Source organism: Lathyrus oleraceus, chromosome 7 (assembly GCF_024323335.1).
Source record: "Lathyrus oleraceus cultivar Zhongwan6 chromosome 7, CAAS_Psat_ZW6_1.0, whole genome shotgun sequence".
NCBI classification, from domain to species: Eukaryota; Viridiplantae; Streptophyta; class Magnoliopsida; order Fabales; family Fabaceae; genus Lathyrus; species Lathyrus oleraceus.
In genome coordinates, this window is record NC_066585.1 from 246,445,276 (window position 1) to 246,517,364 (window position 72,089).

At 37.8% G+C, this 72,089-nt stretch overlaps 2 protein-coding genes across 2 annotated transcripts; both read right to left on the bottom strand.

The window, feature by feature from the left end:
• Window positions 1-27,377: 27,377 nt before the first annotated feature.
• LOC127103232 (uncharacterized) lies at window positions 27,378-29,319 on the bottom strand. Its single transcript, XM_051040498.1, has 2 exons — window positions 28,252-29,319; window positions 27,378-27,623 (listed from the first exon to the last, which is right to left on the bottom strand). The coding sequence occupies exons 1-2, from the start codon at window positions 29,317-29,319 to the stop codon at window positions 27,378-27,380; spliced, it is 1,314 nt and encodes a 437-aa protein (XP_050896455.1).
• Window positions 29,320-42,459: 13,140 nt separating this feature from the next.
• LOC127103233 (ATP-dependent RNA helicase uap56-like) lies at window positions 42,460-43,311 on the bottom strand. The gene has a single exon (XM_051040499.1). It carries the CDS (start codon window positions 43,309-43,311, stop codon window positions 42,460-42,462), a length of 852 nt encoding a protein of 283 aa, XP_050896456.1.
• Window positions 43,312-72,089: the final 28,778 nt, after the last annotated feature.

Genomic DNA, 72,089 nt, shown 5'->3' on the forward strand with positions numbered 1-72,089 from the left:
TGCTGAATTCGATCGAAAGGAAGAGATCAACTGCCATGTGTCATGGTCAGTCATATCAGCAGAGAGTGAAGAAAGCATTCGACAAGAAGATCAAGCCTCGTGTGTTCCGAGGGACCCTGTGCTCAAGAAAGTCTTGTCTTTCGTGCCCGATTCCAGGGGCAAGTGAACCCCAAGCTATGAAAGTCCGTGTGTTGTCAAGAGAGCCTTTTCAGGCAGTGCTTTAACACTTACATCAATGGATGAAGAAGTTCACTCGTCCTGTGAACTCCGATGCAGTCAAGAAATACTTCGCCTAAAACAAAAACAAAAAAGCAAAAGCTCGCTAAGTCGAACACCCCAAAGGGCGACTTAGGCAAAAAGGAGCGTCTCGGTGGATTGAAAACCCGAAAGGGCGATCCAGGCAAAAGTTAGAGACATTGAAAAAAAAAAAAGAGAGAATTTGCATCCCGCTAGATTGAACACCTCACACTGGGGCAATCTAGGCAAAATTAGGGATTTGGCAAGTAACTGCATCTTGACAAGACTGTGTTGTACATCTGTCATCCGTCAGGGATTCTCGATTCGTCGTCGACTGAAGCTCTGAATACATCGAAAATTCAGAATGGTAGAGGAAAGGTCATTATGTTCAATGTAGCCCTCTCCAATATATATCACCAATGTCAAACTTGTACAGATCCATGGAGTCTCGCCCTTTGCAGACTACCATTCCATCACATCAATTTGAGCTTTTATCCAATTATTTGCATTCTTATTTGTTTCAACTCAACAAACGTTTTGCATGTTTTAATTGATAAAGTATCATTGTTTTCAAAATAAACAAATTTTTCAAAAAAAATTGTTCTTAAACAAAGTGAACCTTCACAATGATGGAAAGATACTTAGGAGACCCGCAGTGCTCTCCCGGGGGTGGTATGATTACCAACAGGTAAGACAATTGTTCGTATCTCGAGCATGACTGTATCTTTGTCCTACAGAACCTCGTATGGTCTCTCCTCAATGAAGTTGCCCGACGCAGTGTTGTTTGAAGATGTTCATCTTCATGTCCCCAGTAGTGCAACATTTCTCCCTCCAAGTCCCTATTAGCCCTATCGTGGGGCATCCCCAGTAGAGTGATGTTCGAGCCTTATCATGGGGCATACCTGGGGCACGTTCTTTTATCTAACGATCCCTGCAGAGCCAAATCACGGGCAAGGGATAGTTGAACGGTGAAAAGACCGTGAAGGATTACGACGACAGTCCTAGAAAATTAATCAAGAAGACTCTTCAAAGTCTGATGATTGGAAAGTTTGTATGAACACCAGGAGTTCGATCCCCGTGGAGTACGGACGAGATTGGGAATACAAGATGATGGAGCAGAAAAGTCCAGAAGCGTATGGAAGTTCGTAAAAGAGGAAAGCCGACACTATGGGTGGACGATGGATGCCGCTGTTCGGCGACTCGACAGGTGTTCCGTGTCTAATAAGTTGTATTTCCCCAGTAGGTGTGAGAGCGTTACCTCCATAACAGATTCGAGATCAGTGTCTCCTCAGCAAGCCTGAAGGTTGCCGTGTCCCCAGCGGATTTGTGATTGTTTTCCAAGTCTGAAGCTGTCCTCCCAGCAGAGGTTGTGTTGATGGTTTTTCCCCAGCAAAGGTTTGTCTTTCCCCAGCAGGATGGGAGTTGACATGGTTATAGGATCCCCAACACAGCTCCTGGAGTTCCCCGGTGGTGTCTCTGGAGGAGACGTGTGTTTATGCATTCATCATTTAGATAAGCATGGCATATCGCATCATTAGTGCATAGCATACCCATGATCATGGGGCATTGTGTAAAACAAAAAAACTCATGCATCAACATTGCAAGCATATCCATTAGCCCTAGGCCGTGGCGACCAGCCGAGGTTGGGTTGTTGGAAAGAGTTTAGCATCGCGCCATTGGATCGGCTTCAGGATTGGTTTCATCAGCATGGTTGAGAGGTTGGTGTTTTCCCAACAAGTGATTCCTCAGTCGAGTGGGTATCCCCAGCAGTGTTACTCCCCAATTGTTAGCGTCTTGCCAGCTTGGGTTTTTTTTTTCCTTAAGCAGATATGGGTGTGTCTGATCTCTCCATGTAGAGTCTACCCCTTAAGCAGAAAGTGTCAATCTTTTCCTGCCATTTCCCCACTGAGATACATCCTCGTGGATGACGGTTGCTTCCGTTCCCTCCCTAATGGGATGGGTTTTCCCTATTGAGTTCTTTCCTCATTAGGATGAGTCTTGATTCAGTCTGCCTTTTTGGATCGATCCTAAATTGGCTTCTTGTTGACTATCTCTTGTGCTGCCCTGGGGCATAAATGAATAGTCGCTCACTAACCGGCACTCAGTCATTTCATCCTCAGCGGAATTTGGCCTCTACCTACAAACCGGTAGTTGTAAGTCCTATCTTTGTGGTTTTCTACCCACTAGCTGGTAGTTGTAAAATCCTACTTTCACCCCCTTGTTGAAGTTGACCGTTTGTGCTCATCCTATCGATGACTGGTTACCTTTCTGTGGTTTTCTGCCTACAAACCGGTAGATGCAATCCCCTCTTTGCAGTTATCAGTATCCGGTTTGTGATATTGATATTCTTTCCCCTCTGGATACTCGCCTTGATCAAGCAGTATTGTCCCCATTGGGTCTTCCCATTCTTTTTGGATACTTGCTCCGAGTTAGCAACTTTATCCTCTTTTGATTGGTCATCTTTTGCATACCTAGTCTGGTACCCAGATGCCTTTCTTTTCGGTCGTTATCCATCTAACAACCTACAACCCGGTTATGGATAATCTTCCATGCGAGGTTATTATCTACGTTCTGACGGCTATAGATGATATATCTCATGCACTCTTTGGTCAATCTTTCGATTGTTATCACCAGCAGAGTAAGATTCGTATTCCTTGTGGAATCGAATGTCCATCCTTTAACAAGTTTGCCTTTGCTCTCTTCAGGATGTTTTCGGTCGATTATTCATTTAACAACCTACAACCCGGTTATGGATAATCTTCCATGCGAGGTTATTATCTACGTTCTGACGGCTATAGATAATATGTCTCATGCGCTCTTGGGTCGAAGTCGTCCTCCCCAGTCGAGTAAGGTTCGTATTTTTTATGGAATCGAATGTCCATCCTTTAACAAGACTGCTTTTCTAGCCCTCTTCAGGATGTTGAGTGTTTTGGAACACAAACCAATTCACGCTTTGGCACTCAGGTCAACTTTTCCGGTATTCAGACCGAAGGAGTTTCCGACGATCAGGTCGATGTACTCATGGCATTCAGGCCAATTTCCCGGTATTCAGACCGAAGTGGCGTTCAGGCCAATTTCCGATTTTCAAATCGAAGAAGTTAATTCCTCCTCTCCGTTGGTGTCGATAAACGTCGAGTTTTTCCTAGTCATCCGGTGATGTCTAGTTGTACCCTCCCCATGTGGACTTACCTCTCCGTTGGTTTCGATAAACGATGAGTTTTTCCCATTCGTCCGTTGACGTCTGGTTGTGTTTCTCTTATTCCCATTCATCTGTAAATGTCTGGTCGATCTTTTTGGTGTCTGTAAACATCATCTTTCGATGTCTGTAAGCGTCGAGTATTCCCATTCATCTGTAAATGTCTGGTCGATCCTTTTGGTGTCTGTAAACATCATCTTCCGATGTCTGTAAACGTCGAGTTTTCTCCCATTCATCCGTTGATGTCTGGTCGAGTCCTCCCAGTCATTCATTAATGTCTGGTTACCTCTCCGTTGGTCTCGGTAAACGTTGAGTTTTTCCTAGTTGTCCGTTGGCATCTAGTTGTGTTTTTCCATTCATCGTCGTTGAGATGTCTGGATGTGGTTGTACCCTTTGAAAACAAAAAACAAAAAAATATATATACCCAGTAATAAGTCCCAGTGGACGTTTCCATTGGTGGATCCCTGTTGTGCAAATTCTACGGTTCTTGGTATTCAATCCCTGTTTACCCTGAAAGTCTGACAGCCACTGCTATCATCCATTCGGGTTCCCAGCTGATTGAATAGGGGCAGCTGTAGCACCTCAAATTTGCACCTATCATTGTACATACATTTTCATATTAGGTCATAGCATATCATGTTCCATTGCATAGCATTGCATTGCCTCTTTTGCCTCAAGTGCAAGCCAATCAAGGAATTAGGTCAAACTGATCAGGAGATCAGTCAACCAAGCAAGCAAGTGCATTTCTCAAGGAGCCAAGACCCTAGGGTTGGTCCATCAAGTTCACATGACTTGTGGGTCCATTTGAAGTGTTCAAGTCAAGGGTTGAAGGCTCAGAGGTCATCAGTTCATACACAGACAGTCAAAAACCCTAGACAGTCAACAGTCAGTCAAAGCAGTGGATGGTGACCATTCTTGTGGAATTTGGGCACCATGATCAATAATCAAGAGTTCATATGTCTTGGGACATCATTTAAAGTCAAGTTCTCAAGGAATTAGGGTTTGGAAGTCATCAGTCAATGCACAGTCAGCCAGAAACCCTAAAAGTCAACTGTTGGTCAACTGTCCATTTAATCAGTGATTTGATGATGGGATTTGGTTTGAGAGAGTTATTTCATGTCCAAATAGGCCTCATATATCATGTCAAACACCATCATGGAAGAATTTGAAGCCAGATCAAAAATTTCCAAAAATGGAAACTGGACCTGTAACTGAAACTTACCAAAAATGGAAAGTCTTGATCCTCAAACTTACATCATGATACAAGCTTCAAATGAATTTTTGCCCAACATTAAAGTTGAAGATCTTGTTCTCCCATTTCCAAAAAGTCCAAGAACTCTCAATTCCCATGTGTGGTTGGCAAGTTATGATCGGATCGATTTCAGAAAATCTTGAACTTCAAAAGGCCATATCTCTCAAACCATTTGGCCAATTTTGGTGGGATTTTTTCCTACAAGTCACATTTGATCCCCTCTTTCCAAAAATATAAATTTCATGAGCCAAAACTTCACCAATCAAAATGGCATTTTTTGACTTGTCTCATTTAAATGCAAGTTTGACCAAGGGTTGACTTTTTGATTTAATCATTTTTCTACCATTTGGCCAATTGAAATAGCTCAGAAATATCATTTAAAGTATGTTTGCAAGCTCATTTTATGCAGTACATGTATCCATGCTTAGCTTGCTTGAAACTTGGCAAAGGTACATTTTCACCCATACTTCCATAAGCCATGCTTTGTACCACAACCTAGCAGCATTCTTCATCATTTTCTGTCATGGTGAACACAATTTGCAGCCTAGAAACCAACAGAAAAAGACCATGCCCTAGTTGCTTGAACATTGGAACAAGAGGACACCTTCACCATATCTATCCACATTTCCATGGCCATGCCTTGTACTCACACATAGCAGTTTTTGTGCACCATTTTTTCTGTCAATTACAAACCACTACTGGCGGCACAACACAACAGGACTTGACATTCTCTCAAGCTTCACTTTTGGCCATTTTCAACTTTCTGTCCAAAAGACCAAAAAACCAAACACTTCCCTACCACAAAGCAACATCAAAGAGCAGGTTTTGGTCACTTTTCTGTCATGGAAAAACCCTGCTAGCAGCAGACCAACCAAGTTCACTCATGCTAAAGACTTGATTTCTTGGCATTTTTCACAAGATTGCAAATTCTGTCCAAAAAACAAAACCACAAAAGCAACATCCAACAGCAGAGGTATGGGATTTTTCTGTCAAGAAAACACTAATAGCAGCCTCACTTTGACAGCAGGAGGCATTGGTTCTCTCACTCTCTAAAAATCCCTCTCACTTGCATTTACCAAATCATTCCAAACTTCCAAAAGAACTTAAGCCTTGCATTGTTATTTCACCACCATTTCATCATTTTGAAGCCACTAATAGCCACATTTTGACAGCAAGAACCAACCTATTTCACTCATGCTAAACAAAACCACATCTTGGCATTTGCAAGTTCTGTCCAAAAACACAAAAGACCAAGTTTTGCCCTGCCAAAAGCAACTTCAAACAGAACATCTTAACCTCATTCCCTGTCATTGGAAGCACTAATAAGCAGCAGCCATAACACGGAAATCCTTCATTCTAAAAACTGCATCCTTTGGCATTTTTCAAAACAGTCAAGAAACTTCCAAAGAAAAAACTTTGCCTTGCCAAAAACTACATTCATACAACATCTTGAACTGATTTTCACCAGCATCCTCCATCTGTAGCAGCCTTTTATCCAACTGTTTTCTTCATACATCAGCCATGGCAGAACTTGTTTGCAACCATTCCAAGCCATCTTAAGCAAAACCTTTTTCATCATTCACCTTTTGAAGACCTTGGGGACATCTGTTACAGGCATTTACCACCAAGAAACCACTGTACCACGACTGTCTTCAAAAATAGGTGAGTTTTCAACTTCCATTTTTTTTAAATTCCGATATGCTTCATGAAGATCTCTTGATGCTGAGCTCAACAGTTGTTATAGTTTTGAAAATAATTGATTATCAAGAAAGAAAATTGGAATTTAAGTTTGGTTGTTAAAGTTTATTTCGCATGATGCTTCAAAAATAGCATGATTTAGGGTTAATGGATGTTGGAATGTTGTTGTGTTTGGTTTGCTGATGAGATTGATGTGCTTGATTGAGATTTCTGGGCATCTTTTAAAAATCACGATTGGAAGGGATGATGGATGAACACTGTATGCAAAACCCTAATCCCAAATGCATTTTCCAGGTTTTTGTTTACATTCACGTGCCTGGCATGGTTTTTAAGGAACAGCCAATAGGAACATTTCAAATTCTTGGCCAAAACGACCGTGTCCCATTAAGTGGTCCAAAGAATTACCAAACTGCCATTCTACATTTTTAATTTTAAAGCATTTCATTTTATTTCTTCAATTATTTCATCCAACTTGCAAAATTCATAACTTGCCCAATTTTGATCCAAATTTAATGGGATTTTTTGTGTTGTGTTCATCATGGTCTCTACTTTTTTATCACATTTTTTCCAGAATTTTTTGATGGATGATTTTTAAATGGCCTTAGGGTTTGTGACATGTGACCAATTTTTGTACATCTTACCAAAACATTTGTGAAATGATGAGAATGTATCCAATGGCTCCCAAATTTTTTGTGCTCAAACTAGACACACTCATGGTGATTTTGGTGTAGAGTTTGTGAATTTATCTTATGTGGTTTTTGAGTTATGATTTTTTGAATTAGGGTGTGACAATTTGTGTCACACCATTGATGTCCAACTTCATGATTTTCATAGCCATGCTTCTTGACCTCCAATTGATCTGATTTTTTGCATGAACCTACTCTTGTATGTCTAGTTTACATGTGAATTTTCTTGGGATTAATTGTGCCATTTCCTAATTGTTTGAGATTTTCCCCCCTGCTTGACCAAATGTTGACCTTGTGTGACACATGTTCCCATTTCATTTGTGAAATTCTCATACTTTATTAGATGGACATGAAATTTTACATGAGATAACTAGACATCCTCATCTTTGCCATGGTTTTAGTCCCATTCATTTATCATACACCATCTCTGATTTATGATTTTTCTAAGTTGATGCATGTTTGGTTGACTTCATTGAGCATGTTCAAAATTGCTTTGACTTTCTGATTTTCATTGACTGCCCTCCACTTGTCCAAATGAGATGAAATTTGACATGCTTACCATGCTATGGGTTGTGATTGATCATGATTTATTTGGTGATTTTTGGAAATGTTTAAGATTGCTTTTGAGTTAAGTCTTGCTGTTGACTTCTATGAGCTTCTGTTTGCCATACTTTGACCTAAATGGTTCATGAAATGATGATAGTGATTGATATGAATGTGAACCCAATTGGTTGTGTTTCTTGAATGTTTAAACTTGACTTTGATTGGATATCCTTTGCTGTTTTGACTTTTTCATTCATGTTTGACCCTAGGCTTGCCCTAGTGGTCCTGTTACTCACTTTTGAGCTTGTGCTTTCAGGTTGACCATCAAGTGGCCATTGAGACCAATTCTTTTGATTGAGCTTGCTTAAATATCATTGTCTAACTTGTTTGTTTTGTAGGTGGCTTGGCTCACGTACCCTAAGCCTTGTGCCTTGCACATCCATGTGCCTCTAATTGACTGTTGGTGTCTGTTTCTGTTTGTTTTGTTTGAAGTTGCATACTAACATCTGCTTGACTGTTTCAGGTGCTTTAGTTGTTTAGTTCCTTGTGAACTTTTTGCTTTGCTTTGCTTGTATAAGTAATTTGCATTGAGGTATGCTTCTAGTCTTCATGTAGTCTGGAAGACCTGGCCTGTTACTTGGCCAGGCAACTGTCTGAAGTCCTCCTTAAGAGGCAATGTTTGTGACTGTTTACTTTTGTCCTTGCATAGAGTCAAAGTCCTCCTAAGTGAAGAGGCAATTGGTGGAAGGTAGGGATATGCAATCTATCCCCCACTATTCAGTGTGTCATCTGCTTTGCTCACACCACTGTGTTGATGCATTGCAGATACAAACCCAAGATCTTGTGCAATTGCACAGTTGAGTCAGTTTTAAATGTGTAGAAGGGTTCCCACTTTCTGAACCCACACATTCTTGTCTTGAGCTCTCCCAGGCCAGGGATAAGAGCTGTGAAGTCTTATCTTCACTCACCTTTCATCTGCTTCACCTTAGCCTCTCAATGGCAAGGTTAAGGGCAACCTTCGACCCTGTTCCAGTTGGCCTCAGTGCCTAACCCTTGTGTGAGCCCCTTGCTTGTGTATAGTGTGTGCTATCTGTGCTTGTAGGATTGTTTGACTTGCTTCCTGTGCAAGTTAGGATTTGTTTGACTTGCTTCCTGTGCAAGTTAGGTTTAGTTTAGACTTGCTTCCTGTGCAAGTAGGTTTTGCTTGGCTTGCTTCCTGTGCAAGTTAAGTGCGTGTGTGGCTTGCTTCCTGTGCAAGTCATGACTAGGATAGGCTGGCTCCCTGTGCCAGTTAGCTAGAAACCTTAACTTAGGGTTGATTTTGCATGATAACATCTAGGCTCGAGTCGTAGTCTCCCTAGTGTTGTGTCTCCCTCTGTTATCTGGTTAGGCTAGTCCTTTATCCCTCCGTAGGGGAACTACGTCGCCCTGATCCTCATACCAGATGAGGTACGTAGGCAGGAGATGAGCTGATCTCTCCGGGCGCCTTTTTTTCTTTTTGTGAGTGTTGTTTGACAGTTATAGGCTCGAGTCCCCGACTCCCTATTAACTTGTTGTGTTGTTGTGTGCTTGGAAGCTGATGTAAGTCCATCGAGTGGCAGTTAGGTTCCAGTGTGCGTGTGTTTGGTTCGGATGCTGATGTAAGCCCAGCTATCGGCATTCAGGCTCCACGTTTGCCTCTTTGTGCGTGTGTTTGGTTCGGATGCTGATGTAAGCCCAGCTATTGGCATTCAGGCTCCACGTTTGCCTCTTTGTGTGTGTTTTGGTTCGGATGCTGATGTAAGTCCAGTGATTGGCATTCGGGCTCCATGTTTGCCTTTGCCTGCTTTTGTTTGTGTGCGTGTCAGCCGAGCTACGAATGCTCTGATTCTTCTCTCGTCCGAGAAGATACGTATGCATAGGATGCGACATCCTAGCGAGCATGTGTCGTTTCCCCAGTCCGAACTACTTGGACTCTGATGTCTATGCCTGATAGACTAAGTAGGCCCAGGATGCGATATCCTGCCGAGTCAGTTTCAGTCAGTTTCTTGTATCTCTTTCAGCCAGTGTGTGTGTGTTTATGAGCAGTGTTTAGCAACCAATTTATCCCTCCTTTTGTGCGTGGATCCCGTAGAGTACTACGGATGCGTAGGGGTGCTAATACCTTCCCTTCGCATAACCGACTCCCGAACCCATTCTCTTTGGTCGCGAGACCACGTCTTTTCCAGGTTTACTCTGAGCGTTTCCTTTCCCTCTTTTGGGATAAATAACGCACGGTGGCGGCTCTGTTGTTCTTGTTTTCCCGCCGGTTTTTCGCGTGATGCGACACCAGGTCAAGTGTCTTGAATGGGTTTCACTACGAAACATGCGTCTAAATCTCGGAATAACAGGAAAATACCACAAGACTTTTGCTGGAGACAACTTGTTCTTAAATCGCGAGACATCGCATTTAGGACACTCATTTAACGATGCATACTCATTTCGAAACAAAACGCAATCGTTTGGACATGCATGTATCTTATCATAGCTCATGCCAATAGAGCACAACATCTTTTTGGTCTCATATGTTCGATTGGGAAGAACATTATCCTCAGGAAGCATATCTTTCAAAAGGGCTAATAACTCTGTGAAACTTTTATCCGACCATCCATTGCCCGCCTTTAAGTTGTACAACTTTAATACCGCAGACAATCTTGTGAATTTAGTGCAACCATCATACAAAGGTTTCTCTGCATCACTTACCAACCTCTCAAACATTTCGGGACAATCCTTAAGATCTCCTTCAAGTGCTTCTGCAATCTCTTCAACTCGATCACAATCGTATGTATCTGCGCCACTATAGTTTGAGGCATAGGTCGTACTATCCCCCGGTTCAACATTCTCGTTACTTTTCTCACCATGCAAATTCCAACATGTATAACTTCGATCAATTCCATGCCTCATTAGATGCGATGTCAACTGAACTGCGTCAACCCGTTTCCCATAACAACAACCCAAGCAAGGACATATCATTCTACTGGGGTCTTCGGCGTGCGCAACGGCAAACTTAACGAATTCTGATACCCCATTCTCGTACTCTCTCGACAATCGATTGGAAGACATCCATGTATTATCCATTACTAATTAGAATAAACAAAAAACAATTTCAGAAGAGTTCAAACACATTCGGACCTAGGTTTCTAATGATACTGGTGTTGACACAAAATCATATGTTCATAGGTCGTATAACCCTAACTACTGGGTAATGTAGTCCCATTGCATGCGCTATCATGGTCACTAAAAACCAACTGTCAATTTCCTAATAAACCCAAACTATTTAAATGACTATGAATATTGAAACTTTACAGGTCGAAACAAACGTAGCATAGACAACAATAACATAAAACAGAAATTGGGCAAAGCTAAAACAAAGCAATAACATAAAACAGAAATTGGGCAAAGCGTGTACCTTTGATTGGTAGAAGGAGGAAACGCGCAGTAATAATGTAGATCTAACAGAGGTGGAAGGAAAACGCCTTAGAACCCTAACGTGAAAAAGAACGAAAATAACAGATAGTGAAATAACAAAACGCGCAGTATGTTATAATTTTAATGTTTACTAAAGGGAACATTAGAGGGCGCTTGTGGAAAAAAAGCGCCCTCTAAAGGGGGCCTAAGAGGGCGCTTATGGAAGCGCTCTCTAAGGCTTTCCAGAAGCGCTTTATAAGCTGGAAATGCACATGGACTTATAACAGCGCTTTATTAAAAGCGCCCTCTAAGGGTAACCTTAGAGGGCTCTTTCTAAAAAGCGCCATGTATTGTTGTCCCTCTATCTCCTCCTTATTTTTTCGTTTCACCTTAGAGGGCGCTTGTGGAAAAAAAGCGCCCTCTAAAGGGGGCCTAAGAGGGCGCTTATGGAAGCGCTCTCTAAGGCTTTCCAGAAGCGCTTTATAAGCTGGAAATGCACATGGACTTATAACAGCGCTTTAGTAAAAGCGCCCTCTAAGGACAACCTTAGAGGGCGCTTTATAAAAAGCGCCATGTATTGTTGTCCCTCTATCTCCTCCTTATTTTTTCGCTTCACCTTAGAGGGCACTTTATTACAAAAGCGCCCTCTAAAGTGCGCTGTCTATTGCTCCTTATTTTTCGCTTCACTTTAGAGAGCGCTTTTGTAATAAAGCGCCCTCTAAGGTGCGCTGTCTATTCCAGTTTTTGGCGTAGTGTGCTCTGATACCAATTGAAATTCTGGTATAGTCAGAGTTCAGATGTTCTACTCCAAGTCATGACATCTGATCCAACATTGTTATTAATACAGCAAGACATTTATACAAATTAAATCCCAGTACTGATATGCACACATTCACAGTTGTCACGACATCTACTACTATATCACCATAGTATGGAAGAACACCCAGTTCTGTCCATCTGGTACAAAGACACAACAGAGATCAACCAGAACACTTACTTCTGTTGAGCCTGCACAGTTATCAGCATGATGTCTCAACATTGATTTGAACATCACCTGTTACAGCATTACAGGTTTACCTTATTTTATAACAGACAGAATTATAACGTGCAGAAGGTAAAAACACCAGTAATTGTTAACCCAGTTCGGTACAACATTACCTACTCTGGGGGCATACCAAGACAGGAAGAAGATCCACTATTAACAGTATTAATTCAGAGTTAAACTCCCCCGTTTACAACTCCTCACTTAATCCCTACCCAATGCAATCTATACCTAGGCACTCCTAGATAGAAACCTCTAGTTTCCATTCCTATCACTACAATTACCATGTAATGCTTAGACAACTTGAACATGCTTCACAGCTTTGTTCAAGAACATAACAACTCTTGCCTACAGGCTTTGAGTTACAAATAATCTCATGCTTTCAAGCACTGAGAAACACCTGGTAACCTTCCCACAGGTTGGGAGGTTTACCTCACACACACCCCTAATTTTTACATTGTTTGAGGCTTACAAAACCTAGGTTACAATATGCTATTTATAACTTAACCACCCAACTGGATTTGGGCCTTCAGAAATCGCAACAAATCTTTCCTTTGCTGTTACAAAGCTGGCAGAATTCTTCTGCTACAATCAAGGTCTTCAATCTTTTATTTCCTAAAAGATCTCCATATTTGGAAACTGTATATTCACCAAATATTCTGATTGAGTCTTCAAGACCTCCACAAATAACGCCACATAGGATTCTAACTAATCCCAGAATATTAAATCAGTTAACACATAACAGAATTAACTAATTCAGTTTTATACACAGCTGGGCTTGGACAACTTGAAAACCCTAAATCCATTTTCCAATCAAATCTTTTTATAACAGCTGTATATATCTCCTTGGAAAATAAGTAACTCTGGTTGTAATCCATGATTGAATGCGCCAGCTAGCCATATCTTCAATCATCCAAAGATTGCCATTAATTGTGCAATCACAAAACACCAGACATTCATACTGAATATTCTGTGTACAGGATGTCATGACATTGGGTCTGACATCTGGAAAAATCCTGCATAATCCAGTTTCCTTTTATAGCAGGTACAGCCATATCAGATACCATGACATTGTGTATGTCATCTGAAACAATCATGCATGAACATGTCTTCCATTTAAGCTCCAGCAGGTACAACCAATATCAGAAGCCTTGTTATTTTATGTGGCATTCTGAAACAATCCTGCTTGCATATGTTCTTTAACTCCAGCAGGTGCATAGGATATCTTATGTTAAGACATCACACATGACATCTTGTGAACACTCTTTGTTTTACCAAAATTTCTGCCAACACTTAGAATCAACAGTATTTTTAGATACTACCATCAACACTTTATTTGATTTTGAAAACCCATCTAAAACCTATATCTTTTCTCTGAGGAGGTAATGTGGTAAGTCTCCATGTGTTATTATGTTATAAGGCATCAAATTCAGTTTGCGTAGCATATGCCCACTCGGGTTTAGTAAGAGACTATTTCACATCGGCTGGTTCAGACTCTATGTGAGCGACAAAGAGTTTAGATTTGTATTTACTAGTTTGTACTCTAGTAAGCATGCATTGGTCATTTTTTAGAAGAGGACTTGATGGTTTACTTGAGTGTATAGAGGGAGACAAGGAAGACGCGTGGAAATTAAGAGAAATACTTAATTCATTAGAAAATTAGAAAGTACTTGAGTCTATATTTAAGGTAAAGTCTAGATATTATTCATTACCCTCAGTATAATGATAAGAAGATGTTCCAATGTGTGAAGTTGTAGGACTTTTATTGCAACTATTATTATCCTCAATACAAGTGGGAGTAGTGTGAGTATTAGCAACTTGTACATATGTGGGACCGGGTTCAATTTATGAGATAGAAGAGCTAACTTTATTAGTTGTCTGAGTTGGTACATGAGTGTGTAAAGAAGGTTGGTTTTGATTATTTAAGTCACATACACTAGATGCACTATGTTGAGGCATATGATTCCCAATGGATAATGATTTGGTTATAAAGTTAGGTACAATAAGAGGATAAGGTTGAGACCTAGTGTTAGAAGTGTGAGGGATATGGATTGGTATTGGTGTATTGCAAATAGGTTGGCTATTGGAAACAACTACACGTAAACTATTATAGGAACAAGGTAGACTATCTACTATAGAGGGAGGTCTAAAAATTTGGCTAGTAGAGAAAAAAATTTGAGAAAGGAAAGATTTGTTCATGAAATGTTACATCCTTAGAAATATAGATTTTACCATACCTAGTTAAACATTTATAACCTCTATGTTGAGGAGAGACTCCAAGATAGACATAGACTTGGCTTCTAAACTGCAGTTTATTCTTATTATAAGGTCTAAGGAAAGGAAAGCAAGAGAAACTAAACACTCTTAATGACTTGTATTTAGGAGTTTTCCATATAGAGCATGGAAAGGTGAGCAAAACTTGGTCAAGGATGAGGTAGGAAATTTGTTGATCAAATACACATAGGTGGAAAATCTATCATCCTAATAATTTAAAGGTATGGATGAGTGAGCTAACAGGGTAAGGCCTATCTCGACTATGTGTATGTGCTTTCGTTCCACATAGCCATTTTGATGAGATGTATGAGGGCAAGTAAGTTTATGATTGATCCTTAACTCTGTTAAGTCTTAGGTAAAAGGTCTAAATTCACCACCAAAGTCAGATTGTATTGACTTAATTGTAACCCTAAACTATTGTAGCGGTAAATTCATGATCATCAAGCTATGGATAAACTTGACATCGATAAAACTAGAGTCGCCACCGCACTTTTATTGTTTCCAAAGGAAAAGGGAAAAGTACAAACAAAACCTAAAGATAAGAAGTTTTTAAATAAAAACTAATAAAATGCTAGAGATTATAGGTAAGGGGGTTGGTTACACAGAGGGAAGGTGTTAGCACCCAAAGTGTCATAGGTACTCCTAGGGAGCCCTTTTTTTATGTGTGCATGTCTTTTTGGTATAAATGATGTTTGGTAAAATAGAGTGTGGGGATGAGAAAAGAATTCATTGATTATATTTTTGTGTTTGACAAGACCTTCGGTCTCGTGCCTACGTACCAACATAAAAATGAGGGATCGAAACCTCGTAGTTCATGGTAAAAATTTCAAATGAGTTGGTGAATTGATTTTAACAAGAGTTAAGAAGAGGGCACAAAAGGCCAAAGTTTGAATGGGGTTGTTAGTTCTTTTTGTCTTTTTGAAATTTAGGTCAATATGGTTAAGTTGATTTGCAAGTTTGATTTAAGAAGAAGTTTGAAAATTCAATGGCATAGGGCCAAGGTTTCTAATCATTAAAACATGTCTAAGTTTGAAAGTAAGCAAAGAAGATTTTTGAAAAGAGGGAGAAGTTTTGAAATTTAAGAAAGCACAAATTAAAAGTTAAGAGTTTGAAAAGATCTGACCAATGAGATGCAATTCAACAGACAAAAATGTCATATAGAAACCCATTTTCCTTTGGACTTCGATCAAGAAATAATCAATAAGCAATGAACAATATCCAGACATCATGAAGATCAAGGCATCAAATAAAGATAGCCACATCCAAGCAAGCACTCCAATAGCTAGCAATCTTCATTGTCTTCCAATATACCATATGAAATATTCCTTGATCAACTCAGAACAAAACATTAGACATAGGTAATAACATAATACGCAATTAAGCACCAAGATAAAGTAGCAGATGAATCAATGAAATCCTCAAGGTCTTACGTCAGATGAAGGCTCAATTGTCAAAGATAGCTCAGTCTCAAAATGTTGGCGTTGGTCAAGTCCTTTAGCACAGGGGAAATTGCCTAATTCTAAGTCTAAAACTCATATTAAATTCAACAGTCCACCAAATGTTTTTTTAGGGTTTTTGTTGTTATTAGGTGTTTTAAGTTCCTAAGACCACAAACAAAATCAAAATACACAAACAATACACAATCCCAAGATATGGCTCAAATGAGCAAAGTGAAAAAGGACTTAAACATAAACAAGTTATATGAAATGTAAATGGCAATGGATGATAAATGACTGAAAATAAAATTGCATAAAGTAAATGACTTGAAAGTAAAAGCATAATGAATAAAAGTTAGTCAATGGTTAGTGTTAAGTTAATGGTGAGTTTTAATTGATTAATTCATTCTTTGGAGAACACTCAATCATTCATTCACAAGTATGGATCCTTAAACCAAGACATTTTCCATGAGAAGGGCTCCAACTTGGATAATTCAACAAGCATGTCGCTAGCTCCCATGAAAGGAAAAAAGGTCAAGTCTCTATACAATACCATGAAGAATGGGAGATTTACCATCTCGCTTACTAGAATGTTATGCCTTGGGGGTCAAATTTAGCTCTATGCTAAGCAATCATAATTGGACTTATGTAGAAGTCATAACTATCTGAGGCCGGCAATAAAAATATAGGTGTTAATGCATGTTAGAGATTTGGTACAAAGAACCAACCTTCTAAAACATGCCACACACTAAAAGAAAATGGGAATGACCTATCTCAGTCATACTTATATTGATTCATCTCACACAAGGCCATTGATGAATCAATTAGCCTTTAGACATTAGAGATTTCATTGGTCAAATGAGGGAATGGGAAAGAATAGGGATGAAGATGAAGAGGGAGGGGAAGATAGAAACACAAATTGATCATGAGAGGAATTTCATCAAATCAAAACCATCCATTCATTTTGGGAGGTGAAATGTACATTTCATCAATCCCCTAAATTCAATGGTTTTGATCCAACAAAATACAAATCAATCATGACCAAGGCGCAAACAGAAAGTCAAACATCACAAGACCATAAAAATGGCTCAACAATGTTTTTAAACATTTAATCAATTAAAAATCAATCAAAAATGAATTAAAATACATTTTAATTTGGACAAAACCTCAAATCCCTTCAAAACACCAAATAAATGGCCAATGGATTTATCCTAGGTCAAACAAGGTCAAAGGACCTTAGACAAAAAATTTCATGATTTTTAAAAAGTCAGAAGTATTTTTAAACAATTAAAAATATGCACAAAAACATTTAATTCATGAAAAATACCAAAGTTAATCCAAAAAATAATTTTAATTCAAAATATGGAAGAGAAAAATATTTAAAGATTTTTGGTGAAAGTCCCATATTTTTTAGATTAAAAATGAAATTAATATGAATTAAACAAAATAAAGGGATTAAATGAAAAATTAGAAAATATAATAAAATTAAAAAAAAACAAGGGCCATCAAATCTCCCTCATTAATTGAGGCGGCATATCTGATGGCCACGCACGCGATATCCACGATGGACCAAGTCAAATGCGTTGCAAAGTTGGTAATCAAAATGCACGCTAAAGATTAAAACGTTTGAATCAAATTAGAAGGATGGGAACATGCCAACACACCACCGGAGCTAGGGCTCCGGTCATCTTCTCCGGTGAACCTCACCGGATTGGATGACCACCAACCATCACCAAAATGAAAAACACGGACATGATTTTAAAGAAAAAATGCCCAGGAGCACGAATCTGACATCCATTTCTTCCAATTCCAAATATATTAAAAGATACATGGATTTGAAATTTGAGGTTCATGATCTGATTTGCTTCGATTTGATCTCAAAGCAACTCAATCTTGTTGCCTACATTGATAGGACTTCAGCCAACTAAAAATCAAAGAGAATGGTGAATAATTGAGAGAGAATTGAAGGCTCAAAGTTTCTGAAAAATCACCTCCGGGTAGCTTCAAATTGGCTTAATCTCAATCTGAATTTGCTTGATTCCTCCTCCTCTTGCTTGCAGTGATCAGTTGAGATGAAAAAGGCTATGAATCCTTGGAGTTTGAACTTCAAAATAGAAGGTGAAATTCAAACTGATTTCAAAGGAATCTTCAAGGAATTCTATGGTGTAAGGTTCTGATATCTCTTGGTAAAGCTTGGGTAAGGTGTGTGTGTTGATCTTGAGGCAATGCACTTGTTTATATAGCCAATGGAATTCAGCTTTGCACTCTTTGAAATTTTGACAAAATTAGAAACAGTGGTGCATGGATGCATGGGAAATGCACTAGGCCCAATCAATGATGCAATCCAACTTCAATTCATGCATAATGAGTACAGAGGTCATCACATGGAAGCATGCAAAGAGAAATGAGCATTTGAATCCAAAACTTGCCAAAACAAACCTAACAAAGGAGCCATGTGCAAGTCACTCAAATCTTGTCCAAATAAAGTGATCTTTCACTTTTTGGAAAGGTAACATCAAGGGGAACAACTTTCATGTTGAACATTTTTTCATTTGAAGCTTGGATCATGATGAATGTTGAGGTGGAAAGTTTGAGAAATCAAACATAATTGAAAATTTTCTTAGTACAAAGTCAAATGAACACTTCTTCCACCTTGAATAACTTTTGCTATGAGTTTCAAATGGAAAACATTCCGTCATCAATGTTGTAGATATTTCAATACACTTCAATTTGGTCATAAATTTGACCTCATTTGGATTTGGCATGAGGGAGTTATGCATTTTAGAAGTTGAGGAAAATTGTTTGTTCAATGGTAATGGCCCAAAATGACCTATAATGTTTCCTCTTGGCACATGCCCTTGTAAGTTGAATTTGACATTTCTCAAGGAATAAATGTTGGATAGGACATCTTGAAATTTATAATGAAACTTAGATGGCCTCCATATCATAAAAATTGAGCAAGTTATGATCCTTGGAAGTTAACCTCCTAACTAGGGTTTAGACAAAATGACCTATAATTTGTCACCATAAAAAATTACTTTCCAAGCAAAACTAGATCTTTATGTAAACATGAATTTTTTTTGGAATGTCATAAAGAGTAACATTACTCTTGGAATAATTTTCATATGACAAAAATTGTATGAGATAGGGTCTAGGGAACCCCAACTTTGACCAGTTGACTTTCTCTGGTCAACCACTTTGAACCAACTTGCAAACTTGAAGTTATCTTGATCTTTAGGATTCATGGAGGATGATATATGTATAAGATGATGTAATATGAAGTATCATTTGAAATATTTGATCAAATTATGAAGAAACTTATTGAGGAAGTCACACAAGATACCTAGATGAATTAGGGTTTCCAAGGCAAACAAGCTTCAAACTCTTGATGATTTCTTGATCAAAATGATAAATGAAGATCATGGGAATCCATATATGATGTCTAGAACCATTTTGAATCATCTCTTGATTGATCTCCTTGCATTGAGGGTCTCAAACCTTAATTGTGAGCTTGATGAGGCATTTGTGGATGCACACACTTCCTACAAAAGAAACAAAGCTATACATAGACATATTTTTGGTATTTTGGTTAGTAAAGAAAGAAAAAAAAAGTATGATACAATTAAATGTGCTTGGTGATCTCTCCCAATGTAAACCTAATGAATGAGGGGTAAGGAGGATGCCAAGGTGTGATCCCAAAGTCAATGCATATAATGAGATAACATAAGGGATCTTAGGGTCAAAATTGGGGTCTTACAGCTGCCCTTATTTAAGGACATTCTAACTGAGGGGAATTGCGAGCATTGTCTCCAACAGCTGATCCATCTTCTCTTAGATCGTATTGATGTTTGTCCTCATGGTAATTTGGTTAGTTGTTGAAAAGTATTATCTTCGGCAAATATTTTTATATCGTATCCACAAAGATTGGTTGATATTACCGCCGTTCTATAATCCAAATGTTGTAAGTTTAGAAAGTAACAAGGTTGTTTTGGTTGGAAAGTTATCTTGTGAGTAAATGTCACTAAAAACAGTAAAATGGTTTTAATCTAATGTAAAATCTTGGCAAGATTGGAGTTCACTATTTCAAATGCTTATGATTCCTTATGATAAATAAATAGATTCAAGATTATTGATGATGTTCAAGTATCCTCTCAAAGTCATTTATGTCTAAATGATATTGTGATAATCACTATATGGATCCTTAGACGATCTCTCCACCTAACTATCAATATAGCAATCTTTAATGCTTAATACCAAAGAAGAGTAATGAATAAATCTATCTCTATAACTTATTCACTACTTGAAAATCTGTTTTATGTCAAGACTCAAATAATCTCTCTCGACAACTACTCAAATCTGGTTTTCAACTTAGGGCAAAAACAGTATTCAATACATCAACAATCTTTATCATATATATAAATAAAATGGAATACATAAACATATGAGAATAGCTACTACCTCCAATCTTGACAAAAGGGAGTTTAGCTCCTCATCATCATTGTTACAAAGCAGAATGTTAAAGAAGAAAAACTTTGTTTTCTCTCTTACAAATATCTCTCAATGTCAATCTGTGAATGATAATGAATGAATACTGAATAATGTGTTTTTCTCTCCTAAAAGAGTTGACATTTCCTTAATTGATCATTTCCATCCAAAGCAGAAAAGCTATTCCAAGACAGACCCAAAATGGCATAACCAGCTGGCCTTCAAAACAACACTTTTGACCCAAAAATCAGCTTGCTGGATTCGCAGGGTTCGCGGGGCGAACTGAAACTGTCTCATTCAGTTCGCGGGGCGAAAGATGTTCGCGGGGCGAACTGAAGCTGCCTCAGCTTCCTTTCTTTGCAAGCTTCATCCAAAATCTTCCATATTATGATGCTGCAATCCAAAAGCTTTCTCATCCAAAATATCTACAAAACTAATAGAAATGTGAAATAACTATTCAAAATAAAATAAATTAAACGTAATTGGATTTATACGAATTAATAAGAATAAAAAGTGTGTAATTACATCAAAACTTGGTAAAAGGGACCAATAAAATGATATAAAAAGTAGTACTAATTGGTCCCTAACAACTCTCCCCAACTTAGCATTTTGTTTGTCCCTAAACAAAAGTTTCCACCCTCACAACCAAAACAGTGACACAAAAGATCGAAGCAAGGATTTACCAAGGACCTTCAAATGGTTCAAAAGTGTTTGGCACTTTCTCAATCCACCTATCTCAATTCTCGACAAAACATGAATAAGAGAAATGGTTGAGTGCAAAAATCATTCCAAGGAATTCAAAGCCAAATATGTCAAAATTGAATCAAACTTACACACACATCATAATAATGATGAATAACATGAAGGGTTACTTTCACTCATCCAAGCAATTAAATAAATAACAACTCAAATCATGCGGTTATCACAACAAATACCAAATCATGTGAAAAATTAGAATCAAGAGGTCTTTCAAAGGTTGTAATGTGGCTTAGGTTACAAGAAAGGATATGATTAAGAGAATTCAACCAAATTGCCTATCCTAAGGGAGCATTCCCAAATATTCAACTCTACACAATTTCCATTTCTTTGATCCTTATCTTTTTCTTTTTCTTTTTCTTTCCACATCCACACAACCATGAGCATTTCTTTGTTTTTTTTTCTTTATTTTCTTTTTCGTTGCTCTATGGTTTCAAGGGTGATTTCTTTTTCTTGTTTCTTTTCAAATTTTCACCCTTTCATAAGAAACTCACTTTTCCAAGTTTCTAATCACTTCTCATTTTACTCTCCCCAACTTAGGTTTCAAAACCAAATTTATTAAATAATGCTCCCTACTTAGAAATAAGCAAAAGGCAAAATTTGCAACAACTCGATTTGATGTTTCAATTGATACGAAAGAAATTAGGATTCATTTATTCCACAATTTTCAATTGATTTTTCAATGATTAATAAAATGAATCCTAAAATAAGCTCAAAGGGGTTTAACTAAGGATTATTCCTCACAAGGTTAGTTGATTCAGGCTTTTTGGTCAAGTGGTTTCTCTCACAAACAATGCCTCTATCATTTTCAAAATTTTTCACACAAAAATAGATTGATGCATGATTTAGCATGATAAGAATGAGTTGAAATAGTGCTCGGTTTTCCGCTTTTTAGTGTACAATGGAAAACCTCCTCACAATTGGTTAAGTCCTATTTTGATTCAAAAATGACATATACTTCAATGAATTTATGACATGGAATTTGCACACACCATCAAACTATTCATGTTAAGTCTAGAAAGCGATAAAGTGTACCTTGAAATGCCAACACTAATTCTTATCATCACCACTCGAAGTGTCTTATGCTTCTTTCTTTGCGAACATTTCTTGGTTGCTTTAAGCTTGACTTAAGAGTAAGACAATTAAACAAAAATGTTGGTAAACCAATTTGATTGTAACACACTTAAATTTAAAAAAGTATTCATGCAATTATCAAAACAACTAACAAACCCAAGTTCAAAATTCAACAAAAACAGTAATAATACACAGAAAACTCAAAATAAAAACAAACCCTACAATTCAACAAACTCCTCAATCTTCCTTCATTTCATCGCCATGGGTTGCACCACCTCCTGCACCCCCCTAAAAAATATTGGCCTGCCCTCAGGCCACTTAGCATAATCAACAAAATGCTCCTAGGAAGGGAATGGAGAGGAGAAGTTTTGAAATTTGGAGGTTTGGAAGTGAAGCAGCGAGGTTGTTGAAAGAATCTCCTAAGTTTGTGAAAATAGGAATGAAACGAAAATGACATAAAACAGAACTTAAATGGTTCTGCCACGCTCAGTTCGCTGGGCGAACCTTGTTCGCGGCGCGAACTGAAGCTGTGAATTCAGTTCGCGGGGCGAACAGCAAAAAACAGAACCCAATTTCACAAAATTTAACACAGCAGAAAATCAACTTATCAGAAAAAAAAAGAAAAAAAATGCAGACTTACAATGTTGGGTTGCCTCCCAACAAGCGCTTTGTTTAACGTCGTGTAGAGCTCGACGGTTCAACGGTCTTCATGATCCGGCTTTGTTGAGCAACTTCCTTAAGGGCTTTGTTGTCTTTAAGAGGTTCTTGATGAACCTTCGATAAAATCTGATACCACCCGTTTTCGGAACTATTCGCACAACACTCACCCATTCACCATCGGAGATAGAACAAATCATCCCGGCCTCCAATAGTTCGACAACTTCCTTCTTTTTTAGCACTTGAATCAATTTGTCTTCCTCTTTTGTGGACAAGGTGTTGCTTATAATCACCGGTTTAGTGCATTCGTCACCAAGGAACACATACTTCAAGTGTGAAGGAAGCATTTTTAACTCTAATTTTGGTTCTTCCGTTTTCTTCATCGCATCCAAGTCCTCCTTTGTTTCTTCTTGATAAGTAAGCTCACCACAAGATTCTAACTCATGCAACATTGCTTCAATCTTTTTTTCCTCATTTTCGGTCAACATGTTGTATGCTCCGATAAGAGATCTTTCTAGAGGATTAGAAATATGAACTTGATTTGCGACCTTCACTACTTCCTCTTCAATTGCGTCAATTCGGAAAGAATCATGTTTGTCATTTGGATGCTTCATAGCCTCAAAAAGATTAAAGGTCACTTCTTCGTCTTGCACTCTCACCTTCATTAGTCCATCATCTATGTCAATCATCATCCGGGCTGTTTTCATAAAAGGTCTTCCAAGAATTAGAGGCACATCACGATCCTCATCCATTTCTACTATCACGAAATCCACCGGAAACAAGAATTTGTCCACTTTCACTAACATGTCTTGAGCAATTCCGTATGGTGAAGTGGTAGACTTGTCGGCTAGTTGCAGAGTCATCCTTGTCGATTTGATCTCCACATTTCCCAATCTTTTCACAATGGAGAGGGGGATTAAATTGATGCTAGACCCCAAGTTAATCAAACCATTACCGATGTATATGCTTCCAATGGTTACCGGTAAAACAACTCGGCCCGGATCAGACTCCTTCCTTGGGAGAGTCTTTTGGATGATGGCACTACACCGTGCATCAAGCAATATGGTTTCGTCTTCCACGTGTCTCCTTTTCTTTGTAAGAATTTCCTTCATGAACTTTGCATACCGTGACATTTGTTCTAATGCATCGGCAAATGGAATATTGATTTGTAGTTGTTTGAATATGTCCATGAACCGTGCATAATGCCTAGCATTATCCTTCTTTGATGGTGCGTGCGGATATGGTAAATGTTGAACTGGAATGACCTTCACTCCTTTGTCTCTTTTTTTCTTCTTTCTTGGTTCGATTTCCTTATTCATTTCCGCTTCACACTGTTGTTCCTCCATCAATTGCTGGTTCTGTTGTTTTCGCGACGCGAAGGGAGATCGCGGTGCGAACTGAGCATTTTCAGCCACTTTCTCCTTTCCACAAGCCACATCCTCATTTTCCAGCACATCATCCATATCATTCTCAACTGTAATTTCGTCACCCTTTTTACTTGTCAACTCTCTACCGCTTCTAGTAAAAATTGCTTTACAATGCTCCTTTGGATTGGGTTGAGTGTTAGCGGAGAAAGAAGATCCTGCGTTTTGTTCCGACAGTTGCTTTGCAAGTTGGCCTACTTGAGTTTCCAGATTTTTAATTGCTGCTTCGTTACTCTTCTGATTTTCCATGGAAGCTTGCATGAATTGTTGAAGAGTATCCTCTAGCTTGGAACTTCCTCCTTGCGACTGCTGTCCTTGAGAATTTGGATGTTAGTAAGGACTCTGCTGCTGAAAATTTTGATTGTTGAACCTTGATGGTTGATAACCTTGATTGTTCCTTTGATAGCCTTGATTTTGATTGTTCACATAGCTTACTTCTTCCAGTGGAGGACAAAAACCAGTAGGATGTTCTCCTTGACATAATTCGCAACATGCTACTTGATGTCGAACTTGAGAACTTTGAATCTCCTTCATTTGCTGTGGAAGCTTGGCCATTTGTTGAGTAAGCAACTCCACTTGTTGAGAGAGTAGCTTGTTTTGAGCAAGAATGGCGTCATTGGTATTTAACTCAAGAACTCCCGGTTTACGTTGTGAAGGACTACGGTCATGTTGACTTTGATGATCATTGAGTGCCATCCGATCAATAATGACTTTAGCTTCTTCAGCATTCTTTGACATAAGAGAACCACCCGCGGTGGCATCCAAAAGTGTTCTATGAGTTTATTGGAGTCCATTTAGAAAAATATGGATTTGAGTGTGCTCATCAAAACCATGTCCTTTGCATTTTCTCAACATTGATTTGAATCTTTCCCAAGCTTCATTTAGAGACTCGTTGCCTCCTTGAGTGAATACCGCAATAGCCGTTTTGGCTTCCATGAATCGGGATTGAGGAAAATATCTTTCTAAGAACTTTTCTTCTAACAAATTCCAATCCGTCATCACTCTTGCTGCTTGATCAAGGTACCACTCTTTTGCCTTTCCCACTAAGGAGTGTGGGAACATCCTTTTAAATAGTGCCTCTTCACCCGTTTCATCAATTCCCGTAGAACCCGCAATCTCATAAAATTTGATGAGATGGGTGTACGGATCTTCATGATCCATTCCGGTGAATGGATTTGCATAGAGAAGTTGGAGGATTCCGGTCTTCATCTCAGTATTTCGTCCTCCACGGGCAAATTGAGCATTCCTTCTTGGACTATTAGCGGACATTTCGGTACGATTGTCATCCGCCATGTTTCCTTCACAAGCCTCTACAACCACTTCTTCGATTTGAACAAGTGCGGAAGTAGATGCTTCTTCTCTCCGGTTCCTCTCTTCGGCTAGTTTCCTTCTTCTTCGTGTTTTGCTATTGAGTTTCCGAAGTGTTCTTTCAATTTCAGGATCGAATTGAAGTTGCTCCTCGGTTGCTTTTCCTCGCATGCACTAGAATCTAAAAAAAAACTAACAAACCAAGTGAAACAAAAGAGGGATAGTAATAAAAGTAACAAAACTTAAAATAATGAATTATTGCAATGCTTGTAATATCGAACACCAATCCCCGGCAACGGCGCCAATTTGTTGAAAAGTATTATCTTCGACAAATATTTTTATATCGTATCCACAGAGATTGATTGATATTACCGCCGTTCTATAATCCAAATGTTGTAAGTTTAGAAAGTAACAAGGTTGTTTTGGTTGGAAAGTTATCTTGTGAGTAAATGTCACTAAAAACAGTAAAATGGTTTTAATCTAATGTAAAAGCTTGGCAAGATTGGAGTTCACTATTTCAAATGCTTATGATTCCTTATGATAAATAAATAGATTCAAGATTATTGATGATGTTCAAGTATCCTCTCAAAGTCATTTATGTCTAAATGATATTGTGATAATCACTATATTGATCCTTAGATGATCTCTCCACCTAACTATCAATATAGCAATCTTTAATGCTTAATACCAAAGAAGAGTAATGAATAAATCTATCTCTACAACTTATTCACTACTTGAAAATCTGTTTTATGTCAAGACTCAAATAATCTCTCTCGACAACTACTCAAATCTGGTTTTCAACTTAGGGAAAAAACAGTATTCAATACATCAACAATCTTTATCATATATATAAATCAAATGGAATACATAAACATATGAGAATAGCTACTACCTCCAATCTTGACAAAAGGGAGTTTAGCTCCTCATCATCATTGTTACAAAGCACAATGTTAAAGAAGAAAAACTCTGTTTTCTCTCTTACAAAAATCTCTCAATGTCAATGTGTGAATGATAATGAATGAATACTGAATAATGTGTTTTTCTCTCCTAAAAGAGTTGACATTTCCTTAATTGATCATTTCCATCCAAAGCAGAAAAGCTATTCCAAGGCAGACCCAAAATGGCAAAACCAGCTGGCCTTCAAAACAACACTTTTGACCCAAAAATCAGCTTGCTGGATTCGCAGGGTTCGCGGGGCGAACTTTGTTCGCGGGGCGAACTGAAGCTGTCTCATTCAGTTCGCGGGGCGAACTGAAGCTGCCTCAGCTTCCTTTCTTTGCAAGCTTCATCCAAAATCTTCCATATTATGATGCTGCAATCCAAAAGCTTTCTCATCCAAAAATTCTACAAAACTAATAGAAATGTGAAATAACTATTCAAAACAAAATAAATTAAACGTAATTGCATTTATACGAATTAATAAGAATAAAAAGTGTGTAATTACATCAAAACTTGGTAAAAGGGACCAATAAAATGATATAAAAAGTAGTACTAATTGGTCCCTAACATTAGCCTCAACTTGCTCTAACGTCATCTTGTAGTTGCTTCGTGTCTCGTATCGGTGTTGATTAGTCAGTATGGTTGGATAAAGGGTACAAAGGTTGGGTAAGTTTTTTGAATTTTTATGAAGCGTGATGCATAATGAAGATGCGAATGTCATGCGTATTTTATTTTCAGGGAATCATTCGAGTTTCATTAGTTGTTAGTAATTCGAAGAAACAAGAAATACTTAGAATAACAATAATGGAGTAATTTTTAAACGTCATTCATTCAAGTACATAACATAGGGGTCCAAAAAGGCCATAGGTCAAAATACATTTGTTTAAAGGAAAAATATAAGACATAAGAAAATTAAACTGCAGGCTTTCTGGCTTGAAGCTCTTCTAGTTCTTATTGAATCTCTTTAACAACCCTTTACAAAGCAGAATGAAACTGATTATGGCTGGAGGAGTGCTATCTTCCTTCAACTCTTCAACTGCGTCTCTTAACTTCCATGGTAATTCTTTAGCCGCCCAATTACAGAACCCCACTAGCCCATCGAGTTTTGCACGGAACGTATCCTTATCTCCTTGCAAGAAGTCTATGGTCTTCTTAAAGGACTCATAATCTTCAATCACATAGTCTCGCTCCTTCAACCATATGGAGTTGTCTTGGTGTAATGACTCTAGTTGGTTCTTCCAATAGGTGGCAGACTCTTTTGCATCTCTTATTTCTCAACACTTTTCTTCCCATATCATGGGCGAAACCCTAGAAGCTTCAGTGGCTATATTCTTGAGTCGGCGTTTCTGATCTACTTCAACCTTTGCATGACGAACAGAATTGGTGAGTTCTTTAATCTGAGCCCCAAGTGTATCTCTTATCGTCTTGTTTTTCTTTGTGGCTAGATGCCACCAACGCTCATTGTCTTGACATTCTTTGAGCTCGTCTTAGTTGACCCTTAAGAGTATCTAAACAATGGTCAGCTTGTTCTAATCCCACTCTGATCTTTTTTCTCTTATGCTCCTCTTTGTTGAACTTTTCCACATGTGCTTGAAGCTGTGCATCCTTTCTCTCAAGCTCCCATTTCATGGTGTTTTTCTCATTAATGGTTTGCTGGAGTTTTATCTGCAACTCTTCATTCTCTTTTTCTAGCTTTGCCATGGTGGTCTTGAGTTCCTCCACTTCTTCAATAGGGACGTGGGTGAGCTTAGGTTCAGGAAGAGGTGCAGGTGTCCGAATAACAAATGGCATTTTAATCATCTCCACCCTTTCCTTTACCCAATGAAAATATGGTTCTTTTGTAATCCCATTTGCTCTCCCCAAATCAGCTTTCCCTTTTCGATTGAAATTCTTCCAAGCCTCTTTGATTCTTTGGAACAAGCTAGTATTCTCAACCCCAAAGTCAAGTAACAAGAAAGCTTCCAAAGACCCTGCCTCTGGAGGGCCTTCCATTGGGTAGCCAAGTTGTCTGAGTGATAGAACCGGGTTAGCATTCACACATCCTTGAGTTCTAATAAGTGGTAGATTAGGGAAATCCCCACTGCTGAATACGATGTCCATGTTGATGTATTCTTTGGAATACCAAGAAAGATCTTCAGATCGGAGTGATCCCAATCTCTGAGGCCAACTAACATCTGTCTGTTCAACCCAAGCACCTGTCTTCGGAAGATGTTCTAGAAACCACTGATATAATAAAGGAGCACAACAAGCAATCATTCCTTTCTTCTTAGTGTACCTATGGCTTATGTAATAGTAAACATCAGCTAACAAGGTAGGTACTAGGTTTCCAGTAAGGAAAACACAAATAACAGCCATGTCTACAAAACCATCCATATTTGGGAACAGGACGACACCATAGATGGCTAATGCAATAGCAGAGTAACAAGCATCCCAACTTTCTGCTTTTATTAGGGTATGAGCTCTCTCCAAGAGAAAACCTAGCGAAAATCCTTTGGTACTCCCTTTGGTCTCTAGGTTAGCCTCTACTTCCTTTTCATCCATGTGAAGCGTGCTAGCAATAATCTCAAGGGGCAAAGATTCATCTATCCCTTCAAATAGTGGCTTGTTCTTCATAGGAATCCTAACAAGACGCTCGAATTCTTCTAACGTTGGTGCTAGCTGGAAGTCTTGGAATGTGAAGCATCTTAAAGGTAGGTCATGGAATTGGGCCAAGGTGATTAAAGTTGTATAGTCTACTCGTTGGTTGAGGATGCTGAGCAGATTTCCATAATATTTCCCAAAGTTAATTCTGTATACCGGGTGCATCTGAGAGACCAAGTCACGTAAGCTCCTTAGATCGGGATCTTTGAACTTGAAAGAGTAAATGTTTCTTTTGCTTGATTCCATGTTTCTTGAATTCCTGCAACTTATGACACTCAGATTCCTTGGAAATAAAATAATATGAATGTTATGTTATGAATGATATTATGCATGCCATAGGCAAGTCAACATATAGACCGTGAGAGTGGGTATTCTTGGTTACTAAACAAAACCCTTTTGGGAGGATGCTAAAGTTAAAAGGTTTCCAAAGTCATCAATCACTATTTAGGAAAGTTATTGTCATGACGAAAACTCATCTGCCAATAACATCCCCAAACAGAGTCTCGTTTGGGTGAGACATTCGTATGGTCTCAAAGAGGTAAACTCCTAGTGGGTCCATACTACACAACTCTTGAATCCAAAGTTCTAATAAGGTTCTCAGAGTCATAGATCGAGGTTGGGAATACCACTGTAAGGTAGTAATACGCCCAAGGGATCTCATCTAATTGGGGCTTTAGTATCAACCCAATAAGTCTGGGACTTTTCAGGTAGATACTACATAAACACCGGATATAATGGGTTAAAAGGTCCCTAGAGTCATTGATCCAACTTGAGAATACCATCGTCGTGAAGAAAACTCGTCGGGCGACAATATCTCAAGAGAATCTCCTCTAGGCGGGGTCTTCGTATCTTCCCAACAAGGAAGATTCCTTATGGGCGCCCACTGCGTAACCACCAACTTAATCTTATGGTTTTTTTCAGACTCTGGTGGAGAGCCTATCTCACAAAGTATCACCAACTAGAGAACCCCAATAATACATAGCCAATAAAACATCATACAATAATTATGACAACATAATAATAATAGAATAAATAACAAACAGATAAACAAAATTAACACACAATACATCAACCAAACTAAATTAGGCTTCACTCTCTTTTGCTTGGAGCTAGTCCCCAGCAGAGTCGCCATCTGTTGCATCTCGAAAAATATGATTCCTCGCGATGGTCGCGGAAAAATTATGTTCGAACAGAGTCGCCACCGAACTTTATTTATCCCAATAAAGGGATAGGAAAATATCGATAAAACCTTTAGGAAATGGAATAATGGTCGTCGCAACCATATTCGGGTTCGGGAGTTGATTACGCAAGGGGAATGTATTAGCACCCCTCGCGTCCGTTGTACTCAACGGGAACCTTTTAGTTCTAATTTGCATTTTGAGTGTTAATTTATGTTTGTTTGTTATCTTTGGATTATAAAATTTTAAAAAAAATAGAAATGGATGAGAACCTCAGAAAAGGAAAGGGGAGGTTTTTTATTAGTGTGCTCGCGAAGATACAACAATCTCCTGCCTACGTATCCTTATGGTGTAATAAGGAAGTCAGAGCATTCGTAGTTCGGGGAACTACGGTTGGTTGGTGTCTTTTAGTGACCGAATGTTTTAGATCGCGTTCTAAAGGCTAAACTTTGGCTTGTCTACTCTCGGCGGAGGCTTAAGCATTGGTTTGTTATGTGCATTAGAAAGGATTAAATGGTGTTCTTTTTGAAAAGAGTTTTGGTCATACGGAAGTGACAAATTGGATTAATATGTTGGATGTTTTGATTGGTTGAGATTTTTTTGGTTGGATGACGATTACTCGGATAGTTGAGTAAGACAACTTGTATCCTAACAGTCGGGAAAGGGAATAGAAGACTCTAAACCATTTTATTTTTCATCCTTAATTATAAAAAGGATTTGATAGTAATTAAGGTTTTTTGAATGGATGACGAATACTCGGATAATCGAGTAAGACAACTCGTATCCTAATAATCGAGAAAGGGAATAGAAGACTCTAGACCTCTTTCTGTTTCATCTGAATATTTATGAAGATAAGGTTATATATGGTTGACGTATTTTATAATGAATGACAAGTACTTGAATGACTGAGTAAGACTACTCATATCCAAGCATTTGAGAAGAGGAGTTGAAAGCTCAAAACCTTCTCCTTTTTCGTATAGTTTATTAAGAAAATGATTTGAATAAGTTGTATGTTTGTGGAAAAATGACAATTGTTCGACTGACCGAGTAAGAGAAACTCGTATTCAAACAGATGAGGAGAGAAGTTGAAAACTCAAAGTCATCTCCCTTTTCATTTAGCTTATTATGAAAGTAATTTGATTTAATCGGGCTTTAAAAGTTTGTAGAGGAACGACAATTATTTGACTAACCAAGTAAGAGAACTTGTATTCAAATAGTCGAGGAGAAAAATTAAAGACTCAAAGTTATCTCCCTTTTGGTTTTTTGTTATAAAAGGATTTGATTTGTTTGTGCTTAAGTGGATTAGAAATGACGATTATTCGACTAACCGAGTAAAAGAATTCGTATTCAAATAATCGAGGAAAGGAGTTGAAAACTCAAAACCATTTCCTCTTTTATTCCTAAGTGAAATAACGTTTAATTGTGATCAGGTATTTTAATTCTTAATAAAGAATACTCGATGTTGGATCGAGGTTTTAAATTTTTATTTTGTGAATGAATTGAATTTAGTGAATAATTCATCTAATCGATTAATTAAAACCGAATAGGTCTCATTGTAAGAAGGCCCAAGAGTAAGTCATGTGAGGTTGATGGCGATGCTTATACAAGCGATCGACTTACAAAGGTGTTTTGAAAATGGGCTCGACTTTGAATCGAGAAATATGTGATTTATTTTTGAAATTGGTTCGAATGATTTTAAACCGGTGAAAACAACATAATCTTGTCACAATTGTAACACACCATACATATGCATTCAAGACTTGGTACAAATAAGTAGGTACAAAATAATAATGCACACACATTCCACAAAATGAGCTATTATTTAAATTACAAATGATAGTAACAATGATATTATTAATTAATTAAATAATTAATGGATTATTTGGTTAAATAATATAAATGATTAAATAGTAATGATATAAATAATTAAATAACTATCATTAGGGATTAATAACAACAATATATATATATATATATATATATATATATATATATATATATATATATATATATATATATATATATATATATATATATATATATATATATATATAATTTTGAAATAAAGTAAATGAAATAAATGAAATATTTAAATATTGTAAAAATAATTAAATAATCATCATTAGGAATTAATAACTATCTAATATATATATTTTATAAGTGTATAATAAAAATATAATAAAGAAAAAAAAATGAACAAGTAAAAAAAATGAAGAAAATGGGCTGGTATTAAGTGAGGCCCAAATCTGGGCGCTGCACTTGAAACAGAGGGGCTGTAAAAAAGCCAAAAAAAGGGTATTTGGGTCCAAACTAAAGGCCTAAAACGCAGGGAAAGGTTGCTGAGCCCAGTCAACCTTGCTGACTTCTAGCTAAACTCTTGACTATCAGATCCACTGATCTGACTTGGTCAAACGGATGTGTGGAAGTTGACTGCAGTGAACGGTAAGGAAACAAGGGGTGCCCACACTGGATCTCCTGGTTGACCAAGGTCAACTCAGGCGTGGCATTCTAGCACGACGCCACTTGGCGCACATGCGGAGGCTCCAAACGTTCATTTAAATAGAGAAATGAGGAAGAAACCCTCATTTGCACATTTGTCTTCTCTCTCTTCAATCACACGCTCTGCAACTCTCTTCTCCTCCCCGTCCTCCGCACGACCAATAACTGCCGGAGAAGACGGTGGCGGCCGACCAACCGTGGCGCCGCCTTCTTCTTCTCCGGCGACCACCACCCCAAAACCCAAATCTCTGAACACAAATCCTACTTATTTTTGGCCTCTGAACCCATATCCGACCTCCTATCTTCCAAAATCCGCTTCAATCAACCGGATCGATGTTCCAAAAGAAAGCACAAACCTAAACCCTAACTCAAATAATCTCTCACGCCACCAACGAAAACCCTAACTTATCCTAACCATAAATCAAAATCTAAACAGCAATAGGCAAACATGTGAAAAACCAAACCCTAAGTTTTGAAATTCGACCTTCTAAAGTCACGATTTTGAGAAATTAATAAAGGGGTTTTGTTTGATTTGTAGTGACGAACAAAATACATATGTATTTCAAGCGAGGAAAGGAAATAAGAGAACCACTTGGCTGAGTTGCGTCCGGCGACGTGAGCTTTTCGTCGCTATTGAGATAAGTTCTTCTCCCCCTCTAAATCTCTCTTCGTCTTCTTCTATTCTTTCTTCTTATTTTTTGAATGTTCTTCTGTTTGATGTTGTGTTGCTTTGTTCGAATGTTAGGGTTTTGATGTTTAACAAATTATTTTTGTTTTTTATTCTTGGATTCTAAAACCGTGCATGTCCTACTGGTAATCTGCTTTTGATATATATGATGAATCTTTTGTTCTTGAGATAACTTGTTAGATTATCCTTTCCAGATTTTATGGGATTGTTGTTCTGTGGATTTAAAGTTGTTTGAATTAGTGTTCATTATGGCCTCTTGTGCAAAACAATAACCTGAGCATTTTATTAGTTTATTTTCCAATTTTCTTTAAGCACTTATTTGATAAGCCCTTTTAATCTCTGAATTGATTTTTGTAGGTTTATAAAAGGTGAAGAGATGTTGATTGAAAGGAGCCTGCGCCTGCTCTAGTTGGATTTGGGGGCGCTTCACTTCAACAGGGTGGTTTTGGAAATGTCTTGAGGATCCCTTCTTCACACTACTGGACAATGCAGCAACCTTAAACTTTTTCTAAATCTACTTTGATGTACTTTGGACTTTTGGGACGTATTGTATTAATCTATGAGACTGTTTGTAACATGTGTACAATTTTAATTTAAGACCTTTTTTGGGTATTTATGTAAATGCTTTTGGATTAATTATGTAAGCTTTTGGAGTTATTTGGATAATTATGTAACTTTGGGAATTTTTTGTAACATTTTGGACTTAAAATTCAATTATGCAATTTAATCTCTTTTTTTTAAAACATTTAAACTTTGTCTTAATTATTTTACTTGTGTTAATCAATTAAAGTGTTTAAACTTTATCTCAATCTGAAAATGGATTGGGCCATAATGCAATTAAATTGGACTTTCAACTTGGTCACCTTTAGCATATTACTATTAACCAAAATAAAATGTGACAAAAGATCTAAAATAAAACATGCCACAAATATTGCAATTTCAACCTTAATCACAAAAACCAACACATACACATACATATGGTGACTTGATCTAAACCAACACACGCGTACTTAAAAAAATGCAAATTTAGTTTAAGGATTTATGAATGGTTTAGAAATTTGGTACATATATTTGAGATGTGAAAATGAGCTTAATAACAAGTGATCATAAAAATAATCATGTCTCTTAATACTTACTGATAATCAAATGGACTTTGGATCAATGATGTAAAAAGATTTGAACCACACTTTGTAATTTTAATTATGGACATGTTTATGTGAATGACCCTTTTTTAAAACCAAGAGATCTCATGGATAAACCAAAATGGGCCTTGTTAACAAAAAAAGTCCCAAAATGCACATACCATCCCATGCTTTAGTAATAGCAATAAGAGACAAATGCAACAAATGTCTTTTTAAGGATCTCAACAGATGAAAATGTCACTGAAGATTTGATGTCACCAAGGGCTGAGAAACCCTAAGATAGAACTTATGCCTTAAGATAGAGTTCATGCCTTATGACATCTGATAGTGAATGCTGGTGAAGGATTTTTCCTTACCCTGACAAAATTGGGGTATGACAGGGCAAAAGACCAAAAAAAGAGTATCCGTCACTGGTTAAGGTGAACATATCAAGGATAAAGTCGGAGGAAGAATATCCGTCATCGGTTAGAATGAACATATCAAGGATAAACCAGCTGGGGAACAAATAGGAATTATATCTACCAGTTACCGGACAGAATACCAAAAAGAGAGTATCCGTCATTGGTTAAGGTGAACATATCAAGGATAGACTCAGCAGGGGAAAGTAGGAATTACAACTATCGGTTACTGGGTAGAATACCACAAAGAAGAGAAAATCCATCACTGATTAAAGTGAACAAATCAAGGATAGACTCTCTGGGGAATAAAATAGGGATTACAACTACCTTTTTACCGAGTAGAAGACCAAAAAGAGAGCATTTATCACTAGTTAAGATGAACATATCAAAGATAAACTCTAAGGAAGAATATTTGTCATCGGCTAGGATGAACATATCAAGGATAGACTCTCCGAGGAAACATGGAAACGAATCCGCTGGGGAACACAAAGGAAGTAGATTACATTTTATCGGGTATTTGGTAAAAGCAATGTACTCAACATCAAGAAGAATATTACTGGTTACCGGGTAATAGACTCTCGGGGGGCTAAAATATCTATCTAGACAATAACTAGAAAGAAACGGTCAAGCAAAGACTCAACCCGATAAGGATATAACTCAAGGGGAATGGTTCCATTCAGATAATTAACCGGGGAGGAAACTGAAATAACAATCAATCACGAGGAAATAACTTAGTGGGGAACGAGAAAGGTTAAACTCTTTCTTCTTAAGGGGCTGACACTCTACAATTGAAGGAGGACAGACAAACCAAATATGTATGAGGAAATAATATCACCAAAACAGGGGATCAAAAGAAAAATCAATGCGATAAAAAATGCATAATAAAATATATGATGTTGTGTTTTATGCATGAACATGTATGTATATGATTATAAATATGCTGACAAAACAGCACAAAGGATACAAATAACAAAGATTTGAATCATCACTACAATACTCGAGTAATCTCAAAAAGATGGAAACACCAACTGGAGAAAGTTCTAGGGATGAAAATAAATCATCTAGCTATGAATCAATATTCTATGGCTGGGAAAGTCATGGAGAATATGCTTTCAATCAATAATGGAAAACTCTGCGGGAAGAGAGCACTACTGAGGATGATCAACTAAACATGTCGAGGATAGGGAAGGATCTGTTGAGGATCCAAACAAATCAACACTGCAGGTAATTTTAAGTCAACACCATGCTAAATGCGAGACAACCTTGTAGGGGATGAAATCAAATACTACTTAAAATCAAACATTGCCGGAAAAGAGGGAACTTCTATCAAAAGATGAACTCTGGCGGGGAATACAAGAGATAAAAATCTGCATGAGGACTTAATCAAATTTCTAGGGATGTTGTGACAAAGACCGTCACATTCCTCAATAATCATCAAATTCTTCTTAGAAATTACAAAATAAACTGATTCCAAGGCAAAGATAACCAGATCTGGTTCACTCAAAGGAGAAATTGCTGAAGTTATGCAACACAATCAAATGCAAATGGAAACCAAATAAAGGTTCCGAATCTCCAGGGTCCGGTCATCCAAATCACAAACTGGGGGATACAAAACATGAGCACCTCAGCTGGGGAATATGGATTTGCAAAGGGGACTAATCATCAACTCAATTGGAGATGGGACCCACCAATTCTAATGGGGTTGATGAAATATTTAGGGAGAAGCTCATCAACCAAGCTGGGGATAAATGGCGAACTGTTGGGGAGGAAAAAGTTACCGAACCAACTACTCGGGGAAAACCAACAAGGCTTCACACTTCAAGACTTACTTGTTCTTATATTGATGTTGACATTCCTTACTGAAATCGATTATTCTTAGAGTGACTGCTTTTATTATTTCAAGAAAAATAATTATTCATTGATTTATTTCAAAATTATCATCATAAAAATTCAATTTTATTTAACAGAAGTAAATAAGGATAGAAATAATTGGATAAAAGCTCAACTTTATTTAATAGAATGGTAGTCCGTCAATGACGGGACTCCATGGATCTTTACAAAGTTTGAAAATGGTAATTTACATGGAAAAGGGTTACATTGAATATAATGATCACTACTCTCCCTATCGACTTTGAGATCTGTTGTGCTCTTGTCTTTGGTTGAGAATGATGAACCAGAGCCAAATGACTTGCTCAAAATTGTTCAAAGATCAGGACCATCCGGATGCAGTTACTTGCCATAATCCCTAATTTTTGCCTAGATTTCCTCAAGGTGGAGTACTCAATATACCGGGATAAGTTTTCTGTTTTATGTCTCTATCTTTTGCCTGGATCACTCTTTCGGGTTTTCAATCCACTAAGAGGCTCATTTTTGCCTAAGCCTCCCTTTCGCGTTTTCAACTTAGCAAGTTGTTCTTTTCTTTTTTAGTCAAAGTATTTCATGACTGCATCGGTATTCACAGGACGCATGAACTCTTCACCATTCATAGTTATAAAATCAAAGCGCCACCTGAAAAGGCTCTCTTCACAACATATGAGCCTTCATAATTAAGAGTCCATTTGCCCATAACATCAGGTTTGAAAGATAGAATCTTCTTGAGCACGAGGTCACCTTCTCTAAACACATGAGGCTTGACCTTCTTATCAAATGATTTCTTCATTCTCTACTAATACAACTGACCATGACACATGGTAGTCAATCTTTTCTCTTCAATCAAATTGAGTTGATCATATCTGGTTTGACACCATTCAGCTTCAGTCAACTTGGCTTCCATCAAGACACACAATAAGGGAATCTCAACCTCCACGGGGAGCACAACTTCCATGCCATAAACAAGAGAGAAAGGGGTTGCCCCTGTTGAAGTGCGTATGGATGTACGGTAGCCATGCAAAGTGAATGGGAGTATCTCATGCAAATATTTGTACGTCATAACCATCTTTTGGATAATATTCTTGATGTTCTTATTCGCAGCTTCAACAACCCCATTCATCTTGGGTATGTAGGGAGAAGAATTATGATGTGCAATCTTGAAGTCTTTGCAAAGATCTTCCACCATATTATTGTTCAAGTTTGATCCATTATCAGCAATGATCTTACTCGGCACACCATAACAACATATAATTTGATTCTTGATAAACCTTACAATAACTTGCTTGGTCACATTCACATACGATGCCGCTTCAACCCACTTTGTGAAGTAATCAATAGCCACCAAAATGAAACAATGTTCATTCGAAGCTTTGGGCTCAATCATGCCAATCATATCAATTCCCCACATGGAGAAGGGCCATGGAGAGGAAATAACGTTCAACAATGTCATAGGAACATGAATCTTATCCACATAAATTTGACATTTGTGACATTTCTTCACAAACTTGCAAGAGTCAGATTCCATTATCAGCCAATAGTAACCTGCTCTCAACATCTTCTTTACCATAACATGTCCATTAAAATTGGTACCAAAGGAACCTTCATGGGCTTCAGTCATCAACAGGTCTGCTTCGTGTCTATCCACGCATTTAAGCAAAACCATATTGAAATTTCTCTTGTAAAGAACATCACCATTCAGGTAGAAGTTTCCAGCTAATCTTCTCAAAGTTTTCTTATCTTTCAAAGATGCCCCAGGCGGGTAACTCTGACTTTGAAGGAAACATTTGATATCAAAATACCATGGCTTTTCATCTTTGACTTCTTCAACAGCAAATACATGAGTTGGCCTATCAAGACGCATCACAGTCAAATTGGGAACTTCGTTCCAAAATTTCACCACAATCATGGAAGCCAACGTTGCAAGAGCATCTGCCATCCGGTTTTCGTCTCGAGGGATATGATGAAACTCAAACTTTGCAAAGAAAGTTGAAATCCTCCTCGCATAATCTCGGTATGGTATTAAACCGGGTTGATTCATCTCCCATTCACCTTTGATCTGATTCACCCAACCAAAGCTGGATCTCTATAGACGTCAAGATATTTAATTTTGAGATCAATGGCCTCTTTAAGCCCCATAATGCAAGCTTCATACTCAGCCATATTGTTTGTACACTTGAAAGTCAATCTAGCCGTAAATGGAAAATAAGTGCCTTTAGGAGTAATAATCACTTCCCCAATGCCATTACCATACGAATTAACAGCTCCATCAAATACCATGCCCCAACGGAAACCATGTTCTGGTCCTTCTTCAAACAATGGTTCATCATAATCTTTCATCTTCAAGTACAAAATCTTTTCATCAGGAAAATCATATTGCACTGACTGATAATCTTCAATCGGTTGGTGAGCCAAATGGTCAGCCAAGACAATACCTTTAACAGCTTTCTAAGATTGGTATTCAATATCATACTCAGATAACCACATCTGCCAACGGGCAATCCTCCTAGTTAAAGCAAGCTTCTAAAAAATGTACTTAATTGGATCCATTTTGAAAATCAACCAAGTAGTATGAATCAACATATACTGGCACAGACGCTTAGCAACCCAAGCCAATGCGTAACATGTCCTTTCAAGCATAGAATACTGTCGCACCTCGAAAAAATGGGGATACGACTACAAAGCGAAGCGCGATCGCACGCTCGCAATGATGGACTGAACAGAGTCGCCACCGAACTTTATTTATTCCTAAGAAGGAAAGGGGAAATATCGATAAAACCCAAGACAAAGAAAGGATAAGATATGGTCGTCGCAACCAAATCAGGATTCGGGAGTCGATTACACGAGGGGAAGGTATTAGCACCCCTCACGTCCGTTGTACTCAACGGGAACCATTAGGTCAGTTGTGTGCGTTAATGTTAGTTTGAAATGTTAGGCTTTTCAAGTTATTAGGTGGGAAAGAAAGAATAGAAGAGAGGAGAATGTTTTTGAATTTTTGATGAAGGACTAAACCTAAGTTTTTTTTATTAGTGGGCCTGACAAGATTTACAAATCCTGCTCCTACGTATCTCAATAGAGAAATCAAGGCTTACGTAGTTCTGGGTAGAAAAATGTTTGTTTGTTGGTCGATTTTAGCGAAAGCTATACTGTATTAATCGACGAAAACATTGTTTTACCCAAAACAGATGAGGAGTGGACGCATACCACACATCGAACGGATTTATAAATCTACATTCGTAAAAGCGTCACTTATCTCGACTCAACAATCATGGCCGAAACATTGTTTTGTATCACTTAAGACAATATATCTTTCATTTATGAAAGGGTTTTCGATTAGTCGCACGGCGGCGAGAAAAGAGTTTGATCGGTTGGATGTATTTTGAGTGATGGCGAGGACTTGGATGAGTGAGATATACATCTCGAATCCTAGCCTCAGGAGTGCACGGTATACACCATGTTCCATTTCCATCTTTATTGAAAGAGGTTAAAATAAGAATTAAGTATTTTTGAATTTGATTGATAAAGGGTTTGAAGAAACCGCATCGATAATTTTAGGCGATGGTGAGAGTTAAGATTGGCGAGGCATACGTCTCGAATCTTAACCTCAGGAGTGCATGGTATACACCATGTTCCATTTCCACCTTTATTGAAAAAGTGTTAAATAAGATTTAGGTATCTTAGATTTGATTGAGAAAGGGTTTGACGAAACCACATTGACAATTTTAGACGATGGCGAGAGTTAAGATTGGCGAGGCATACGTCTCGAATCTTAACCTCAGGAGTGCATGGTATACACCATGTTCCATTTCCACCTTTATTGGAAAAGTGTTAAGTAAGAATTAGGTATTTTGGTTTTTGTTGTGAAAATGACTTGACCCTAGATCAAGTATTGATGGACGTTTAAGAGAAATTTGAATGAGTGTTTGAGGGAAAACAAAGTGGATGAATTTGGATGATGGCGAGAGCTAGGATTGGCGAGATATACATCTCGAATCTTAGTCTCAGGAGTGCGCGGTATACACCTCGTTCCACTTCCATCTTATTGAAAAGGTCTTAACTATAAATTAATATTTTTGAGTTTTTTATTAAGAAAACTGGCTTGACGTTGAATCAAGCGTTGGGTGAAAGTTTGAAAGAAATGGAATAGAACGGGAGGGAGAAATGAATTGGTTTGTTTATTGTGAAAATACTCGACGTTGGATCGAGTCACATTTTTGTATCTTTTGAAATTGTTGATTTTATTCTTGTGTTAGTAGCTAACTAAACAGTCAAGTAAAAATAAAGAAATAAAACAGTACAAAATTATTACACATCGGGGGAGTGGGGTACATCTTATCAAATGGGGATTAAAAAATCATGAAATAATTAAATCGGGCCCAAACAACAAATAATGCAATGCATGAGTGTAAGTGCAAGAGAACCGGCTCATTGTAAGAAAGCCCAAGAGTAAGCTATGTGAGGTTGACGGCGATGCTTAAAAAAAGCAATCGACTTACAAGGGTGTGAAAATGGGCTCGATATTGAATCGAGAAAAGTATGATTTTTATAGTTAAAATGGTTTTGAATGAATGATGAAATTAAAAGAAAGCAGATCAACCATGAGTATAATAAAAACATAAACATAAAATAAAATGCTAAAAGAAAATAAAATGCTCAATACGGGTATCGAACCCACTACACTAAAGACCATAAAGATCACCCCTCTCCACCAGACCACTCATGACTAGTTATTATTTTAATGCTAGTTTGGATAAATAAACCAAGATAGATTAAAAATTAGAATTAAAATAAAAAACTAATAAAAAAGAAATCTGTTGGACTACCATAATTAAACCCAGCCGCTTGGCTGTTGGGTTTTTCAATGGGGTATAAGTTGAAAACATGAAAACAATTATTAACTAAGACCTAGGAATTTTAAACGTTTTTAATGGTTTATTCTATTTAAAGTAAATTAAAAGAAAGAAGAAAAAAAAAAAATAGTAACAGATTGCCCTGAACCTCACTTCTCTCTCACACTCTCAACAAAAACCCATTCAATTGCTCTCAGCGAATCGCTCCCTTGCCGTACTCGCTCTCAATCTCCCTCAACTCTCAACATCCTCACGAACTCCTCTCACAAACTCGTCTCTTACAATCTCACGAACTCCAAACCTCTCTAGATCTCAAAATCGCTCATCCTTCAGTCATCATCCCCCAATCAAAACGCGAAAGGATAAAGAAAATTGGACAGGACGGCTCACCTTCGACGGTGACGGCGAGCTCAGGTAGTCCTTGAATCTTCAAATATTGGTTTCTTGCTTCGATTTTGGGATTAGGGTTTATGTGGTATCTTTTTCGCCGTTCCCTTTTTTTCTCAAATTTTTTCGTGCCCTTACTGATTCACTCTTTTCCTATTTATGCTCTGCTGATTAGGGTTTCGAATTGGTATCTTGGGTTCAAAAGAGGTGTCCCTACGAAATACTTTTTTTGATGTTCAGACTCGGATTGCCCTGTTTATGCTAGATTCGAAAAGGTATTCTGAAATCAAGTTTTCTCCAATTTTTTTGTCTTAACTCTATTTTGGGTATTTTCTTGGATTTTACTGCCTTGACTAATTTTACCTGTACCTTTTTTTACTACAGTGAAATTTCGGGGTATTGGTCTGAACATGAAGATTTTCCTTGGTCAGTTTGTGTAATTGAGCCGACGGTTTCATTAGGTGAACTGGTTGCCGCAACAGCAACAACAGCTTGAGGTGGATTTCCGGATGAAAGTGGTGGCATGTATGTAGATGTATCAATCTGCTCAGGAAGCTGTTTTATATCCACCTCAAACCGGGACTGAACATTATTGAGAACGTCAACATCGGATGAACATGAAACAAATGTAATTGCAAGGCCTTTGGTGCCAAACCTTCCAGCTCGGCCAACTCTGTGTAAGTATGTGTCTGCAGAGTCAGGCATGTCATAGTTTGTCACAATATTCACGCGTTCAATGTCAATTCCTCTGCCAACCAAATCGGTTGCTACAAGAATCCTGGTATGTCCCTCCTTAAAACCTTTATAACGCTTCAACCTTTCTTCCTGGGACATTCCAGAATGAATGCATATATATGGAAAGTTGCATTCCACAAGCAGCTTGTCCACTAGAGAACTATCTAACAATTGAGTTTTTTCTGATTCAGCAAGCATGTGATTCATTTCCTTGATTGCTTCTTCATTGTGGCGCATAATATTAGTCTTCGTCACATATACAGCATCCTGAAGTTGATGGAGAACATCCCTCGAGCGATCACCTAGCACCAAGATATCCTCAACAATGTCATGTGAAATCTGACTTTTCTTTGTTTGTGTAGACAGGATTTTACTCAAGGATTGAATGCTTGAAAGTGGACCATGGATTTGCTCAACCAAATTATTCATCCTGACATTATTTTGCCATGTTGATTGCTGAAGTAACATTGCTTTCTGATCCATAACATATGCCATAGCCAGAGACTGTGAAATACCAACGGCATTTGATCTTTGATCGGAAGTGAAGTTGCGCATACAAACTAGCTCATCCTTGACCCAAGGGGTCTGAGTTTGTTAAAAGAGGGAGCTCTTATTTGTATTGTGTTAAAGAATGCAGATGGAATTTAGAAATGATTGTAATCCCTTTTTTTTGGACTGCTATGAGTTTTCTGCTACAAGTTGTTGTCGGTGCCATGTTCTTTATTGTTTGTTGCAGGTTGGGGACGGGATTGCAAGCATGTTGATGAAGGAGTACCGGCAGCAGGTGCAGGTGGTGGTTCAGGGTAATTTGGTGAGAGCCGGTTAGGAGGTGCGTCTCTTTGCAATGTCCCAACGGTATTAAAAGCTAAATTTGCAATCGAATTAACTTGTTCTTGTAGCTGAGAGATTATATCCATTACAAGAGCAACTTCCAAGTAGAAACTTTAACCTAACAAAGTTCAAGTTGACAACAATGTGACTCACCAGATGCTGTACCTGCAAGCGCAATTTTGCTTCTCCAAATCACTTTTTATTCCGTTTTAACTTTTCAATAGCAGAGAAAGGCAAAACAAATATTTGTTCTTTCCATTTTCCTGTTGTGGCTTTTGTAACCGAAACATGGACTGCTGTGATATTGCAGGTTTTCTTGTACCATTTCGAGCAGCTTGGCCTACTCGATAATGCTTCATGTACTGCAGGTGACTTCTTTTGGTTCATGTGTTGAACTTGGAAACTAATGACACCAATGTTGAACTTGGAAACCCCATAATGGAAAAGATTCAAAAGCCAATTAAATCTCGGGATTTAGGACTAGGATTTGGATCATTCGGGTTGACCTTGGTCAAAGCTGACCAAAGTCAACATTCAGTCATAAATGCGATTTTTTTGTAAATTTCCATGTCATGAACAATGTATGATGGATTGTAATAATGTAATTGATCATTTTAATGGAATAAAACACTTTGAATGAAATTTATATGGCCATGACTTGCACTAATTGATATTTGGAATGAATTTGAACATGAACTGTAGTGCATATGACTTGAATAGCAACTAAATAACAAATTATGGTGTTGCAAATGTAATGAATTGGATTTTAGAAATAACCTGAGACTAATCACAATGTCAAAAAAATAAAAAAAACCAATTAAAATCAAATTAATCTATAATTTGTTAAAATTACTTTGATATCAACTCTAACATTTATTTGGAAATTAAAATCAATTAGAGTTTGAATCATTAGTAAAACACAATTAAGATTAACTTGAAATTTGGAATTAGATAGGCTTTGAAATTAAATTAAAATCGAAAATTAAAATCAAATAACTAAAATCCAATTTGTAATCACAAAGCATCATGATCAAAAAGTTAGATAATAACCAAAGTTTATCACAAAATATGGATTTGGGAATGAATGTATGCAAATGAACTTTAGGCCAAGTGCCAGATAAAAAAAATAAAAAATGGAAACAATTCAGGATCAAAATCGGGGTATGACAAATACCGAGTCTCATAGTCGGTGAAATTCTTACTGAGGTAGTAAATTGCATATTCTTTCTTCCCAGATTCATCTTGCTGGCCCATAACATAACCCATACTCTCTTCAAGCATAGTCAAATACATGATCAAAGGTCTTCCTTCAACGAATAGAGACAGAATCATAGGTTCAAGCAGATACTTTTTGATACTATCAAAAGCTTTCTAGAAATCTTCGGTCCAATCACAAGACTGATCTTTCCGAAGAAGCTTTAAAATAGGCGCACATGTGGAAGTCATATGCGATATAAATCTTGAGATATAGTTTAAGTGGCCGAGAAAACCTCTTACTTGCTTCTCAGTTTTGGGGGCAGCCATCTCTTGTATTGCTTTTACCTTGGCAGGATCAACCTTAATACCCTTCTTGCTGACAATAAAGCCCAATAACTTACCAGAACGAACACCAAAAGTACACTTATTAGGATTCAGGCGGAGTTTGTACTTCCTCAATGATGAGAGATAGAGTAAATAAGGAACACCGTAAGGTACGGTGCACTTAAGTGAATTGTAGAACATCGTAAGGTACGATGCACTTAAGTAGAATAGAAATATGGTAAGGTACCACGTGCTTAAGTGATTTTGGTATATCATAAGATATGGGCCACATACACTTAAGTGGACTTTTTAGCTTACATCCCACACAAGTGGTTCTTTAAATAGAACCCTTGTGCAGAAGCTTTTGTTCAGTTGTAATTTCGTTTTTCTCTCTCTCTCTCTCTCTCTCTCTCTCACACACACACACACACACACACACACACACACACTCAAAGCCTTCATTCCTAGCATCTAGCACTGAGATAGAAGGAATCTGTTGTGTGGACTGAGTAGAGGCATTGTCACCATTCAACGTTCGTGATCTCTCTGTAGATCTGCATCAAAGGTTTCAATCGTTACAAGAGGTAACGATTTTATCACTGATCATACCCATTCGTAAGGATCACTAAAGGATAAATTTTTAAATTCCGCTGTGTTTTGGATCTCGATTCTCCTACAGTGGTATCAGAGCCACTTACGAAACCATGCATCTAATAGCTGTTTATTTTCTGTATTTGTTGTATTAATACGATTAAAAGACAGAATGAATCAAAGAATAAACGAGTAATTAAATTTGGCATCATGTGTGTACGATTTGGATGATTGATGTTGACTATGCTTCGGAATCTGACGTTAGTATGGTGAAGCAGCGATACATCGATCGTCCATAGGTTACACAATTGAGATCGATCAAGTTATATATACGATATAAATAATCCTGGTGCAAGATATGGTATATATGATATACTATTTCTGCTTCGTTCATTCAAACACTTAATAGTTGTTTTCCTTTGAGCGATCAATGGTCATTTGCTTCTTGATCCGACATTAGTATGGTGAAGCAATGACGTGTTGATCAATCATATTGAATTAACAACCGAGGTGTGTTTGATGTTTTGAAATTGGTGCATTAGGGTTCATGATGGTACAAGGGTTGTGTTGTTAAAGAGTTATGCGATTAGGGTTGTGACTGCGCAAGAGTTGTACTTTAAAGTATCAAGTGTTGATGCGAAAAATAACGTCGATTTCAAATGAATTGTTCATTAAAATTTTGCGTCGGGGCGCTGCCCCTAACAACCCTGCAAGGGGGCACTGCCCGGGCAGCAGAATCCTCGGCTAACTCTGCGTAGTGTGATCGGTCGCCAGAATTTAATTTGGTTTATTTAATTAATAGAATTTAAATTAATAATAATAATGTGTTTATTATTATTCTCTTGTGGTGATCGGTTATGACCTTAGTTTTCCTTTATTTTATTTTGGGATTTTAAAATACGACCTGCGTGTCATGCCTCTCTTTTAATCTCTTAATGTAACTTCTTTTCTCATCTCACTCCCTCGTATGTAAAACGAGTTTCTTTTATGTAATGTAATGTTATGAATAAAGAGAAGAATACAATATCAAAGAAGGACACCCTTGAAGATCTTGCTTGGAGAAGCTTAGATCATTATTAGGATAGCTTAGGTTCTCTCATTGGCTTGGGAGAACAATTGCACTAGGGGCCATAACTGTTTCATTTTGTATGTATGTTGATGAATGTGAGAGACAATTTATATGATAAATAAGCCGATGAGATCAGAATTATTGTAAATTCCCTCAAATTAAATATTAAGTTTATGTTTTCCAAGTTTTAGCACTCATCAAGACTAATATCGAATAATGTAGGTTTCGCCTACGCGAGGTGCATGTTCTATATTAGTAAGGTGCGATGGGATAATTGTAATATTCAATTGCTAAAACAATGGGTCAAACTTAACTAAACAAATTATAATAAGATTATATATGTTTAGAAGAAATAGTTGGAAATGATCCATATGATGGATTTAAATAAGGAGTTATTCACCCAACTAAAATATTCGAGAGTTGTATTAGATACAATTGGAAGGAGTTCCTACCTAAATAACCTAGTTTTATGTAATCTGCCTACGCGGACTTAAAACAAAGTGAAATATGGATCTCGACCCACTAGAAAATCTTCCAACGGGATTTTCTGAATCAAATGGTGAGGGTCATTTGTTTTGAGTAAAATAGTGGGAGCATATTTAATTAAAGGCCTAATTAAATATGTTATTGATACTTATATTTTCATTATTTTCATGTAGATTACCATGACAACAAACACCTCTAACAATATTTTATGATCAATCCTTGATAAGGAAAAATCATATGGGACAAATTTTCTGGGTTGGCACCGAAATCTGAGGATTGTCCTCAAACATGATAGAAAGTTGTATGTCTCGGAGAAACCTGTTCCTGAAGAGGAACCTCCTAGTTCTGCACCTAAGGCAAAAATAGATGCTTATAAGAAGGATGTCGGTGATGAATGAAACTGCTTGCCTCATCCTATAAGAAGCATGTCGATGATGCCAATGAGAACATGGCAGCATTCGATATGATCGAACACCTGAAGATGCTCTATCAAGAGCAAGCCAGACATGAAAGGTTTGAAGTTTCAAAAGCACTTTTTCAAGGCAAGTTAGCTTAGGGAGCCCCTGTAGGTCCCCGTGTGCTCAAGATGATTGGGTATATGGAGAACCTTGAGAGGTTGGGTTTTCCCCTCGGAAAGGAACTTGCGACTGATTTGATCTTGCAATCGTTGCCAGATAGATTCAGTCAATTTGTCCTTAATTTCAATATGAATTATATGGACAAATCTCTTCCTGAACTACTAGCCATGTTAAGAACTGCTGAGTAGAATTTGAAGTCAAAAGGGAAGTCCATTCTGATGATCGGAAATGGAAAGAGACAGAACAAAAGTCCCACTAAGCAGGGTGATAAAGGGAAAGGCAAGGAAGTTGTCAAACCTAAACCCACTGCTTCTGCTTTGAAGCCTAGTGGAGGCATAGCAAAGGAAGGCACTTGCTTCCATTGCGGTAAGACCGGACACTAGAAGAGAAACTGCCCAAAGTACCTGGAAGATAAGAAGAATGGAGTAGAGACTTCAACTTCAGGTATTTTTGTTATTGAAATTAATTTATCTACTTCTGCATCATGGATATTAGATACTGGATGCGGTTCTCACATTTGTACCAATGTGCAGAGGCTAAAAAGGAGTAGAGATTTGGCAAAAGGTGAAGTTGACCTACGAGTTGGCAATGGAGCAAAGGTTGCCTAGTGGTTTAATAATTCAGTTAGAGAACTGTTATTATGTACCTGCAATTAGCAGGAATATTATTTTCGTTTCTTGCTTAGACAAGTTTGGTTTTTCATTTATAATAAAGAACAATTGTTGCTCCATTTATTTGAATGATATATTCTATGCTACTGCACAAATGAACAATGGACTATATGTCCTTGATCTTGAAATGTCTATTTATAACATTAATACTAAAAGGATGAAACCTAATGAGTTAAATCCAACTTACCTTTGGCATTATCGATTAGGCCACATAAATGAGAAACGCATTTCCAAACTCCATAAAGATGGACTCTTGGACTCTTTTGATTATGAATCATATGATACATGCAAATCTTGTTTAATTGGAAAGATGACAAAGCTCCATTCACAGGAAAAGGTGAAAGAGCTAATGATCTTTTGGCCCTCATACATACTGATGTATGTGGACCACTGAACATACCAGCCAGAGGAGGTTTTCAGTACTTCATCACATTTATTGATGATTTCAGTAGATATGGTTATGTGTATTTAATGAAACAAAAATCAGAGTCCTTTGAAAAGTTCAAGGAATTCAAGAATGAAGTACAAAACCAACTAGGTAATAATATTAAAAATCTTCGATCAGATCGAGGTGGTGAGTATTTAAGCCTAGAGTTTGATGACCATCTGAAAGAGTGTGGGATCTTATCCCGACTTACTCCTCCTGGAACACCCCAATGAAACGGTGTATCTGAGAGGAGAAATCGAACCTTGTTAGACATGGTTCGATCCATAATGAGTCACGTCGACCTTCCAAACTCCTTTTGGGGATATGCACTATCGACAACAGTTTACACACTTAACCGTGTTCCATTCAAAAAGGTTGAGAAGACACCATATGAGATATGGAGTGGTAAGAAACCACATATGTCTTACATGAAGATTTAGGGTTGCGAATTTTATGTGAAATGACAAATTTCAACTAAGCTTGAGCCCAAATCTGACAAATGCTTATTTGTGGGGTATCCTAAAGAAACAAGTGGTTATTACTTCTACAATCCTTCTGAGGGAAAATTGTTTGTCGCTCGAACTGGAGTTTTCCTAGAAAAGGATTTTATTTCCAAAGGAATCAGTGGGCGGAAAGTAGAGCTCGAAGAAATTCAAGAATCACAAAGCATTGGTACACCTATGGAGGAATTAGAGCAGGAAGCACAAGTAGTTGTGGAAGAACAACCTGCTCAAGTAGAACAAGACCAGCGTAGGTCAAGCAGGATACGTCACCTACCTAAGAGATATGAATATCTCATAGCTGATCAAGGTGATGTATTACTCATGGATCAAGATGAGCCTGTGACCTACCAAGAGGCCATAACTGGTCCCGAGTCTGAGAAGTGGCTAGAAGCCATGAAATCTGAAATGGATTCCATGTACACAAACCAGGTTTGGACCTTGGTAGAGCCTCTTGTAGGAGTTAACCCTATAGGATGCAAGTGGGTCTTCAAAAAGAAGACTGACATGGATGGTAAGGTACATACCTATAAGGCAAGACTGGTTGCAAAATGATATAAACAAATTCATGGGGTTGACTATGATGAAACCTTTTCACCAGTTGCAATGCTTAAATCTGTTCGGATTTTACTTGCTATCGCTGCATATCATGATTATGAAATACGACAGATGGATGTCAAAACTGCTTTCCTTAATGGGAATCTTCTTGAGGATGTGTACATGACACAACCTGAAGAATTTGACATACCAGAAGAAGCCCAAAAGATATGTAAGTTACAAAGATCAATCTATGGATTGAAGCAAGCTTGCAGAAGCTGGAATCTTCGTTAAACAATATGGATTCATCAAGAATGAGCCTTGTGTCTACAAGAAGGTTAGTGGGAGCATGGTCATCTTCCTGGTATTATATGTAGATGACATATTACTCATTGGAAACAATGTCCCTACCCTACAACAAGTAAAGTCTTGGTTGGGGAAATGCTTTTCCATGAAGGACCTGGGTGAAGCAGCCTATATGTTAGGAATCAGGATCTATAGAGATAGATCACAAAAACTGCTTGGCCTAAGTCATAGTACATAGATAGATAAAGTGCTGAGACGCTTTAATATGCATGATTCGAAGAAAGGATTCATACCTATGCAACATAGACATCTATCAAAAACACAATCCCCTTCAACTAAGGAAGAAAGGGATCGCATGAATAAGATTCTATATGCATCTAGAATAGGATCTATCATGTATGCCATGTTATGTACTCGGCCAGATGTCTCGTATGCTTTAAGTGCAATGAGTAGGTACCAATCTGATCTCGGTGATGCTCATTAGGTAGTTGTCAAGAATATCCTTAAGTATTTGAGAAGGACTAAGGACTTATTCTTGATATATGGAGGTCAGGAAGAGCTTGTTGTAATTGGATACACCGATGCTAGCTTCCAGACAGATAAGGATGACTTTAGATCGCAATCTGGTTATGTGTTTTGCTTAAACGGTGGCGTTGTGAGATGGAAAAGTTCAAAGCAAGATACAGTTGTTGATTCTACAACTGAGGTCGAGTATATTGCTGCCTCAAGTGCAGCAAAGGAAGTTGTTTGGATCAAAAAGTTCATTAGTGAACTTGGCATGGTTCATAGCATTGTGGATCCCATTGATCTCTATTGTGATAACAATGGTGCTATCGCACAAGCTAAGGAGCCTAGATCTCACCATTGATCCAAACACATACTTAGGCGTTATCATCTCATTCGAGAGATAATAGATAGAGGAGATGTGAAAATATGCAGAGTACCTACACTTGACAATATTGCTAACCCACTGACAAAGCCTCTTGCACAGCAGAAGCATGATGGCCATACTAGATTTATGGGAATTAAGGGTATACCTGATTGGCTCTAGTGCTAGTGGGAGATTGTTGGTGTAAGCCCTAGAGGCTAATACTTTTGGTACTTGTATCGAATTATTTATTAATAATAAAAGGCTTTTTCTTTATTATGTTTGTTTGATAAAGTCGCTAGAATAGCTAGTCCGTTTAATGTATCAAGTGTGACTTAATCATGAGATCCCATTAAACATAAGGACACTATTCTTAAAGTATTCGTAGTCGAGCTTTGTTGTAAAGTGGGATAACATTAAAGCATTAAGACTATTATGTATATAGACTGATGATCACATCTCATGGATCATGGATAAGGAGTTATCAAGTCTTAAACATATGTATGAATATTAAGAGTAATATTTATACTAGATTGACCCGCTATGAGAATACTATATAGAATGTTATGCAAAGTGTCATAAGTTATTCTCATGGTGATAGTGGTGTATACCACCCTTCGACCTGAAACCACTATGGACCCTAGATGCATAGTCGAGTGCCTTATTGCTGATCAAACATTGTCCGTAACTGGATGACTATAAAGACAATTGATGGGTACTACACGAAGCATGCTGAGGAACATGAGTGACCTAGATGGAATTTGCCCATCCTGCGTAACAGGATAAATGTCTACGGGCCCAATATTGAACTGGACAAGGATGACACGGTCTATGCCTTGTGTTCAATATAGACATAGGGGAAAAAGGGTAATTATACACATAAGTATTATCACAAAAGGATTTGTCAGGTCACATGACATTTTCGTGTCTTGGGTAGCAGTGATGTGTTGCTAGATACCGCTCACTGTTTATTATGTTAAATACATGATTTAATATAATTACCAATGTCGCGAGAACCTACAAAGTCACACACAAAAGGACGGATTGATGAGAGATAGAGTAAATAAGGAACACCTTAAGGTACGGTGCACTTAAGTGAATTGTAGAACATCGTAAGGTATGGTGCACTTACGTAGAATACGAAATATGGTAAGGTACCACGTGCTTAAGTGATTTTGGTATATCATAAGATATGGGCCACATACACTTAAGTGGGATTTTTAGCTTACAGCCCACACAAGTGGTTCTATAAATAGAACCCTTGTGCAAAAGCATTTGTTCAAATGAAATTTCGTTTCTCTCTCTCTCACACACTCAAAGCCTTCATTCGTACCAGCTAGCACTGAGATTGAAGGAATCCGTTCATGTGGACTGAGTAGAGGCGTTGTCACCATTCAACGTTCGTGATCGCTCCGTAGATCTGCATCAAAGGTTTCAATCTCCACAAGAGGTAACGATTCTATCACTGATCATGCCCATTCGTAAGGATCACTAAAGGTGAAAATTTTAAATTCCGCTGCGTTTTGGACCGCGATTCTTCTTCACTCAAATGCTTGAATAACTTCAATAAATGCTCAACATGTTCTTCTTCATAAATTGATTTAGAAATCATATCATCAACATAAACTTCAATCTCTTTATGCATCATATCATGAAAAAGAGTGGTCATAGCTCTCTAGTACGTTGCATAAGAATTCTTTAAACCGAAAGACGTCACTCTATAACAAAATGTTCCCCAGGGCGTAATGAATGTGGTCTTATCCATATCTTTAGGTTCCATCTTTATTAGATTATAACCGAAAAATCTGTCCTTAAACGAAAAGACTTTTAATTTAGCTGTATTGTCTACCACCATATTAATGTGTGGCAGAGGGAAATCATCTTATAGACTAGCTTTGTTCAAATCTCTATAATCAACACACATGCAGACTTTTCCATCTTTCTCTGGAACAGACACAATGTTGGCCACCCACTACAGATATTCGGAGGTAACAAGAAAACCAACATCAATTTGCTTCTGTACTTCCTCCTTGATCTTCACTGCCATATCAGGATGAGTTCTTCTCAATTCATGCTTGACCGGCTGGCATTCTGGCTTCAACGGCAGTCTATGCTCCACAACAGAATAATCTCGAAGAAGATAAATCAACCCCTTCTTAGCTTCTGGACACAGTTCAGACCCAATCTTGACTTCCTTCACATCATCTTCGGAACCCAGGTTGACTAATTCAATCTGCTCTTCAAATGGCTAAATGTCTTTTTCCTTGCGCTCAAGTAAACGGGATAACTCATCGAATACTTCTTCATCATCAGTCTCTTCCTCAGCTTCAAACACAGGGAAATCAAAGTTTGGAGAGGGAGGAGGGTCATTGTATTCAATGGGTTTGAGAACCAACCTGCATAATGATTTGATATTTTGATTTTAGAGAAGTGGAGTGCAAACATATATTATGCAGATGGAAAGTTCATTATTTATTTTATGTTCTTTTGTGATTACCATTTTCAGAAAAAGCAAAAAGTAAAAATAAAACATCATAGATGTGGATGAATAAAATTGTATTTCATTGATGATAATAAGGAAAATGCCCAACAATGCTCACTCCTCCCTTAGGCATAGGAGAAGGATTTTTTCTAAAAACAATAAAACAAATTACTTAGAATGGTGAATGACAATAGGAACATCAACAACAACCCAGTTATTGCAAGTCTGGCCATGCGTCACAAAGTTGGCGCAAGCTTCGTCTTCATCACCGTTGTCCTCAATAGTGGCAGCTGGGTGTTGATCATTCTCATGAATGAACCCTCCACTATGGAAAATTGGTTGCATACTTTTGGCTTTGGCGCTGAATGGCCCTGGTTGAAACCCTAGTCCTGCTGTGTTTTTATTTTCTGTGACCTCCACAACACGACCCCACTTGTCAATATTGCCAGCCTAAACAGCTCTAGCTTCATGAATCCATGGACTTCCCAACAAGCTGTTGTAGGCCGGGTGGATATCCATCACTTGGAAAGTAATTTGGAAATTACTCTGACCTATCTTTATTGGAAGGTCCACTTCTCCAATGACAGTTTTATGAGAACCGTCAAACGCTTTTACAACGACGTCGTTGTACCTCATCGGGGCGCATTGATAGAAAAGTCTTGAAAAAGTTGACTTCGGAAACACATTTAGTGATGACCCTGTATCAACCAACATATTGGACAAAGCGTCCTCCTTGCAATTCATCGAAATGTGTAGCGCAAAATTGTGATTTTTGCCTTCCTCGGGAAGCTCTTCATCACAAAAACTCATATTATTACAAGAAGTGATGTTGGCAACTATGTGGTCAAACTGATCCACAGTAACACCGTGTTTGACATAAGCCTGTTCCAACACTCTCTACAATGCTTCTCTGTGCACTTCATAATTCATCAACAATGATAGCACAGAGATCTTTGATGGTGTCTGGAGCAGCGGCGCCAGAACATTGAATTCACTTCTTTTTATTAATCTTAATACCTCATTATCGTCGTTAGTCTTCAATTTGTTGGATTCACCAGACTAACACATTGGAGCACTAACTGGATTCACTATAGGAATCTCTACTTTCTTACTCATGGAAACATCTTCGATAACCTTCGGAAACACTGGACTAAACACACGACCACTACGGGCCACCTTTGTTATATCTGCATTATATTGGTATGTCACATCTTTATCGGATGCATAAGGGACAAGGCCTACTAACCGTATAACCAACAACGATATCGATCTATTGACATTGTTGTTGCTGCTACTATCAAACTGAATGACTACACGCTCAGGGGTCTTAAACGCTGGTACAATGACTTTCACATGATCTTCCATACCCCTCGATTGTTGAATCTGGATTACATTCTCATCCATCAACTTATGGATATCTCTCTTGACAATCATACACCCACGGGGGTTCACGCTGCAAATGACACAACTATCATGGTCATGTTCACAGTCACTAATTAAACACAGAGTTCTATGTATTTCCACCATAGATCTTCGAATACGTCGTACATCAAAAACTCTAAAATTCCCTGGACAACCATCCACCATGTTGATAGAAGTGTTACCATGAGCGGGCAACAAATTGCCTTTTACATTTGGCGCTCTGTCCTCAAAGGACACCATACCACTCTTCACAAGATTTTGAACTTCATATTTTAACATATAGAAATTCTCTATGTCATGACCAGGGGCTCCCTGGTGAAAAGCACAACAAAGATCAGGCTAGAACCACCATGGTAGTGGCTCAGGGATTTGCGGAGGGTTTCTTGGTTGAATGAGATTCTTGAGGACGAATGATGAGTATAACTCTGTATATGTCATATGAATAGGGTCAAAGGAGACATTCTTCGTTTCAAAGTTTTGCTGATGATGATTTTTGTTGTTGTTGTTGTATTTGGTTCTTTGTTGCGGTTGTTGTTGATGTTGTTATTGATGAATTGGAACTGATTAATTGTTGGAATTATTAGAAAAAACTAGAATTACTGAAGAAACTTGGTGCTAATGTTGACGGGGTTGATAACTCTTCCTTACATGAGTCCTCCTCTACCTCCCCACTGATACTGAATTAGTTTCTCCCTCCTTCCTCTTGGAGAAACTCCCACCATACTTCTTGCTAGCTGACGCCTCTTCTTTAGTCAAACATCCTTCATAGACTCATTCTTCTAGCCTCATCCCCATGTTCACCATTTCGGTAAAATCATTGGGGGAACTTGCAATCATACATTCATAATAAAATGAACTCAGTGTTTTTAAGAAGATCTTCGCCATTTCCTTCTCTTCAAGAGGTGGACTTATCTGAGCAACTAATTCTCTCCATTTTTGGGCATATTCTTTGAATGTCTCCTTATCCTTCTGAGATATTGACCTCAACTGATCTCTATCAGACGCCATATCCATATTATACTTATATTGCTTGACAAAGGCTTCACCCAAGTCATTGAAAGTACATATGCTTGCACTGTCTAGACCCATGTACCACCTCAAGGAAGCCCCAGTTAAACTGTCTTGGAAATAGTGAATCAAAAGCTTATCGTTATCAGTTTGAGTAGACATTTTTCTAGCATACATAACGAGATGGCTTAGCGGGAAGGTATTCCCTTTGTACTTTTCAAAGTCTGAGACCTTGAATTTCACCGGGATCATGACATCAGGGACCAAGCAGAGTTCAGCAACACTCTTCCCAAACAAATCTTTCCCTCTTAGAGTCTTTAACTCTTTGTGCAACTTGAGGAATTAATCTTTCATTTCATCTATCTTCTCGTATACATCAGGACCCTCGGACAAATCAGAGTGGTAGATAGTGTCTTCAACACGAGGAATAGTGTGAAAAGCCGGAGGTGGCACTGACATGACCGAGCTAGATGCCGGCAGAGAAACAAATGTGGGTGCATACCCTTCTGGCATGAAATTTGATGGCATTCCCCAAGGGAATCCAACAAGCATAGCAGGAATGGGTTGACCGACAAGAGCAACAAGAAAAGTTGAAGAAGCAATCTCAGAAATAACATTCCTCTGAGGAGGAGGAATTGGAGGAGATGGTAATGACTGATTCTGGGCAGCAATGACAGACTCCATTAGTTTCTTAAGTCTGGTGATCTCATCCTTCAGCTCTCTATTCTCTTGCTCTAGATACTCCATTCTCTTCGGCTGATTAGCGCAAGTATTATAACGGTGAGTCAGCTTGGTTGATGCACAAAAGAAGAACTGATAAGACATCGGGCGAAAGAAACCTGTTATGCAAATGATGCATGAAATACAATGTTTTTTATTGTTTTTAATTTAAAGGAACATATGAAGTCCTATGTGCTAATATATATTCAAATAATAACAATAATAACAATTTAATTAACCATAAAATCTCTTTTTATTCATAAAAATTTGGAAGGATTACACTGAGTACAATTTCAGAAACCAAAATACAAATTCAAGAGAAAAGGAAAATGTCATCCTAAGGATCCCTAGCAACTACATCGGATGATATGGCTATGGGTGTATACTTCCTTCGGATGCGTTGAATCTCGGACTCAAAGGACGTCTTCATCTGAGCCTTCTCAAGAATTAGCTGATCAACAATCTTCTTCCAAGCACCGGAAGGTTGAGGCATGCTAGAGGAAGATAAACCCTCTGGCGCTCTCTGTCTCTTCACTGCTCGGTCTTCAAGAATCTCGATAAGTACATCCTTGTCTTTAGACTCAAGCTGCAACTCTTCATGCTTTCGGCTCAAAGCATGGAAGTGCTCTTCCCACATATCCCTCTCTTGCTTCATCTTGGCGAGTGCGTCTTCCAACTCGTCCACATCTTGGTTAGGGAGAGTTGATGGCTCAACCACAACCACAGATATAGGTCTTTCACAAGTGTACGACATCTTGATCTCCACAATTCTCTTCTTCACCCAAATAGTATAAGCTTCCAAAGCTACACAGTTGCATGGACCAACCTTGGATCTTCCTTTCCTATGCATATTATGCCAAGCGTGTATCATCGTTTTATTTAAAAGTTGGGGATCTTTACCCTCATGATAAATAGACCTTCTAACTGAGTGTTATTAGGTTTATCTCTCAAGGGGAACCCAAGTTGACGACGAGCCAAAGCAGGGTTGTAGTTAATTCCTCCTTGTGTACCAATGAGAGGCACATTAGAGAACTCTCCACAACTGTCAATAATATCCAAGCTACTCAGTGCTGAATCATACCAAACAATATTATCATTAGTGAGAGACATAAGTCTCTGATACCACCATAGACATTGCTTGTTCTCCAAAAATTCAGGCGTTTGAGGCAAGTGGGAAATAAACCACTTGTGCAAAAGAGGAACACAACACACAATAGTCCCACTACCTTTAAAATTCCTCAAATGCAAAGAGAAATACATGTCACCCAACAGAGTCAGAACAGGATTCCCAATCAAGAAGATTCTAATGGAGTTAACATCAACAAAAACATCAATGTTAGGGAACAAAGCTAAACCATAGATGAGTCAAACAAAGATGGCTTCAAAAGCATCCATACTACCGGCTTGAGAAAAGACAGTAGCTCTACTAATGAGAAACTCAGAAGTTAACCCATGAATATCTGCTTTCTTCATCAAATGAGCATCAATCTCATATTTCTTCAGATGAAGAGCTTCGGATATGACATGAGATCTGCGAATCTCCTCTAATCCACTAAAAGGTACCTTGTCAGATACAGGTATTCCCAAGAGATGGGCATACTCCTCTAACGTAGGCATAAGCTGATAATCACGAAAAGTGAAGCATCGATAGAGAGGATCATAGAACTAAACCAAAACACTCAGAAGTCCTTCAACCACATCAGTAGATAATACAGACAAAAGCTTCCCATGACGTTGCTTGAAATCCAAGGCATCTAATATAAAAGATGACAATTTCTTTATCTCTTTCAAATTAGGATATCTGAAACTGTACTTCTTAGTGTTCCTTCGTCCATAATCCATGGTCTGAAAATATTTGCAAATGAGACCTTAGTTTACTTTAAATTTATTTTTCTGTGATGAATGTTATGATGCGCATGAATGCATGAATGCAATAATCATACACAAGGGATCACACACAAGGAAAACACAAACAAAGGTCAAGGGATGCATCAAGTCATCATCAAGATCAATAATCCATTTTGGTGGATTATGGTTTTCACCTTATCAACACTCAAGTTCCATTGATATTGACAAGACTTGATCGGATGAATCGAGAATCGAAGGGCTTGTTGTGAGTCACGAGCATGTAGTCAGGTTAAGAATCATCCCAAAGGAGTGTACTAAGGATAAAAACGTGTAGATCATGTTCTAAGAAGTTCCTAGAGTCTTAATCCCATCTATCATATATTATAGGTTAGGATGATTGACTCATCAACCCATAATATTCTCAAGAGAAACTCGTATGAGTGTAGTACCGCGTAACAACTATTATCAAGTCTACACCTGAACAATCTTCGCACTGCGTCCTTAATAGGCCAAGTTGGGTTAAATGTTCTACGATCCTCAGCTTCTCGGACCCAAAATCAGAGAAAGTAATGCATATCCGCAAATGACTTTTGTGACATCAGTAACTCCAAATAGGTCTCCACTGAGTAGATAAGTCTCAAGCCAACTTGTTAAGGACTACTCCACACAAGTTGAACATGGCTATATCATCCTCCTATCTTAATTTCACTCAATTTCAGGTTAGGACTTATCTCACAACTCAGAGATCACCAAGCATAACAGACAGATTATATCACACAAACAAATATATACAAACACCAAATATACAAATATATACACATTAAAAAGTAGGCTAAACCCATTGAGGACTGCTCCCCAGCAGAGTCGCCACTTAATTTCTGTAGTGATAATTTCATGACCATCAAGTTATGGATAAACTTGACATCGATAAAACCAGAGTCGCCACCGTGCTTTTATTGTTTCCTAAAGCACGAATAAAACCCAAAGATAAGAAGTTTTCAAACCAAAACTAATAAAATGCCAGAGATTACAGGTAAGGGGGTTGGTTACACAAAGGGAAGGTGCTAGCACCCAAAGTGTCCTAGGTACTCCTAGGGAGCCCTTTCTTCAGTGTACATGTGTTTTTGGTATAAATGATGTTTGGTAAAATAGAGTGTGGGGATGAGAAAAGAATTCATTTATTATATTTTTGTGTTTGACAAGACCTTCGGTCTTATGCCTACGTACCAAGATAAAAATGAGGGATAAAAACCTCGTAGTTCGTGGTAAAAGTTTCAAATGAACTCATATAACTCGTAGTTCATGGTAAAAATTTGAAATTTAAGAAGTGGGATAAGATGAAGAGGTTATCCTAAAGACAAATTAAAGTTAAGAGTTTGAAAACATCATGACCAATGGGATGCAATCCGACAGACAAGAATATCATATAGAAACCCATTTCCTTTGGACTTCGATAAGCAATGAGCAATATCCAGACATTGTGAATATCAAGGCATCAAATAAAGATAGCCACATCCAAGCAAGCACTCCAATAGTTAGCAGTCTTCATTATCTTCCAATATACCAGATGAAATATTCCTTGATCAACTCAGAACAAAACATCAGACATAGGTAATAACAGAATAAGCAATTAAGCACCAAGACAGAGTAGCAGATGAATCAAAGAAATCCTCAAGATCTTGCATCAGATGAAGGCTCAATTGTTAAAGATAGCTCAGTCTCAAAATGTTTGCATTGGCCAAGTCCTTTCGCACAGGTGAAATTGCCAAATTCTAAGTCCAAAACTCAGATCAAATTCAACAGTCCACCAAATGTTTTATAGGGTTTTTGTTGTTATTAGGTGTTTTAAGGTCCTAAGACCATAAACAAAATCAATATACACAAACAATATATACAATCATAAGATATGGCTCAAATGAGCAAAGTGAAAAGGACTTAAACATAAACAAGTTATATGAAATGTAAATGATAATGGATGATAAATGACTGAAATTTAAATTGCATAAAGTAAATGACTTAAAAGTAAAAGCATAATGAATAAGAGTTAGTCAATTGTTAGTGTTAAGTTAGTGGTGAGTTTTAATTGATTAATTCATTCTTTGGAGAACACACAACCATTCATTCACAAGTATGGATCCTTAAACCAAGACATCTTCTATGAGAAGGGCTCCAACATGGATAATTCAACAAGTATGCCACTTGTAGCGGGAAATTCATGATCATCAAGCTATTGACAAGCTAGAGATCAAATAACAAGAGTCGCCACCACGCTTTTATTGTTTCCAAGGGAAAAGGGAAAAGGTACGAACCAAAACCCAAAAGTAAGAAGTTTTCAAATCAAAACTAATAAAATCTCAGAGATTACAGGTAAGGGGGTTGGTTACAAAGAGGGAAGGTGTTAGCACCCAAAGTGTCATAGGTACTCCTAGGGAGCCCTTTTTGTGTGCATATGTATTTGGTATAAAGTGATATTTACAAACAAATAGAATGGGAGGATGATAAAAGAATTCATTAATTATACTTTTGTGTTTGACAAGACCTTCGGTCTTGTGCCTACGTACCAACATAAAAATGAGGGATCAAAACCTCGTAGTTCGTGATACAAATTTCAAAGTGGATGCATTATTTTTAAGAAAAATTAAGTTTGAAAGGAACAAAGGCCTAAAAATGGTTTGAATGAGTTAGTTCTTTTTGGATTTTTGAAAGTTTAAGTCAAGTATAGTTAAGTCTATTTACAAGTTTGATTTAAGAAAAGGAGTTTGAAAATGCAATGGCATAAGGCCAAAGTTTCTATCTTTTTGCAAAAGTGGTCAAAGTTTAGAACAAAAATGGTTCACACAAAGAAGATTTTGAAAAATGGAGGGAGAGATTTTGAAATTAAAGAAATGGGGAGAAGATAAAGAGACTATCCTATGTACAAAAATTAAAAGTTTAGAGTTGAAAAGATCTGACCAAATGGGTAGCAATCCAATAGACAAGAATGTCAATAGAAACCCATAATTCCCTTGGACTTTTAGAATCAAGCAACACACAAATGCAAAATTATATTATCTTGAAGAGCAAGGCATCAAATAAAGATGGCCACATCCAAGCTTATCCATTCCATGATCTTCTCCAAAATAGCCCATGTAACAGATGAATTACACAAGTCACAAGTTCAAAATAACAGCTTCACAATGGTCATGTTACAGATGAACTTAGAGATGCCTTCAAAGATGTATCAGATGAATTTCAAATTTGCAAGCACTTGGTTTCTCAGCAAGTTGGCATTGGCCAAGTCCTTTAGCATAGGAAGGTTGCTTAGATTCTAAGTCCATTTGTCCAAGATCAAGCCAACAGTCCACTCAAAAGTTTTTTAGGGTTTTTGTTGTTATTATATACATTAATGGTCAAAGGCCACACAAACGAGCAAAGTATACACAAACAAAATATATCACACAATATGGTCCAAATGGACAAAGTGAAAATTGCATTAACATAAACAATTAGAACGATATGAACAATGGAAAATGAATAGGGGCAAAAATTAAATGGCATTAAAGTAAAGGACTTGAAATTAAAAGTTAGTAGTTAATTGGTTAGAAGTTAGTATTGTTTTGCTTTTGCTTTTCATTTTCAAGACATTCTTTGGAGAACACTCAACCCACTTATCACAAGCATGAATCCTTGAGCCAAAACATCTTCCAAAGGAAGGAAAGAAGGCCAAGTTTCCACATAATACCATGAAAGAGGGGAGACTTACAATCTCACTAACTAGAATGCTTATGCCTTTTATGTCACAAATTTAGCGCTATGTTAAGCAATCGTAATTGGACTTATGTAGAAGTTATAACTATTTGAGGCGGGCAATAGAATTTTGGTGTCAATGCATGTTAGAGACATAGTATAATGGACTATGCTCATGAAACATACCACACACAAAAGGAATATGCAAAAGGTGTGGCCTAATCTCATCCATACTCATGTCAATTTTTCAATCAACTAGCCTTAGGATTATGAGATATCATAGGCCAAATGGAATGAATGAATGAAGAAAGGGAATAAGATGAAGTGGGAAGGGAATGAATCAAATCACAAATTGGTCAAAGGAGGACTTTTACCAAATTAATACCATCCATTCATTTTGGGAGATGGAATGTACATTCCATCAATCCCCTAAATCCAATTATATTAATTTGACAAAGTCAAATCAACCTTGACCAAGGCCCAACAACAAGAGTCAAACATAAACAAGTCATCACAATTGGTCAACAAATTTTATTTGGCATTTATTCAAATTAAAATACTAAAATAGTGCATTTAAATTAAATATGGTTTGTCCAATTCCTTAAATCTCATCAAAACACCAAAGAAATGGCCATGAGATTTATAATAGGTGAAACAAGGTCAAAGGACCTTGGAGAAAAAAATTCATAATTTTTGGACATTTAAAAATATTTTTAAATAATTAAAAACAAATGCAAAATCAATTAATTCATGAAAAATATTAATAATGATCCAAAAAATAATTTTAATTCAGAATATGAAAGAGAAAAATATTTGAATTTTTTTGGTGAAAGTCCCATATTTTTTGGATCAATATTGAATTTAATATGAATTAGTGAAAATAATGCAATTAAAATGAAAATTAAAATATCATAAAAACGTGGACCACTTGATCTCCCTCATTAATTGAGGTGGCAGATCAAGTGGATCAAAACACACATTCCACCGTGCACATGAGTCAACACGCAATATGCATGGTATTCAAAAGGAACGATCGTGATTAAAACAAATCAAGAGGATCATATGGCTGTGAGACATGCCAGTGCATGGCCGAAGATGTAGCTCCGGTCTTCTTCTCCGGTGGACCTCACCGGACTGGTCCACCTTCAACCATCACCAAAATTAAAAACAAGGACATGATTTCAAAGTAAAAATGGCATTGAGCTCGAATCTGGCCTCAATTCACTCGAACTCCAAGTATATTGAGAGATACATGGAGTTAAAATTTGAGGTACATGAACTGAGTTGCTTCGATTTGGCCTCAAAGCAACTCAATCTTGTTGCCTACATTAGTAGGACTTCAGACAATCAAAGAATCAATAGAATTGAGCAAGAATTTGAGAGAATCGAAGAGATCACAATTTCTGGAAAATACCTTCAATGGAGGTTTGGAATCAACTGATCTTCTCTTGCTCGTTCTTGATCTCACTCCAAATGCTTGCAGAGGAAGGATTGAATGCTCAAAAGGTTGTGGATTCCTGGAGATTTGAATTTCAAAACAGTGGAAATTCAAACTCAAATTCAAGTTAATTTCTCAGGTTTATCCTTTGCTATGTGAGGGTTAGAGATGAGGGATTAAAGCTGGCGCGAATGTGTGTTGATTGCTGAGCATATGAGGCTCTATTTATAGCTGAATCCATTGCTTTTTGCACACTTGCATTCCCTTTCCAAATTTGGTCATTGATGATGCATGGGTGCATGGGCGCGTATAGGCCCATAAAATCATTTCCATAAGTCCACAAATGAGTGTGAGATGATCTGAATTCAGCTTGGGTTGCAAGGCAAGTGTACATTTTGATTTGAAGTTTGATCCTTGCCAAGTGATGACACCATGTTCATGCAAAGTGCAACTTATACATTCCTTGTCCAAAATGAATGAATTTGAGCTCTTTGGAAAGGTGAGATCAAGAGGAACAACTTTCATGTTCAACACTTTTCCATTTGGAGTTTGTAACTTGAAGAAATTTGAGGTGGAAGTTTGGAAATTTTTGACATATCAAAATTTTTCTGAGTGTCAAGCCATATGTCTCAATATCAAAGTTTGGGAAGTTGACTTTCAAATTAGGGTTTAGACAAAATGACCTATAATGTTTCAACATAGAAAATAATTTTCCAAGAAAAACTAGATCTAGGTCTCAACATGAAAGTTGTTTGGAATGTCATTTAGAGTAAGTTTTCTCTTGGAATCATTTTCATATGGTGAAAATTGTAGGAGATAGGGTCTAGGGAGACCCAGTTTTGATCAGATGAATCCATCTGGCCAACCACCATCAACCAACTTGCTAACTTCCAATTCTCTTGAATTTCTTGGCTCATGGTAGATCATATATGCATAAGATGAATTTTGAAGTGTCCCTTGAGAAATTTGATCAATTGGTGAGATAGCTTGTTGGAGAAGTTACTCAAGATACCCAGTCAAACTAGGGTTTCCAAGGCAAATCACCCTCAAACTCTTGAAGAAAACTTGATCAATATAACATGTAGAGAACATTGGGACTCATATATGATGCTCATAACCATTCTTGGATCAATTCTTGGTTGTGCTCTTTGTTCATGGGGGTCTCAAACCTTATATGTGATCTTGATGAATCAATGGAAATCATGCCCTTCCTACAAAAGAGTTAGGCAAATGCAAAGACATATTTTTGGTATTTTGGTAGTGAAATGATAAAATACAAGTATGATACAATCACAAAGTGCTTGGTGATCTCTCCCAAAACAAACCCAATGAAAGAGGGGTAAGGAGGATGCCAAGGTATGATCCCAATACTAATGCTTATGATGGAATTGCATGAGGGATCTTAGGGTCAAAATTGGGGTTTTACAACTGCCCCTATTTAAGGACATCCTAACTGAGGAGGTGAAGGTTAAAATCTTCGGCTCGGCTCAGTAGAATGGGCTTAAATAACAACATAGAGAAACAAATTTTGGTCCCTAAGAGACCTCATGATGCATATGATATGAATGTAAAAGTTAATGCTCTGTGGGGAAATATTGCCACAAAGGAAAAAGTAATCAGAGAGACCGAAAATCCGCATGAGCACAATGCATTCCGTAAGAAAAACTCATTGGGGAGACAAAGACTCTGGGGGATAAAAGGATTTATACGTAGGCCAAGCTACGACTTAAAACTACTGGGGGACTCAAGGGATTCCATATAAACATGGAAAAGACTCAGCCAGGGAATAACAACATCTGTAGGGGATACAAGTAAGTCAGGATAAAACTGAAGTACTCGAATCATGCAGGGGAAAAGTGATTTCACTAAGGAAATGCGCACTCAACTCAATTGGGGAAGATAAACTTCAACACAGGAGGAGCAGAAATCTATTATCTACTACCTGTTACTGGGTAAGGAGATAATAAAGATATGACAGAGAGAACATCCGTCATCGGTTAGGATGAACATATCAAGGATGACTTGTTGAGGATTCCAGGAGAGGAAATTCATTACCGATTACTGGGTAAGAATAGCCTTGCTGGGAAAAATGTAGAAAAGATAGGATTTACAACTACCAGTTACTGGGAAGAAGACCAAGGGTGAGAGTATCCGTCATCGGTTAGGATGAACATATCAAGGATAAACTTAACAGGGAAGAAAATCCGTCACTGGTTAAGATGAACATATCAAGGAAAAACTTACGTGGGAATGCCAAGGAGGATACCCGTCATCGGCTAGGATGAACATATCAAGGATATACCAACTGAACAAAAAGGGTAGGAATCACATCTATTGAAAGCTGGATAGAAAACCGTCGGAGAGAAAATCTGTCACCAGTTAGGATGAACATATCAAGGATAGACTGCGAGGGGACAAAGTAGGATTTACAACTACCGGTTACCGGGTAGAAAACCACAAGGAGAAGAAAACCCGTCATCGATTAAGATGAACATATCAAGGATTAACTCTCTGAGGAATAAAATAGGGATTACAACTACCTTTTTACTGGGTAGAATACCAAAAATGAGAATATTCGTCACTGGTTAAAGTGAACATATCAAGGATAGACTCAGGCAGGGGCAAGAAAGACATCCGTCACCGGTTAGGATGAACATATCAAGGATATACTTTCTGGGGAATAGATCCACTGGGGACTCTACTGAGGAGAAAAATAAGGGTACTTTTGCCGGGTATTGGGCAAGAAGTAACAAACTGCAAACTAAGAAGAATATTACCATTTACTGGGTAATATACTCTTAGGGGACCAAAGTATCTATCTAGGTAAGAGCTAGAAAGAAAACGGTCAATCAAGACTCAACCCAATGAGGACATAACTCAAGGGGAGTAATTCCATCCAGAAAATCTACTAGAGAGGAAACTGAAATAACAACCATCCACGAGGAAACAAACTCAGTGGGGAAACGGAGAAAGGTTAAAGTATTTTTGCATAAGGGGCTGACACTCTACAATTGAAGGAGGACAGACACCAGATTAAGTATGGGGATAAAATACCGCCATAATAGAGAATAAGAATCTCAAACAAATCAAATATGAAGATGCAGGATATGCAATTATGGAATTACATGAATGTATATGTATATGTGTATATGATGATTATGCTGACAAAATGATCATAAAGGATACAAAGGTGTCTCAAAGAATTTGAACCACCGGTACAATCCTCGGTCAATCCATAAAATATGGAGCCAACTACTGGAGAACATCGAGATCAACATCCCAAAGGTTCAAACCTAATTGGGGAAGGAGGAGAACTCCTGAGGACAAAACATCCAGTCTGTGGGGAATTTTAGGTCAACACCATAAAAATGGGAGACAACCCTACAGAGAAAAAAAATCACAAAAAGCTGCTCAGAAATCAGGAGGAAACTCTGACTGGGAGCAAGTTGAATGGCGATTGGTGGGGACACCAAAGCGATCCACTGGGGGAAGATCAACCATCTCTGAAGATCAACCCTGCTGAGGGAATACGAACTTCGCCGGGGAAGGCAGAAACTCTGTCAGGGAAAACAACACACCGCAGGGTATCTGAATCAACCAAATCAGCTGGGGACGAGGAAAAAAATTCCACTGAGAATCAAACACTCCACTGAGGAACTGAATCAACACAAACGTCTAGGGATACCCGAAGGATTAACTGCTTGGGGAACCTCTGATGTTTCACACTTAAGGACTTGCTATCCATTGAAATGTTGTTGATATTCCTTTTACTTGCTTTGAAAAAAATTCTTGCTTTTATATATTTAAGAAAAAACTTGATTTAGATTTAAAAATTTAATTTCAAAGTGATCATAATAAAATTTAAAACTATTGGTTGAAGTAAATAAGAGTAGAAATAATTGGATAGAAGCTTAACTTTATTTAATGGAATGGTATTCTGTAAATGACAAGACTCCATAGATTTTTACAAAGTTGAAAGTGGTAATTTACATGGAAAAGGGTTACATTGAATACAAATGATCCTTAATCCTTTTATCATCTTTTGATATCCGTTGTGCTTTTGACCGCTGCTGGGGATGAACTGATGTCAACCCTTGTGCTCAAACAAACCTTTAAAATCTGAAAGATCAGCAGAACGCAGTTGCTTGCCATAATCCCTAATTTTTGCATAAGTGGACCAAAGGTGGGGTACTCAACTTATCGGGAAATTCTTTCTGTTTTATGTCTCTAATTTTTTCCTGGATCGCCCTTACGGGTTTTCAATCCACCATGACGCTCATTTTTGCCTAAGCCGCCCTTTCGGGTTTTCAACTTAGCGAGCTGTTTTTTTATTCTTTTTAGGCGAAGTATTTCCTGACTGCATCTGCGTTCACAGGACGAGTGAACTCTTCACCATCCATAATTGTAAGAATCAATGCACCACCTGAAAAGGCTCTCTTAACAACATATGGGCCTTCATAATTAGGAGTCCATTTTCCTCTGGAATCTGGCTTGAACGTCAAAATCTTTTTGAGCACAAGGTCACCTTCTCTGAACACTCGAGGTCTGACCTTCTTGTCGAAAGCTTTCTTCATTCTCTGTTGATATAACTGACCATGACACATGGCAGTTAACCTATTCTCTTCAATCAAATTCAGCTGATCAAACCTGGTCTGACACCATTCAGCCTCAGTCAACTTGGCTTCCATGAGCACACGTAATGAAGGAATCTCAACCTCTACGAGGAGCACTGCTTCCATACCATAAACAAGAGAGAAATGGGTTGCCCCTGTTGAAATGCGGATGGATGTACGATACCCATGCAAAGCAAAAGGGAGTATCTCATTCCAATCCTTATATGTGACAACCATCTTCTGGATAATCTTCTTAATGTTCTTATTCGCAGCTTCAACAACCCCATTCATCTTAGGTCTGTAGGGAGAAGAATTATGATGTGCAATCTTGAAGTCTTTGCAAAGAGCTTCCACCATATTGTTATTCAAGTTTGATCCATTGTCAGTAATGATCTTACTTGGCGCACCATACCGGCATATAATCTGATTCTTGATAAACCTTACAACAAATTTCTTGGTCACATTTGCATACAATGCCGCTTCAACCCATTTTGTGAAGTAGTCAATTGCCACTAAAATGAAACAATGTCCATTCGAAGCTTTAGGCTCAATCATCCCAATCATATCAATTCTCCACATGGAGAAGGGCCATGGGGAAGAGATAACATTCAATAGTGTGGGAGGAACATGAATCTTATCAGCATAAATTTGACATTTGTGGCACTTCTTCACAAATTTGCAACATTCAGATTCCATTGTCAGCCAATAGTAACATGCTCGCAACATCTTCTTCGCCATTGCATGTCCGTTGGAATGAGTACCAAAGGAACCTTCATGCACTTCAGTCATCAACAAGTCTACTTTGTGTCTATCCACGCATCTGAGCAAAACCATGTCGAAGTTTCTTTTGTACAGTATATCACCATTCAAGTAGAAATTGCCGACTAATCTTCTCAAAGTCTTCTTATCTTTCAAAGATGCCCCAGGCGGGTAAACTTGACTTTGGAGGAAACATTTGATGTCATAATACCACGGCTTCTCGTCTTTAATCTCTTCAACAGCAAACACATGAGATGGCATATCAAGACACATCACCGACAAATTGGGAACTTCATTCCAATACTTCACTATAATCATTGATTCCAACATTGCAAGAGCATCTGCCATCCAGTTTTTATCTCGAGGGATATGATGAAATTCAACCTTTATAAAGAAAATTGAAATCCTCCTCACATAATCTCTATATGGTATCAAACCGGGTTGATTTGTCTCCCACTCTGCTTTGATCTGATTCACAACCAAAGTCGAATCACCGAAGACATCCAAATACTTGATTCTGAGATTCATGACCTCTTCAAGCCCCAAAATGCAAGCTTCATATTCTGCCATATTGTTTGTACACTTGAAAGTAAATCTAGTTATAAATGGTAGATGCGTGCCTTGAGGAGTAATAATCACTGCCCCAATGCCATTTCCATATTGATTAACATCTCCATCAAATACCATGCCCCAACGGGAACCAGGTTCTAGCCCTTCTTCAAGCAATGGTTCATCATAATCTTTCATTTTCAAGTACAAAATATCTTCATCAGGAAAGTCGTATTGTACTGACTGGTAATCTTCAATTGGTTGGTGAGCCAAATGGTCAGCCAAGATACTACCTTTGATCGCTTTCTGAGATCGGTATTCGATATAATACTCTGACAACAACATCTGCCAATAGGCAATCCTCCCAGTTAAAGCAGGCTTCTCAAATATATACTTGATTGGATCCATTTTGGATATCAACCAAGTGTATGATTCAACATATATTGACGCAAACGCTTAGCAGCCCAAGCCAATGCGCAACAAGTTTTCTCTAGCATAGAATACCGAGTCTGACAGTCGGTGAACTTCTTACTGAGGTAGTAAATTGCAAATTCTTTCTTTCCAGTCTCATCTTGCCGACCAAGAACACAACCCATACTATCTTCAAGCACAATCAAGTACATGATCAACGGTCTTCCTTCAACAAGGGGAGACAAAATCGGAGGTTCAAGCAAATATTATTTAATACTGTCAAAAGCTTTCTGGCAATCTTCGGTCCAATCACAAGACTGATCTTTGAAGAAGCTTGAATATAGGTGCACATGTGGCAGTCATGTGGGAAATGAATCTGGAAATATAATTCAAGCAGCCGAGAAAGCCTCTGACTTGCTTCTCAGTTTTGGGCGCAGGCATCTCTTGTATTGCTTTGACCATGGCAGGATCAACTTCAATACCCTTCTCACTGACAATAAAGCCCAATAACTTACCCGAACGAACACCAAAAGTACACTTATTGGGATTCAAGCGGAGTTTATACTTCCTCAAACGATGTAATAGCTTCAACAAATGCTCAACATGTTCCTCTTCATCAATTGATTTAGCAATCATGTCATCGACATATATTTCAATCTCTTTATGCATCATATCATGAAAAAGAGTAGTCATTGCTCTCTGGTAAGTCGTACCAGCATTCTTTAAACCGAAAGGCATCACTCTATAACAGAATACTCCCCAGGGTGTAATGAATGTGGTCTTCTTCATATCTTCGGGGGCCATCTTGATACTATTATATTCGGAAAATCCATCCATAAATGAAAAGACTTTGAATTTAGCAGTATTCTCTATCAACATATCAATGTGTGGCAGAGGGAAATCATCTTCGGATTGGCTCTATTCAAATCTCTATACTCAACACACATGCGGACTTTTCCATCTTTCTTCGATACAGGCATAATATTGGCCACCCATTGTGGATACTCAGTAGTCACAAGGAAACCGACATCAATTTGCTTCTGCACTTCTTCTTTGATCTTCACAGCCATATCAAGATGCGTTCTTCTCAACTTCTGCTTGACTGGAGGGCATTCTGGCTTCAACAACAATCTATGCTCCACAATCTCAGAATCCAACCCAGGCATGTCTTGATAGGACCAAGCAAACACATCTGAATATTCTCGAAGAAGATCAATCAACCCCTTCTTGACATCTGGACACAATCGAGACCCAATCTTGACTTCCTTCACATCATCTATAGAACCCAAGTTGACTAACTCAATCTGTTCTTTAAACGGCTGAATAATCTTTTCATCTTGATCAAGAAGACGAGATAATTCATCACTCACTTCTACATCACTTTCCTCCTCGGCCTCAAACACAGGGAATTCAAAATTTGGAGAAGGAGAAGGATCATTGTATTCAATGGGGTTAGAAACCAACCTGCATAATGATTTGATATTTTTATTTTAGAGAAGTGAATTTGTGACCAAATATTATGTATATGGACAATTATATTGTTTATTTATGTTTTTTGTGATTACCATTTTTAGAATAAAGCAAAAGATAAAATGAACATCAAAGATGTGGATGAATATAATTAATTTTATTAATGATCAATTTAAAATGCCCAAACAATGTTCACTTCTCCCTTAGGCATATGAGAAGGATTTTTAAATATCAAAGCAATTACTTAGATTGATGCAAAATAACAGGAATATCAACAGCAGTCCAGTTGTTGCATGTCTTTCCATGCGTTACAAAGTTGGTGCAGTTTTCCTCTTCGTCATCCTCTAGCACAACAGCTAAGTGTTGTTCATTGCCATGAATGAACCCTCCGCTACGGAAACTGAGTTGCATACCTTCAGATCTTGCAATTGATGAGCCTTTC

Coding starts and splice junctions, on each gene's coding strand:
- LOC127103232 (XM_051040498.1), bottom strand. CDS start 29,319: ATGGAATCAAGCAAAAGAAACATTTACTCTTTCAAGTTCAAAGATCCC. Junction 27,624..28,251: donor AAGAACCATATTTTCATTGG/GTAAAGGAAAGG, acceptor ATATGGTTGAAG/GAGCGAGACTATGTGATTGA.
- LOC127103233 (XM_051040499.1), bottom strand. CDS start 43,311: ATGGCATATGTTATGGATCAGAAAGCAATGTTACTTCAGCAATCAACA.